General features: G+C 38.4%; 3 protein-coding genes across 4 annotated transcripts in view; 1 reads left to right on the top strand and 2 right to left on the bottom strand.

Annotated features, from left to right (window-relative positions):
• Nucleotides 1–236: 236 nt before the first annotated feature.
• Skp2 (S-phase kinase-associated protein 2) lies at nucleotides 237–49,420 on the top strand. 2 transcript variants are annotated; one of them, XM_089641694.1, is made up of 13 exons: nucleotides 237–372; nucleotides 6,512–6,581; nucleotides 8,853–8,912; nucleotides 14,409–14,921; nucleotides 17,592–17,709; nucleotides 22,402–23,161; nucleotides 26,591–26,797; nucleotides 28,705–28,834; nucleotides 29,714–29,895; nucleotides 30,764–30,975; nucleotides 39,786–39,945; nucleotides 43,221–43,340; nucleotides 45,605–49,420. In XM_089641694.1, exons 1-13 carry the CDS (start codon nucleotides 302–304, stop codon nucleotides 45,669–45,671), a joined length of 2,670 nt encoding a protein of 889 aa, XP_089497820.1. In that variant the 5' UTR covers nucleotides 237–301; the 3' UTR covers nucleotides 45,672–49,420. The 2 variants fall into 2 exon arrangements, with proteins under 2 accessions (XP_089497820.1, XP_089497821.1); XM_089641695.1 differs by lacking the exon at nucleotides 237–372 and adding an exon at nucleotides 575–648.
• A 7,855-nt stretch (nucleotides 49,421–57,275) lies between these two features.
• Cpsf5 (cleavage and polyadenylation specificity factor subunit 5) lies at nucleotides 57,276–58,390 on the bottom strand. The gene has a single exon (XM_089642161.1). It carries the CDS (start codon nucleotides 58,023–58,025, stop codon nucleotides 57,333–57,335), a length of 693 nt encoding a protein of 230 aa, XP_089498287.1. The 5' UTR covers nucleotides 58,026–58,390; the 3' UTR covers nucleotides 57,276–57,332.
• Nucleotides 58,391–60,232: 1,842 nt separating this feature from the next.
• The window catches only part of LOC149416453 (uncharacterized), an 8,587-nt gene continuing 7,871 nt past the window's right edge, over nucleotides 60,233–60,948 (bottom strand). The window contains exon 3 of the mRNA XM_089642159.1: nucleotides 60,233–60,948. This exon is cut by the window's right edge and continues 1,740 nt beyond it. The gene's annotated coding sequence lies outside the window, so the exon portion shown is untranslated.

The raw sequence follows: 60,948 nt of genomic DNA, 5'->3' as shown, positions 1-60,948 counted from the left end.
CTTCCTTTTCCTCCTTATTCTCCACATTACCTTCAGATACATCAACATACCCCAATCGGGGATAAAATAGTCTCATTGGCTCCAGACGGTGGGGAGCAGTTGGGATTTTTGTGCGATATTCACATAAAAAAATAAAGAGCAACTGAGTCGGTTCCAGAAAAAACCGGTTTTCAGAACGAACACCGGGCGACCCAGTGACAGCAAAGTAACCGGTCACCGGCCACATACAGGACCATCTCTAGTTCAAGTATTTTTCCTCTTGTCAAGTAGTTCGCTAACTTAAAAAAAGATCACAATTATAATGGAATCTAATGAAAATGAACCCGATAACACTGTTCCGCGCTTCCTGGACGATCTGGACATCATCGAAAGGTAATATTTTTATTATTACGCTGTAAAAACTACTTTTAAACTTGTTTAGTTTTTAGGTTATGTTCACCTGAGTTGGCCCCTAATTTTTTTTTTTGTATGTCGAGATGTATTTTTGGATCAATTTGTTATTTTAAAACGTACCGAATGACGTTATTCTGGATTCAATATAAGTTTTTCCCGACTTTTAGCGAGTTTCAGACATAGTTATGAAGTTTTTTTCTTTACACGTAGTGAATAATTGCCGCGCAAAATGACAATATAGATTTTAAAACACCTGTAATTTGTGCAATCCTTTCTTGTTTTCTGTATTTTATGACTGTTGTATTGTGTGTGGTTCATGTTCGATTGATAGTTTATTTATATTCATATTTTAATTCAGAAATGTGGTATTTCACATGTACACAAACTAGTTCCCGCGATCTGATTGAATACTCCGAAAATAGTTTTTTTAAATCTTTCTTTCTACGTCTATTTTCTCAGTTAATGAAGCCTTTCCGAAACTGAGTGAACTGTATAGAGTTCCCATATATCAAAAATATGTAGTCACACCCGCTTATTCTGTAAAAGTCGCAAACACGCCCCTGTTGATATTATTTCCCTATTTGTTGGCTACGTGTTTCATCCTTCCTATAGTATCATATGGTTCACTCTACACTCACATTAATTCACTGGCATCCGCAAACGTGACACTAGGATGACAACTTCTGGGTGGAGTTTATATTTATTTCAGAATTTTTTTTTATCAACAATTTACATTAACTCTGAGGAAAATAATTTCCCTCAGGGCCTCTGTCATCTTTAGTGATGCTGTGTGGAGGGTTTTTATTAAGGAAAGGATGAAGAGGAAGATCTGGGAAAGAAATATGTATGAGGGGTGTGTAGGAATCTATAGAGATCAGCATGATGTATAGGAGTGAGGGACATTTGATTCTATCTCTCTAGGGTCTCTCAGTCTCAGCACATTTGCCGCCGAGACCTGAACACACCTCGCCGAATGAACCCAGGTCCCCCTGCTAAATCACCGAACAACCTTGCCACTTGGGGTGACCTTCACTCAACCGTGCAACCGTTGAGTTAATGCAATGTCAACTGCCTCTAATACAGTGTTAGATATTCTATGTAACAATTCCAAGACTGAACATTTGAAACACTCGCTTGTACCTAGATTACATGAAGTTAGTAATAGGTACGCAGATGTAGCAGATCTGTTTAACTGCACAGAAGCTAGGTACAAAAAGGCTTTACTATCATATCTTCTAAATCATTACTAATATAATGTAAGTCTAATCTTACTTGTTGATACTATTTTGTATGTACTTGTATCCAGAGATGTGCTTTATTTCAAATAAATCCATTTCAAATGGAAATGCAAAATGGGTATTTTCCATTTTGCATTTTAAATGCTTTTCTCAATGCATTTTCCATTTTAAATTCTTTTTTGCAACATTCTTCCTACTATCTCCACTCATCTTTTTTTCATAAGCCCCAAATATCAGTCGGTCCTCAACCTCGCTATGAGAGATAATTTACATTTGTCAAGTTGCTCCCTGGTAGGAGCCCTGGCAATTGAGTGATACCATTACAAAAAATACTGATTCAAATACTGAACATGGGGTCATGACGCTGTAATATTAAATGTTGGATAGCAGTTTCTATGTTTTTACGTTGGCAACATTAGTCCCGCACAAATTTTTTGTGGATTCATAATCTGTAGTCGTGGTGTTTTTGGATTTACCATCATGTAATATGTTTGTTCTACATTGATGTCCATTATTAAATGTCAAAATTGTTTAAAAATTCTATAATTATTTTAATTGTTTGACCTGAGAAACCATTTTGCATTTTCAATGCATTTTGAAAATAGGTATTTTGCATTTTGCATTTGAAATGCTTTTCTAAAAACCATTTTGCATTTTCAAATGGAAAAGTTTTGTCCCATTTTGCATTTCAAATGGTTTTGGGTACCCATTTTGCACATCTCTGCTTGTATCTCCTTCTAATAATAATAATAATAATAATTGGATAATTTGTAGAGTGCCGTTTTTGTGAAAAATCACCTCAAGGGCGCTGTACAATTTATTTCCTAGGATCTACATTTGTTATTTAGAAAAGATACCAAAACATATTTACCTGGCAAGTCACTTCCGACAAACACACTTGTATTAAAAAGTTTATGCTTATAAAAGATAAAACTGCACGCAGAGGACACTATATCAAAAAACACTGGTCATCGCATGACCTTAAGTCTGCTATAGTTTTTATTTTAACTAAACTGTATTTTAACTGTCTTAAAAAGCCTATAAATTGTTAGTTGTTATCATTTTTATTTTTAATTATTATTTTTATTTGTTTTATTTTATTTTTAGTATTTTTTTACATTTTGTTAATTTAAATTGCCGTCGACTGTGAAAGTGGAGGTTTCTGAAATTATGGATACGACTGTCTGAAAAGGTGCGTTTTAAGTTTAGACCTAAATTCTGTCGAGTCTGCGATCATTCGTATTAATTAATAGTATTAATTTCATACTTTCTGTCGTCATTTTATGATCAAATGCCACAGTTAGTTGTTATTTTATGACATATAATGATGTACGGTATATTTATACCATTGATATTCAATAAATAAATAAAAATATAAATGTTTGTTTGTTCAAAATCTTAAATCTCCGAAAGTTCTTTATTTATAGCTTTCAAATTTTGACACAACGTTGCATTCGAATACGCGCATGTTTTTATATATCTATAATAATAATAATAAACTAGAATTTATATAGCACAGTTTAGTTTCATTTCACTTCAAGTCCGCTTAACCATAACAAACTTAAAAAGGGTAATTTAGTATTAGTGATCATGTTCTTAAAATTACTCCTACAGTGTGCCTTACTCAAAACAGATCTAATAATATAACACTAAGCATGGGTTGTTTCTGAGAATTTGAACAGTTCTTAAAATTTCAAAGTTAATTTTCAAGTTCTGTGAAAGATTTTTTCAAGTTCCGTTATTAAGCAACTAGCCTATAATGATATAATAACAGAACTTGAATAGGACTTTCACAGAACACGAAAATCTCTTGAATCTCGTGGACCCCCAAATTTTTTTCTTGCTGACCAGCTTGAAAAGCCAAGTGCTTGCCCCAGCAAGCCGATATCGACCCCTGGTGGTCCATATAGACCACTTTGGGAACCTCTGCTCTAGCTTGATAGGAGAGTTGCATTGGGAATAGCGTAATTGTACATTTGAGGAATGTTGAGCCAATATTTTGGTTCAACAGTTGATCAGCATATAAACAAATATTTATTTATTTATTCCTTTAGATTTACACACAGTACAATATGATACAAGATATAATTAAAATATTTTTAGTGATTATAGATTATTGTACCTTATCAGGTCGAAATTATTGGTTCCTAACTAGGCAAATTGCCCGTTCCAAGGAACCAAAAATATGTGAAAGTAAGTGTGTGATTTGTCTATGTCTATAATATATCTCATTAATGTATTAATTTGTGATGTTTAATCGTTACAATCTTATGATAGAGTCGAACTTGAGCTGTTGTGTATGTTTCAATTGTGTATGAGCAATAATTAGAATAATGGAAGATATATATAGTGTGTGATTACTGATTAGTTTATGTCTATTTATTATGTGACGTTTTTTAACATTTTTTCAGATGCTCCTCTACCCAGTCCAATCAACCATTTAGTTATTATTGGGCCTATGTAGGAAATATTACAAGTTTTTATATTTAATTCAGTATGTGACGAGACTATCCGCTGCAAGAGAGGAATCAACCTTGACTTTGCTCTCTACAGACTTTATATTTTGCCACAGTTTTCAAGGGTCCTTTACTGACTCAATTTGCTCACACCAAAAGTTTGATTTTTCTGCGTTACTTCTTCCTTGTAATCATTTTGCTTCGAAATCCAAAGTTACCGATTGCTGAAAGTCGGGTTTCGTCTGTCAAACCTCTCAAATTTCCGCATTTCTTCTTGAGACATTCAACATCGAACCATTTGCAGCCATTTCGAATGCCAGTAGCGTAGAATTATTAACTCTTCTATTATGTAGATGTAATATAAAATAGGATGCAACAGCAACACGCACTATTGTTTTTCTATCTGCACAGACAGACTGATCCACTGCAACGAGTGGCGGGGTGCAGCTAATAGACAATAATATTATTCTTATAAGCTTAAAAATATCTTTATAAACATAAAAAACGATCTAATAGGAGATGTTGGGTTCACCCAGCCAACGAAATAAATATTAATACGGGGCATTTGTTGCCGCCAAGGAATGATATCAAATGAACTTAGTTTTCCAACCTCACAATCCACGCCTTCTCCGCTAAATCCTTTCTAACGTGTTCAAGTAAATCACGAGCGGCGCGAAGATAATGCTAGTAGTTCTTAGCTGAAGTATGATGCAGTCAGAGATGTACAAAATGGGTACCCAAAACCATTTGAAATGCAAAATGGTTTTTAGAAAAGCATTTCAAATGCAAAATGCAAAATACCTATTTTCAAAATGCATTGAAAATGCAAAATGGTTTCTCAGGCCAAACAATTAAAATAATTATAGAATTTTTAAACAATTTTGTCATTTAATAATGGACATCAATGTAGAACAAACATATTACATGATGGTAAATCCAAAAACACCACGACTACAGATTATGAATCCACAATAAATTTGCGCGGGACTAATGTTGCCAACGTAAAAACAGAAACTGCTATCTAACATTTAATATTACAGCGTCATGGCCCCATGTTCAGTATTTGAATCAGTATTTTTTGTAATGGTATCACTCAATTGCCAGGGCTCCTACCAGGGAGCAACTTGACAAATGTAAATTATCTCTCATAGCGAGGTTGAGGACCGACTGATATTTGGGGCTTATGAAAAAAAGATGAGTGGAGATAGTAGGAAGAATGTTGCAAAAAAGCATTTAAAATGCAAAATGGTTTTTAGAAAAGCATTTAAAATGGATTTATTTGAAATAAAGCACATCTCTGGATGCAGTAAGTTAATTTTCAAGGATCTGTGAAAGTTTTATTTAAGTTTGGTTATTATTTAATTGTGAAAACAACTGAGCCATAAAGATATAATTTGTTTGTGAACTCACCCGTGACTTACTCACTTACTTCTTAAATGCAGTTGATCAAAAGATCAATATGTTTTTCATGTTCTTCAACGCATTTAGACGGTTTTATTCGCTGCAAATAAATTGTTTAAACCAAGGCTGCCCAACCTTTTTAGCAGTTGGGCGAAATTGACGATTTTGAATCACTGGCGGGCCACTGAATACCTGACGGTTCCTATTTCCATGGGGGGGGGTGGGTTGTTAGAGAATTTCTATAAAACATAATTCCCCACAAAAAAAATCTTAATAATAAGTGCTCCCCACAAAATATTTGAAATCCATGGGGGGGGGGGGGTTGTTACGGAACTTCGCTGAGGAAAAAATTCCACACACCCGAACATCATATGTGATACCCCACAGCAATTTTTCGAATTCCATGGGGGGGGGGGGGGGTGACTACAGGATTCCATTTCGACGCAAAAAATATTATGTCGAAAACCGGTGTATTTTTGTTTCAAAGGTAAGTTCAACAGGTTAGATTTTTTCGTCGCTGATTCTCGTTCTGAGTAGCCTAAATAGCGATAAATCGCCGTCGTTGGCAACACTGGTGACCGCGCGCAAGCTGCATTGTTTGTTTTACCGCGGGCCCGCGATACTTTATCAAATTGGCGGATTGGCGGGTTTTTTGAAAATGTTTCACGCGGGCCACTTATAATTCGTTCGGGCCTGGGGTTGGGCAGCCTTGGTTTAAACGGTTCAATTATAGAAAATTAGATATCAATCTGTAATGTTATAAACAAATTGAAATAAATACATAAAAAACAGAACTTAAAAATTAACTTTGAGATTTGATGAATTAATCAAATTCTGCGCCTTAAATATGACCGAAGATAAGGTCAGATTAGCTCAGTGGTCAGAGCGGCGCCCCGGCAAGGCTGCGGTCGTGGGCTTAGTACTTAGATGCGACCGAATCTGTTGGTAGAAATAAATGAAACTTTTAAAACAAAGCTCGTTTTAAAAACCTGTTTGATATTTAGATTTTTTTGTTTGTTTTAGGAAACGAATGCGTTTGGATTCCCGAGGCAAGGAGCGCTGGAGTTTGAATGATAGAAAAGAAGATAATCAGGTAAAAATACTTATATATCATCTTTAATTCTATTCAGATATTTTATTATTTAAAAAAAATTACCCATTAGACTTATGTAGAAAAGGGAATAAACCGAGTTGCACGGGGCTCCCTTTCTGTGATATGTCAATAAATGAATCCGACGGTATAAAGGCAACTCGTGTAGTGTAGGAAGTGTGGCGAACCCATCGCTCAGGGAGTGGAAAGTGGACCTACAGTTGCCATCCCAAGCCAGGGTGTGAACTACCGTGGTTAGGCTGAATGACCTGGGGAACTGTGTTACCAACGGTGCCTCCGAGCAACAGTGTCCCGTCTCGTAGTATTTAGACCTTACCTCTGCTGGAGTGGACCTTCTACTTCCCTAGATACTCGTGGGATGAAAAATTGGGCCATTAAAAACTCCCTCTTCCCTCGTAGGGCTTTCAGGGAACCAAGGGGGAGTCGACTTTTCTGTCGTGGGGCTTTCAGGGAACCAAAGAGAAGTGGAGAGGATAGATGAGACCCTCTTCCCTCGTGGGGCCTTCATGGAACCAGAGAGGAGTGGAAAGGAAGGCCCTCTTCCCTCGTGGGGCTTTCAGGGAACCATGGAGGAGTGGTCTTGTCCGTCGTGGGGCCTTCATGGAACCAAGGAGGAGTGGATAGGATAGATGAGACCCTCTTCCCTCGTGGGGTGTTCAGGGAACCAAGGGGGAGTGGAGAGGAGAGATTATACCTGGGAAGACACACTGTAGAACCAGAAGACATATCCAATGACAACCCTGGTGAACTTTATTAAAGGGACCGGGTTCTTGTTAAAGGATTTAGGTAAAATGGGAGATGGCACAATGGGCCTATGGCCCAAGTGCTCACGGGAACTACATGTAAACCGTCTCCGATCTATAATAAAAAATAGGCTTTCTAATATCACTCCTTAGTCCTCGAAAAGAATCTGCTTCCGATTTACTAATCCTTTTTACAGGTAGTAGCCATTCATCCTTAGGTAGAGAAATCTCAGGAATTCAACCATCTATAAAAACGTAGTTTTGAGATAAACGGAGATAAAGATTGGAATGCTCATATGCCCAACTGTATACCCAACTGATATGCCCAACTCTCTTAAACGGCTGAATGTACGAGACAGAGCTTCGTGTCACTAAAAAATATGTTTAGGGCATTACCGAAACCAAGCTTAATTCAAAACACCAGTTTTTGTAGCTAGGCAGGCTGCTGTGATTCTATGCCTGATGGTGAACTTAGCTTGCAGGGGTTCGAACCCTCGACACTTCAATGGGAACTCATAGCTTTAAACCACTTGTTAACTTGTAGTATGTTGTTGTATGTAGTATTACTTCATGTTTGTGATGACTCTATGTTTGCTTAACTCAAATGTAAATTGTTAATCTCGATACAGGCTTAGTCCTAGTGAGGTTGATTTTTATGAGAAAAAATGTGATTTATGAGCGGGAGCACACAGAGAGCGGTCAGGAGTTCCGAGTTCCGCGTTCGGCGTTCATTAGAATGTACTGATACTATAACAACGCACACAGCGGGCAGTCAGACCGCGGCGGTCAAAACGGAACGTCGCGTTCTAAGAGTTCTTTTCCCGCCGAGGCAGAGAACGCCAGAACGCCGCGATGTCTGAGGTTACAAACACGGAAAAGTTCATTGAATTGGTTAGGGAAAGGAGTTTATTATACGATTTAAGTGATGTAAATTATTTATTCGTATATTTTGTTATTATTTATAAATATTCTAATGTCTTTTCTTATCCTTAATAAATAAATACATACCTTAAAAATACAGCCAGCCTTCTTTCTTTTGATGAAACACAGTTCCTCCAGTTAGTATTTTGTTTTTCCATGTCGGGTTGTATGATGTTATACAATTCACTAAAACTATTAATCGACATTCGAAAATAAATATAGAATCGTTGTTCATCTGTAAATCCTGAAAAATACTAGTAAATTCGCCTCGTTCTTATCGCGTTGTGTTGATTGGGTGCACCCAATACTTCCTTTTCTTTTTAGAAGCTGCTAAGCTCCACAAGAGCAATAATTCTTCATCGGATGATGAACTTTCTAGTGACATGTTGCATATGCAAAGACCCAAACGAAACTTGAACGCGAGAATTTGAACGCCGCTTGTGTGCTTTGGAACTCTTCAGCGGTCAACGGTCACTAGAACGCAGAACTCTGACCGCTCTCTGTGTGCTCTCGCTCTATGTATAGTGAGATGCAATAAATAAATAAAAACTAGTGGTGTTTGCACTTAAAAATTTTAAAATAATTTCAGGATTTAGCGGAGATGGGGGTCGCCATATTGGATGGAAATTTGAGCCCGGATGAAGAACATGTAAGTTATATTATATTGAAATTTGAGCCCGGATGAAGAACATGTAAGTTATATTATATTGAAATTTGAGCCCGGATGAAGAACATGTAAGTTATATTATATTGAAATTTGAGCCCGGATGAAGAACATGTAAGTTATATTATATTGAAACTAAATGTCGATAAATGCAATATTATGTCCTTCTATAGATCAAAAAAACCCATTGTCTTCGAATACAAACTTAATAATATTTGCTCAACAACTGTTACATCTATTAAAGACCTTGGTGTCTCTCTTGATAGCAAGCTTTCTTTTCGGGATCACATTTTTTTATTTTATTTTTTATATTAACTCCACACAGGAGGCCCTGAAGAAAATAATTTCCCTCAGGGCCTATGTCATCTTTGGGGATGCTGTGTGGAGGGTCTTTTTGTGGAGAGGAAGGAGTGAACATGGGTCTTGAAGAGTCCCATGTTGTAGGAGGGAGGAAACACAGAGGCAGGTAGTTCGTTCCACAGCCGAGCTGTTGAGCTTAAGAACGAATCGTAGAAGCGACCCGTTCTCATGTGACAAGTGTCAACTGTGTACAAATGTTGGGCGCGCGTTTGGCGTGTATCCCGACTACGCACCGGTGCCGAAGGGATCAATGACGCTAGTTCCTCAGAGCATCTTCCATTGTAATACCGATAGAACAAGGACAGCATACCTACCTGACGCCTGTGCTCTAAAGATTGCAGTCCGTTTGTTAAGATTGGGGAATCTATCAAACGGACCGCCCGTTTTTGCACAGAGTCAAGGGTTTTTTTTCAGGTATTTAGGGGCTCCGGACCAGAGATGGCTGCCAAATTTGACAGTAGGGCGCACTTGCGATTTGTACAGGGTCAGCAGTTGTGTACTATTAAAGTATCTGCGGGCCCTGTACAGTACGCCCAGTTTCTGAGAGGCCAACTTTACTCTGGCTTCGATGGAGCCCCCGTACCTGAGCTGGTCACATAACTGCAATCGTTAATAAATCCTTCAAACTACTTGGTTTCATCACTAGAATCACTTCGGACTTCAAAAACGTAAATACCCTTAGAACTCTTTACTGCTCCTTGGTTCGCCCCCATCTTGAATATGCTTGTGTTATCTGGTCTCCTTTTTATGCTGTCCACATTCGACGCATTGAATCTGTTCAGCATCGGTTCTTAAGAGGGATTGATAGGAGGCTAGGATTAGAAAAAAGCAAATACTCATATGATGAAATTGAACTAACTCTAAACCTCTCTCCTTTGGAAGTCCGTCGGGAAAGAAATGACCGCATTTGCTTCTTCAAAATTATAAATGGTATTATTGATTCACCTACTCTACTGCAACTCATTCCCTTTAATATCCTCTCGCAAAGACTCGGAATTAATGAACTGCTCTTCCTCAACCATCATTCGACAAATTATGGATATTTTTCACCATTGTCCAGAATGTGTAGACTGGTCAACTCAAGTCAAAACATTAACTTTTTTGGGATAAGTCTGAATGATTTTTGCCAGTCGCTAAACAAGTGACGGAATATTATAAGTGTCCCGTGGTCCTGACGTATTCTTGACTTGATTCGACTTGTCACTTTATTTTCTTATATTATATCTACCTTATGTCTTTGCTTTCATGTACCTTTGTCTACTCCTGTATTTTTCATTTTACTGTATTCGTGTTATTATTTTGTAATTTGGACTATGTCCATTAATAAATAAATATAATATCAATATGTAAATATACATGGTGTCCGGAAACTTATGGTAAAAGCAGAAAACTGGTCAATCTATGTAAGGTATTACAGAACAAAAAAAAAAAATCTTTTCGAGGTTAAAAACTTTTGGGTCCAGGTCTATGAACTTTTGATTCTGGGTCTTTTAAATTTTGATTACGGGTCTTTGGACTTTTGGGTCCGCGTCTTTGAACTTTTGATTCCGGGTCTTTGAACTTTTGATTCCGGGTCTTTGAACTTTTGATTCCGGGTCTTTGAACTTTTGGGTCCGGGACTATGAACTTTTGAGTCAATTTACTCGAAAACGATAGCTCAAATCAAAAAAAGTTGTATTCCACAGAATCGACTACAAAAGTGATGTAGATTCATCAGTTTCCCGGCGAAAGCCGTAGAACGTTTTGCAAATATTTTATATATATTATTGTAAATGAATAAATAGTGAAATATAGCAAAAGAAAGACCACCATTTGACAGACTTGAAGAGTTGCTTGAAGTGGCTTTAGCCATGTTTTGTGACCCGGATCCGAATAGCCTGGTACTTTCCAACCATCCTCTTGCCCATTTCCTTCTCCACCACACTTCCCAATTGCGAATGCTATATTACCACTGGCTATGAAAAGTTGGGACAATTGTGAGAAACATAATCAAATAATAAAAACACAAAAAAATAATTTTCACGGTATTTGACAATTAAGTTTTTAATTTTAATATTATGTACATATAGGAATTGAAGCTAAGACCTCGGCCTTGCTGGGGTTTTGCTCTACCACTGAGCTAATTCCACCCTTTAGATCAGTGTTCCGCAAACTTTTTGTGTTCAAGGTACACCTATCAAATCAAGAAATTTTAGAGGTACACCAAAGAAAAAAGCAATATTTATTTATTACTAAAATCAATATACCTAATATGAAAAGATGTTTAGTGAGAAATGTAAGCTTGTATAACTAAGCATAGGAGATCAAAATTTGAAGCAATCTTTGATAAGGCTGCTCTCATCTCTTCATTGATCGTCCTCAGGCGTTCTCTTTTTTTTGATTTAACCACTCAGAACATTAGAACGTCAAAAGACGTAAATATGATAATAGCGGTCAAGACATTAGAACGTCTTTTCACGTAAACGCGCGAGATTTTACAAAAATCGATTTATTTCCATCACTAGTATACGGATTGCCATGATTTAAAAAACAGAGTATCGATAATGAATAACGCTACGCGTCTATATTCAAGAATATCTATGGAACGTAGAGTTGCATTATCTAAGCCGATTGAATCTGTCATCTTGTTCGTTCATAATTTATTGCGTTAATAAATAATTTATTAAAAATATTTTAGTTTGAACGGTTAATATTTTGAGGTGACTAATAGTTTTTAATTATATTTCTTCAACATATAAAGTGTTATTTCTTTATGATACTCAGAAAAAAGTACATTTTTCACGGCTTTGAAATAATGGTAAGCGATTCTTGCATATTTTTGACGTTTTCATAAAATGTATATTTAGAAACGCAAATATTTACTTATAACAACACAATGCGATAGTGGATTTCATAATCTTTCCAAAACATATTTTAGAATCAGGCTACATTTCCCAAAACGTGAGTTATGAAGATTTTAGCAAAACTCGTAAATAACACAAAAATTATCAAGTTTTGACAGTTCTCAAAGGAACACATAGTAAATAAATGTCTTTGTCTGAGAGGTTAATAGTAGTGAGAGTTGAAAATCCCAATTCGCATAAGTAGGTTGTGACAAACGGTAATAGATTTTCAACAGCATGCTTTGAAAGCAGTGCAAAAATGTGCTAGCTCTACTTTGGAAAATTTTAGTTTTAATGTCCGATCAGTTTTTAACTCCATGAATTCTTTCTGCTCGTTTATCGGCAAGTGTCCAAGGGAAATTTTATCCGAGAGTGGATTTCATACCCAGTCCATATGTTGTAGGTCACACTTAGGAAAATAACAGTTAATTTTTTCTGCTAATAGCTTCAAGTGTTTCACTATCAAAGCCTGCACTTTGTTTCTGAATCGGCAGCCATGACATTTGGAAACAATTCATTACTACCATTGACAGCGTGGCTGATCCATAATACCAACTTAGCGCGAAAGCTTTCAATTTTGTCCAAAGACGTTAAAACACAAGAATTCCTGCCTTACATTTTTCTGTTGAGCTCATTCAAATGAGCGAATATGTCCGCCAGATATGCAAGTTTTACTACCCATTCTTCTTTTTTAAACACAGAAGCAAAATCTCAACCCTGGGCTTCTAAAAACGTCTGGAACTCATTTTTTAGCTCGTAAATCCGAAATAGCAATTTTCCACGAGAAAGCCATCGTACTTCTATATGAAACAGAAGTGACTGATATTATCTCTCATCTGCTTCCAGTTGCTTTCTTATTATCTTCACAATACGTTGATTTTTTTCCGCGGCACACAAATTGAGGACCACGGTACACCAGTGTGCCGCGGTACACGCTTTGCGGGACACTGCTTTAGATAATGTTGGTAGTAGTTCTTAGTCGAAGTATGATACAGTTAAATATGACCGAAGGGATAGGGTTGAATTAGCTCAGTATATAGCCGTGAACTCGCTATTGCCGTGATTGTTATAACCAAGTTTGACTGTAGATGTATTTGAAAAAAAAGGTTTCACTACGAAACACAGTAGTTTCTAACTAATATATCCGAATCAAGAAACTACTCGATATGGACTGAAACTCGTTGAGGGAACTGGTAGGACTACTAACGGGACACTGCCATCTCAGGAGACACATGCAGATATTGGGAGTAGAAAACACCAACAGATGCAGGAAATGTAAAGAGGATGAAGAGACTCCAATTCACCTATGGTGCCAATGTCCTGTCCTGGTGGGAACTAGGCTCAGATACCTGGGGAGACATACAGTAGAACCAGAAGACACAACCACATATCCAATAACAACCCTGCTGAACTATATTAACCTTTTAACCGCGTTAATTTGCTCCGTTTTATCTATACCCGTACGCGGTACATATTTTCAAATACCTATGCACGCAATTAAATGTCAAATTAAAGCATTCTAGCATGATTTATTGGACTATATAGACAGAACAGATTATTCTCCACAATATGATAACAAATCCTCGTGTGTCAACACTCTTAGATGTTTATAAAAACAAAAACATAAAATTTCATACAAAGACGTACCGTATCTTTTGAATGTGGTCCCGCCATTCACTCGGCGTGTGTGTACTTAGGTGATAGACACAAGTGGGACACCATGAGCACTTATCATTTTTAGTTATAAAAACTTTTTCTAAAACTGAACACTTAAATTTTATGTCACATAATATAATAACAAAATTGGACTAACGCCATCCGTTGACAAAATTGTAAACTATAGCACTCGAAGGCGCAAAGAGGCTCACTTGATTATCGATGTTTTTTTAATGAAATGCAATTTTATTTTCGAGAAATTCTTGTAGATGTCAGCATCGTGATAGTTCTACGAATGTTCAAGCGAGTGGGAAATAAATTTATGTCGAAAGACCGCTGGAATATCGGCATTCAAAGTTTCCGTATCGACTGTTGATACAGCCGCGTGTGAGTATGGACTTTTTGCCGTAACAACAGTTGATACGGCCGCATGCAAAGAGTTAAAGTGACTGGGTTGTTGTTTTTTAATTGCTCATTATAGCCGTGAACTCGCTATTTCCGTGATTGTTATAAGCAAGTTCGACTGTACTTGTTTTTACAGGTTGTTTTTTTACAATGAGTAAAATATTCTTTTCTTTTTCAGGAATCACGCAGCCTCAACCCATCTCTCGAAAACATTGAAAATCGAAGCCCAAATCTTCGAACAACGACATACTACAATAAGAAATCTCTACTTCTCAATAAAACCAGTCAAAAATCATCTACGTTGCATAAAAACAGTCCCAGTGCATCAAAACCAAACGTCAACATAAAAAACTATGAGAATAATTCCCAAATTGAAGCGACAGTCAAATCATCCCAAGTCGATGAACTAAAAAAATCAAATGTCGACAAAAAGCTTGTTCAAGATTTTTCTACGTCGAAAGCTTCGAATTTGGAATGTTTAAATGGCGACCTTTTGGCCGATGATGAAAATGTCAATGTCAAAGATATCGTCAGTTGCAAGAAAATTGGCAGTGACGAGAAAATTGTCAGTGGCGAGAAAATTGTCAGTGACGAGAAAATTGTCAGTGGCGAGAAAATTGCCAATAAGAGATGTAGTGAAATGGAGAAACCTGGTAAAAAAGTGAAAGTTGACCATGAAGAAGAAAATATGGTGAGAAAAATTATTTATTTATTTTATATATTTGTTCCGGTGCTGTGTAGTCAATACACATCTCAAAATAAGCGATTTAATATCGGAAAAATATGAATATTCATAGCTAATCGCTTATGTTTATTATATTTCATTTCAAAAGTGATAATAATTGTAATTTAATTGCTGAAAACATGAAAAAACCATCGGCAGATGCTAAAGAAACGTGCGAGGGGTCCACATCTAACAACGGCCCGCTTCCGACTGGCTAACGGCTGGCACACACACAGCTGTGCGGTCGTAGGTATCGATTGTCTAAATCAAAAACTACAACTGCAGAAGTGTGGATGTCTCATGTTCCCGAATAGCGAACTAAAGCGGGACATCAATAGCGTGTCATTTCCTCGCACACTCTTCGCGTATTAGTATCACACGGTTGATTGTATTGGTGTAATTGTTCCCGATTTTTAACAAAAAACTCTGATTTTTAATTGAATTTGAAAACTATGTAAAATATAATTTTTTAATTCAGTGCATAAATGTATAACGGAGGAATACCTAAAATCTGAAGACCGAATTTATTATATTTATAGAGTTATTAAAGTTATTAGAAGCAATGTGTAGTAAATACACACCACAGATAAGGAAAGGTTAACTTCTGTATCATATTCTCCGTACATTCCTTTTTTTGTTTATGCGCTCTACATGCCCGAACCATCCAAGCGTCCCTTTCTACATCAGCCTTGCATTCACACATACTTCTCAGGGATCTTATTTCTACAGCATTCAGTCTACTCTCCAGTTTGTCAGTTCCATGCCTCTCTGCTATACATCAGGGTTGGAATCAGCACTCCATTATGGATTGCTAACCTCGCTTATTTGTACAATTTTTTTATTATTATTTTCAAAATAGCGTTGTTAATCTGTTTGTTAAGTTTTGATTGGAAGGAACTTGTAAATGATAACACATCAGAAACTTCAAAAGAACTCTTGGCTTTTATTTGCTCTATTCCCAATTACATTGTGAATATCAGGAGATCCAAACTACCCAAGACAGACCAAGGAGGTTTGTCTTTACTTATTAAAAGCGTTAGCGAAAAAGGAGGAGGGTACAATGAAAATCTGATCTTTTATAATCTACTTGGGAGTTTGCACCTAACGACATCTATGCATAATTTTTACAACTGATTATCTTGGTTACATACATAGACATATGAATATTAGTAGACCTGCCCTAAGTGATTAAAAGCGTATTATCCCCACTCCCCATACCGGTTCCATTGGAGCCGGCTGTGCTCGCGTATGGCCTCAAGTGAATTTAGAAAACGTGTCGTCATCATTCTTGTGCGAACTATGGTCGAGGCATCATCGGTTCATTTTACGAAATAACACGGCAAAATGGTGGCTTGTGGTATGAAAACTTGTAAAAATAGGTGTGAAAAAGAGAATAAACCCAATTGTCGTATTACATTCAATATATAAGCATTATTTTACTTTATTTTAAGCATATTCACATCGTATAATATGGATCAGTTGTAGAAACATATACTATCACATCGAGATATGTCTGGACGCGAAACACAAAGCTGGTTGGTTGCTGGGAAGTAAATTATGAACATTTATAAAAGTGTCTTAACCACTCGGAACATTAGAACGTCAAAAGACGTAAATATGATAATAGCGGTCAAGACATTAGTACGTCTTTTCACGTAAACGCGCGAGATTTTACAAAAATTGATTTATTTCCATCACTAGTATACGGATTGCCATGATTTAAAAAACAGAGTATCGATAATGAATAACGCTACGCGTCTGCATTCAAGAATATCTATGGAATGTAGAGGTGCATTATCTGAGTCGATTGAATCTGTCATCTTGTTCATTCATAATTTATTGCGTTTTTAAATAATTTATTAAAAATATTTTAGTTTGGACGGTTAATATTTTGAGGTGACTAATAGTTTTTAATTATATTTCTTCAATATATAAAGTGTTATTTCTTTATGATACTCAGAAAAAAGTACATTTTTCACAGCTTTGAAATAATGGTCAGCGATTTTTACATATTTTTGACGTTTTCAGAAAATGTATATTTAGAAACGCAAATATTTACGTATAACAAAACAATACGATAGTGAATTTCATAATCTTTCCAAAACATTTTTTAGAATGAGGCTACGTTTCCCAAAACGTGAGTTATGAAGCTTTTAACAAAACTCGTGAATAACACAAAAATTTTCGCGTTTTGACAGTTCGCAAAGGAACACAAAGTAAATAAAAGTCCTTTTCTGAGAGGTTAACTAAATACGTAAACGAAATATTTGACTCTGAAAAAAGAAGAAATTTATTTTGCCGAATTTGGACTTCGCAAATTTGTTCATAACTTGGCGAGTAATTTGCGCTCCCATGTAAAAATTTCTATTCATTCAAAAGCATATTTTACTTTTAAGAACTAAATGGTGATATTATAATGCGAGATGCCTATTTACTGTCAGATTGATTTATTGACGAATCACAGTCAGCTTTCCTCTCTGCGTCCCGCAACTCTTGTTTTAACCCCTCGTCCTTAACTTCTCGTCTATTAATATTCATATGTCGGTGGTTACATACAATTCAATTTTATCTACTTGGAGAAGTATCCTAGATAAAAACTGCATTATTCAATTTTAAACACTGTTTGTTTGTCCTTAGGCAAGTACTTCACAGACCATCGACTGCCTCTCTTCACCACACATCAAATGCAGTCCTCTACCTCACTTCCACAAATCCCGCATCCATACGCAGAGGGAAATCAGCAGTGCCACTAAAGGTAAATATCATTTATTTTTCTTTCAATATCGCCTGCCAGATTTCAAACATTGACTGAAATTATTTTTTCAATGATGAACTAATGTTTATAATACAAGGTTTTTATGCATAGCACAAAGGACAACAAATTGAAATTGCCTGAAATATCCATACAAATTGAAATTATCTCCCGAGTAAAAATAAATGCCACCGATGGGAATCGAACCCGCGCCTTCTGATGTCCGGTCAGGTGCTCTGGACAACTGAGCTACGTCGGCTTATTCCCAACCCGCCAAATAATTCAATATGTACAAGTACTTCAATCGACAATTACTGCTCATTATAATTTTTTATATGGACACATCGGACATCAGAAGGTTCAATTCCTGTCGGCGGCTTTTATTTTTACTCGGAAGATATTTTCAATTTGTACGGATATTTTTACATGAAAAGTGATTTGACAGTAACTCTTTATTTATTTTTTGTTTTCAGTAATTTTGCTTACAAATATTTTTTTTTCTGCATTTCATAAAATATATGTTTATTTCTAATAATTAAATTTGAAAGCGTAATTCATCACATTTCAAAAACAGTTTTCAGTTTTTGGATGTATTCAGAAATATTCCATTTATTTGTATTTAATTGCTAAGCGGAAATACTAAGACTTTCTGACAGAATTGCCCTGAGTCCTGAGGACTTGTACATCTTCCCAAAATTGTTAGTAATAATAATAATATTTGGCTAATTTATATAGCGCCGTTTTCGTGAGAAATCACCTCAAGGGCGCTGTACAAATATATTTCTTAACCTCTCAGACAAAGACTTTTATTTACTATGTGTTCCTTTGAGAACTGTCAAAACGTGATAATTTTTGTGTTATTTACGAGTTTTGCTAAAAGCTTCATAACTCACGTTTTGGGAAACGTAGCCTCATTCTAAAAAATGTTTTGGAAAGATTATGAAATCCACTATCGCTTTGTGTTGTTATACGTAAATATTTGCGTTTCTAAATATACATTTTATGAAAACGTCAAAAATATGTAAAAATTGCTTACCATTATTTCAAAGCCTTGAAAAATGTACTTTTTTCTGAGTATCATAAAGAAATAACACTTTATATATTGAAGAAATATAATTAAAAACTATTAGTCACCTCAAAATATTAACCGTCCAAACTAAAATATTTTTAATAAATTATTTAGAAACGCAATAAATTATGATCGAACAAGATGACAGATCCAATCGGCGTAGATAATGCACCTCTACGTTCCATAGATATTCTTGAATACAGACGCGTAGCGTTATTCATTATCGATACTCTGTTTTTTAAATCATGGGAATCCGTATACTAGTGATGGAAATAAATCAATTTTTGTAAAATCTCGCGCGTTTACGTGAAAAGATGTTCTAATGTCTTGACCGCTATTATCATATTTACGTCTTTTGACGTTCTAATGTTCTGAGTGGTTAAATAGTGAATACTAGAACTACTATCTTAATGACATATATACGAGTATTTACATATTTAGCAACTTACAACTAAAATTAACATTAACAATCTAATCTTACTAATGCCAAAAGAAGAAGGAAGTTCCATTATATTAGGGTGTTTTTATTGTTAGCTGGATATATGTGTTAAATGAATGAAATTAATATGTTAAAATAGGTAATCTTGTATCTACTGTAAATGAATGATTAATTTGTAGTACGATAACCATTCAAGTGATTTCTGGCAAATTATGCCGAGATTGCAAAACATCTTGAGTGATCTGCGACATAATATGCCATTTTTGACTCGTAGAATTCGCACATTTACGATTTTTTAATAATTTTTTTATAAATCTGAAAAATATAGGATAAACAGTTAAAACTTGTCATTCATTGAACACATCAACTATATAACTAATAAGGCTTTAAAGATGCTTGGCTTCCTTTGCAGAACTTTAACTCATTTTAAGTCCATAGTATGAAAACCCTCTATATTTCATTAGTCAGAAGTCAATTGGAGTATAATTCACCTATTTGGTCCCCTTTCAGGGTTCAGCACAAATTTCTTAAGTACGTAAATTTTGAGCTCGGAATTCCTATTGATTACATTAATTATGTCAGTTTGATGAATCAATTGCATCTAATAACACTGCCTGACAGGAGAATTATTTCAGACCTGGTTGTGTTACACAGAGTCATTAACAACTTAATTGATAGTCCTGCCATCATTGCCACTATTAAACTATACGTGTCGACTAGGAATACAAGACATAATATAACATTCTTCTGCAACACATACACGACCAACTATCAGACACACTCACTGACCAATAAGATGCATGATCTGGGCAACAAGTATGGGGGTGCTATTGATTTATATATTGACTCCATTTATAGAACTAAGCATAATCTATACCAACACTTTGTTGAATCCTACAAATTAGAGTAGCGTTTGTAAATTAGTTTTAATGTTTTGTCTTATATGTAGTGTTGTTGTAATTTCTTTTTTACTTTATGTTACTCTTACGTTTTATTGCTTCATATTTTTTTAATATTTTCTCATTATACTTGTAATCACAATTTTACAAGTGTGTATTTTGTACCGTCTTTAAAATGGATTACATCTATTTACTGTCAATATCTCCTGTATAATACATATTCTCCTATCTACACTGCATCATGTATCACTTATATGTAAAAGCCTTTTTAGGCGTACATATAAATAAATAAATATAGGTGAATTCATTAGCTGTATAATACCATAGTCAGTTTATATCTCCGTATTGAAGTTCAGAGGTATGATTTTTATTAAATGAGGGCCAATCACTCAACTAATATTCCAGTTATTGACGCGGGCACTCCTGTGGATAATAATAAAATCATAATAATGATAAAATGTTGTGTTAAAACAGTCTTTTGACTAATATTCCGCCATCCCAATATCACTTTTTTTTTACAGCAATTTGAAGTGGAAACAACATATAACCACTACAGCAAACAAACAATCTACTATGCACTTTGTCAATCTTTAATAGAGTATGGTATCATAGCATGGGGAGGAGCAAACGCTGCCGCCATTGATCCAATATGTAAAGCTCAGAAACTTATAATAAAGATTATCCTCAAACTACCAATCACAAGCAGCTCGGATGAAATCTTTAGGAAAATCTGTGTTATGGACATTAGGCAACTTTATGCCAAAAACATACCTCTTCAAACACAAAACTACTTTTGCCAATGTTCAAACTGCTCGTGATACTAGAACCAAAGGACATAATCTCTTACAAATTCCTTTCTCTAAAACAACTTTTGGCCAGAGAAATTTTAGATATTTTGCAACAAGGCTATATAATGCTCTCCCACTAGCCATTAGACTGAACGAATTTTTTTCGAAATATAAAACAGACATCAAGTCTTGGATCATCAGCCAAGACAGATCCAAAATCAAAAATTTTATAAAAATCCCCTCATAAGTATGTACTAGATGCTGATTAACTTTCCCATAGGAAAAACTAAACCCTTCCACACACTTTTCCACAAATGTTCATCTAGTCAATCAACACTGTGCAAGTGCATTATATAAGCAAAATAAATACAAAACAATACAAGAACAACACGTCAACTCACCAGAGATCAAATGGGAAAATAATTCACCGACTCCAGATATTTTCATATCAGAGGGTTCGGCTCGGTAGAACTTCTAACAGGGCCTATAAATCCTACTGATCCCTCAACATAAATATTTAAAAAATCTTTCGTTATCCTACATATATTCAAAATGACCGACTTTTGCATCTTTATATATAAATTATTTGATAAATCTAATACGCCTAAATTTTGAATGAGAGAGCTAGGTATAATGCCAGTAGCCGAAATAACAAATGGTAATATTTTTATAGTCTGAGAATGCCAAATTCTTTTTATCTCATTGATAAAAAATATCATTTTTATTTTTTTTATTTTTTTTTTTTTTTTAAACTTCCGATTTAGTTGTCCGGGTTAAGTCTTCCCCAAAGGAAAAACTTAACCCTTCCACTCACTTTTCCACAAATGATCAGCTAGTCAATCAACACTATGTAAGTGCATTATATAAGTAAAATAAATACAAAACAATACAAGAACAACAACACGTCAAATCACCAGATATCAAATGGGAAAAAAAAATTCACCGTCTCCAGATATTTTCATATCAGAGGGTTCGGCTCGGTAGAACTTCTAACAGGGCCTATAAATCCTACTGATCCCTCAACATAAATATTTAAAAAATCTTTTGTTATCCTACATGTATTCAAAATGACCGACTTTTGCATCTTTATATATAAATTTTTTGATAGATCTAATACGCCTAAATTTTTAATTATTATTATTTTCATTTTTTATTATTATTTATTATTATTTATTATTTTTTATCATTTTCATATTGTCATTTAATGTTATGAAATATTATATTTATCAAATAATATGTAAACATTAATTTATGTACTCAATACGTCTGTCTCGACACATGTTTATCCTAGTGAGACAGACATCGAAAAAAAACCTGTAAAAACACTTTATATTGTTAATAAAAATAAAAAAAACAGTAAAACTTTAAAAACTGTAGGTATATAAAGAGTGCATAGTTGTCCGCTCTGTTCATTATCACGTGTCATCCGAATTAATACATTAAGTTGATACAGATATTACTCTGTCTAAATTAATTAGTCTGTTTAATAATTTGTTGCAGATTTCCAACAAGTATTTGGTACCATTGACTACGAAGAAGAATTTGATAATTTCTTCAACGACTCCCAAATCACCGTTGGTTCCAAATCCAGCGGCGAAAATCACCCGATAATGATCTCAGAATCCAACTGCGACTTTGCTCCCGACTTCGACATCTCAAATTCCAACGAATCTCTCGAACTCAGCATCACCGAGCTGAAGAACCAACTGAGCAACGATAAAATGCAGCAAAACGAAGATATCCAACGATCTGATTGTTCCGTTAGTGCGTCGCAAACTAACAAACATCAACCTAATTCGAATTCTAAAACTAATGAACATCAACCGAATTCCAATTCTAAAACTAATGAACATCAACCGAATTCAAATTCTAAAACTAATGAACATCAACCGAATTCGAATTCTAAAAGTAATGAACATCAACCGAATTCGAATTCCAAAACAAATGAACATCAACCGAATTCGAATTTGAAACAATCGGCGAGTTCCTCGCAAGCTTTGGACAGTCAGAGCAGTCCGAATGAATTGATTCAGAACCGATTGATGGACATTCAGAAGTCAATTGAGGACGACGGTGGTTTCGGCGATTTTAAGGTGTCGAAGGTCGGCGACGATGGTGGCACGTTCCCTCTGTCTTCCGTGGATCAGGTATTCCTTGAGTCGGGAGAGGAAGATGAGCTGGAGCAGACTATGGTGCAGGGGGATAGTGACGGGTATTACGGACATAACGAAGAGAAGGAGTGCTTCACAGCGCGAGATCGGTGAGTTTAAATTTATTATTTCACTGACTGAAGAGTGTTTTTGAAATTTCACCGAGTAGTATTATAATTCCGTTCACCAGCGTATCCTCAACCCCTCTGGCTGATGTGTTTGGTTTTACCTGTAGTGGATCTTCGAGAATGCGACGTTTACATATTGCTCAATAAAATTTAACCTTCAGGCCAGTTCTCACAGTTCGTATTTTTAAAGTTAGTGTAGCTTCCCACATTTGCAGATTCGACCCTACAATAAAACAATTCATTGGCCTGGTATTTTTATAAACATATTGTCTTGTTTGTATCATTTATGATTTAAGAATTCATTTTATTTCACGCAGCGGCAGCTTTCAAATAGGGCTGTTCGCTTTATATTTTATGATCACCCTAGTTAAACCATTATAAAAATAAAATATTTGCCAATACCTTTCCCACCCCTGTCCCATAGTAATAAAAACCCCAAATAAAGTTTCATCTCCCTTAAAATAATTCCTTTAAAATATTTGTATTGTTTAAGTCACGTTTGTATCATTAAGAATAGTTAAGTGCATTTTATTTTATGTTAAGAATGTTGTTTGCCAACGAGCGGGTGGAACATCTTTATTTTGGTAAAATGTCCTTCAGCATTTAGTTTAAATACAGATACCTCCCAGAAAAAGGACAGTATTGCAGTGTTGCTATAACGGGTAGGTACAGACGTACCTACGCAGTCAGTCGTGAGATAATTACTAGGTTTATGTAAACCTAGGGAAAACTGAAGAATAAAGGAAACTAGACCTTTATTTCTTTCAGTTTAAGTTTTAGCAGAGGAAAATAAGATCCTCTGCAATTATATTGTGAATTAATAAATTTATATGTCAAGAAGAAGAAGTGTTTTCCTGCATTCCATCTGACGGCTTGTTCTCGTACCACGATAGCAGAAACATGTAGTGTCAATTTGTTGCAACATCTCTTATAGAAATCGTTCAGATTCCCTTACTGGCATGGTGAGGAATGTGATCTAAACAGTGTTAGAAGGAGACAAACACCATGCTTTATATATAGCCAAGTCTAAAATTTGATAAAAATTTACAGCTTTTCTGATAATAATACGGCGGTTCGTCCGCAATCTGTTATTAACCTTTCCCTTACTGTGCTCAAAAAAATCCACGCGTTCCGGCGCTGTGTAGTCAATACACATCTCAAAATAAGCGATTTAATATCGGAAAAATATGAATATTCATAGCTAATCGCTTCTGTTTATTATATTTTATATGAAAAGTGATAATAATTGTAATTTAATTGCTGAAAACATGAATAAACCATCAGCAGATGCTAAACAAACGTGCTTCTTCTTCAATGGCGTTACAGTCCATTTGGAGCCTTGGCCTCCTTTAACATGAGCCTCCACCGCCCTCTGTCCTCGGCCGTCGTCTTCCAATCTGCAACATGGAGTAGTCCTCTGGCATCTTTCCTGACATCGTCCTCCCATCTCAGCCTAGGTCTGCCCGCCTTTCGTTTGCCTCCCGGGTGTCCTCTTAGAACCGTCTTTGGTACACGTGTGCTTGGCATTCGGTGCACATGTCCGGCCCATCTTAGTCTTTGGAGCCGTAAATGAGTAGAGAGTCTGGGGGCTTGGTAGATGTGCTACGAACAACAAACAAACGTGCTAGGTGTCCTTATCTAACGACGGCCCGCGACCGACTGGCTGCAGGTGCTGGATGGGCGCTGGACTCACACACACAGCTATGCGGTCCTAGGTATCTATGGTCTAAATACAACTGCGAACGTGTTGATTTCTCATGTTCCCGCATAGCGAACTAAAGCGGGACATCAATAGCGTGTCATTTCCTCGCTCACTCTTCGCGTAGCAGTATCACACGGTTGATTGTATTGGTGTATTTGTTCCCGATTTTCAACAAAACACTCTGATTTTTAATTGAATTTGAAAACTATGTAAAATATAATTTTTTAATTCAGTGCATAAATGTATAACGGAGGAATACCTAAAATCTGAACCCAGAATTTATTATATTTATAGAGTTATTAAAGTTATTAGAAGCAATGTTTAGCAAATACACACCACAGAAGGAAAGGTTAACAGACCGATTGCCATCTTTAACGCATAGACGCAATGGTGAGTCTGTTCTGCAGGTATTTCAATGGAACCTGCTCTAAAGAGCTAGCAGCATTGATCCCCTGTGCAACGGTGCACATACGCTAATTCGACGGACACGAGCGGAACACCCGTTCACAGTTGTGGCTGGTTTCGAAGTAACGCTTCTTCGACTCGGTTATAATGATCCTCACTTGGATAAGCTACAAAAATATTTAATAAAATACCTGCAACTGTTTCTGATCTTTCGTATAAACCGTGCCTTTTTGTATCTATTGGTGTTTTTTCGCAAATTACAGGGAGAAACTCCTCTGTCTTGCAAACTGTAGTAATGTGATTAGTGGCGGTTCGTTACTTTTTGGTATACTAAAGTGCTGATATTTCAAAAATGGCATAATAAAAATCGTCCGGTCAGAAGGTGCGGGTTCAATTCCCGTCGGCGGGAGTTATTTTCAATTTGTATTGATATTTCAGGCGACTACTATTATTATTATTTATGCTATGCATAAAATCTTGTCTTATAAACATTAGTCTATCATTTATAAAATTAAAACAACATCAACAATGCCATTCATTGTTATATTAGCACTCCAGTACGCAAAAGTCATGAGCCGCCACTGAATGTCACCTGAATTTTTTGTCCCCGATACACGGGCTTCCTTGGACAAGATGAAGGGCATTTATAATATTTTTTGTGTATAATTATTTTGTTTGTTTTTTTTATACTCCTATACCCCCTATAATCTTATGCTCATATACCCTCTATACTCATATACCCCATTTACTCATATACCCAATTTACTCATATACCCATGTACCCCTATACTCATATACCCTATATTGCTGTACCCCTATACGCATATACCCTCTATAACCCTGTATTCGTATACCCCCTATACTCCTTCACCCTCTATACTCCTATATCCCCTGTACCCCCTATACTCATATACCCTCTATACTCATATACTCCTATACTCCTATACCCCCTATACCTTTATAATCCTATACCCCCTATGTGGTAAACACAGAAAATAAATATACAGACACATTCACAGATGTGTGATAAAATGAATACCATAGTAAATTACACAATGTATGTCCCTTTAACACCAGAATTTATAAATCCCTTCCTATAGCTCTTACCTTAACCCGCCTCGCAACCCTGCACAACCGGGTGGCGATGTAGTTCCCCTCTCCTTACACTGTACAGCCGACAGTACACTCTTGTGAGGTTTCACATAAACTAAAGAGAAATTCTTTAAAGCTTTTTGTATAATTTTCTATAGGTCTTTAGTGTAGGTATATTCTGTTCTTATAATATATGCAAATGAACATTCCAGGTCTTTCTGCACAACGTGCGACACGCCCGGTAAGACTGTCACAACGCCGAGCCGTCACACCTGTCGTCCTGGACTTGGCAGCAGTTTCTCTGACGGCAGTGAATATGACGGCGCCAGTTTCTCCAAGCTGTCTGACGAGGTCATTCTGTCCGTGTTCCAATGGCTGCCCAAGAGGACCATCGTCAGATGCATGCACGTCTGCCGGAGGTAAATACATTTTAACTTTGTCATTTTAAATTAAGGAAGTAAACGAAGTTCTGATGATTATGGATGTGACAGAGACTAGCGTCTATTCTAGCTGAGATCTGTGATGAGAGAGACAGCTTAATCAATGATTATGGATGTGACTGAGACTAGCGTCTATTCTAGCTGTGATCTGAGATGAGAGAGACAGCTTAACCGGAGATATTAGAGGTGGGTTGGAATCTGTGTTCAGGATTGACAAACGTATTAATCCATCGCTCCCGCTGCGTTGCAAGGCATTTAGTCGAGAGAGTCCGTCTGGAGAGGTCAAAGGGTCTCCCTCTCCTGATCCGGCCCGCCACGCAGCTGGTGGACAGACGCATCTGCCACAAAGACCTGCCAAACCTCACCTCATGAACCCGGGCACCTTTTAACCTCTCAGAAAAAGACTTTTATTTACTATGTGTTCCTTTGAGAACTGTCAAAACGTGATAATTTTTGTGTTATTTACGAGTTTTGCTAAAAGCTTCATAACTCACGTTTTGGGAAACGTAGCCTCATTCTAAAAAATGTTTTGGAAAGATTATGAAATTCACTATCGCATTGTGTTGTAATATGTAAATATTTGCGTTTCTAAATATACATTTTATGAAAACGTCAAAAATATCTAAAAATCGCTTACCATTATTTCAAAGCTGTGAAAAATGTACTTTTTTCTGAGTATCATAAAGAAATAACACTTTATATATTGAAGAAATATAATTAGAAACTATTAGTCACCTCAAAATATTAACCGTCCAAACTAAAATATTTTTAATAAATTATTTAGAAACGCAATAAATTATGAACGAACAAGATGACAGATCCAATCGCCTTAGATAATGCACCTCTACTTTCCATAGATATTGTTGAATACAGACGCGTAGCGTTATTCATTATCGATACTCTGTTTTTTAAATCATGGCAATCCGTATACTAGTGATGGAAATAAATCGATTTTTGTAAAATCTCGCGCGTTTACGTGAAAAGACGTTCTAATGTCTTGACCGCTATTATCATATTTACGTCTTTTGACGTTCTAATGTTCTGAGTGGTTAAGACACCGGCCGTAGAGAACCACTTGGGGTGATCTACGGCAGACTTTACTTCCCAACCTTTATTTCCTTTTAGATTCGCATATATTAGACAATACATAGGCACAAAAAAATGCGGAATAGAAGTGACCAAAAAAGCAACCGTTTATGGAGGATATTCGAACATGTCCCGTCTCCTGTCGGGTCATCAGGGGGGACTCCATCCAGGCAACCATGGCAGTGATGATAGCGTTATTTGATTGGCGTAGTCTGCGCCGTAAACTTCCCATGTAGTGGCGGAGAAGCGCTCTGAAAGACTGCACTCGTCCCTCCAGGAACATTTCCGTAGCTCTGTTGGCGATAAGCATTATCGTAAGCGACTTTTAGCTAATGCCATTGGGATGCAGTGTAATCCACCCATAGTTCTGACGTGTACAGCAAAGTGCAAAATGCGTTTAATAGTATCCTTTTGACGTTTGTACTGCAAAAGTGAAAACGCCTTGACAGCATACCTGCTCTAACGGATATCGCTCTTCTTTGCCTTTCCATATCCTCAATGTCTTTCAGGTCGTCTGTGATAATATGTCCCAGGTATATGACGCCACGACTAACATCCATTTTCCTTTCGTCGTAGCCATACTGAAGATGTTTGCATGATTTCATGTTTACATTGGAAAACCATAACGATTGATTTGGACGTATTGTATACAAGGTTATGATATTTTGAAATAATTATTAAATTATCTTTATTCTTGAAATAATTTCTCTACTGCAGTGTGCAAGGTCCACGCTGCGTGATATTAATAATAATTATAATAGCGAAGATTCATCCATTAATTCTTTTTTTTTTTTCACTAGATGGCGTCGTTTAGCAGCGGATGGCAGACTTTGGGCGCGCGTAGATTTGGGGGGACGCGTTCTGCCCTCGGGGGCACTGCCAACCTTGATGGAGCGTCATCCTGTAGTGCTGCGACTGGCCAACGCACAGGTAATGTAGAACTTACTCTCTAGGTTAACAATAACTTATGTAGTTGATTAATTATGCGATAAAATTATTATGGACTGAGGCTAGCGTCTATTCTAGCTGGGATCTGTGATGAGACAGACAGCTTAACCAATTATTATGGATGTGACTGAGACTAGCGTCTATTCTAGCTGGGATCTGTTATGAGAGAGACAGCTTAACCAATGATTATGGATGGGACTGAGATTAGCGTCTATTCTAATATATTTTCAAATCATCAGCGAAAAGCAGAACTTGTACATCTTTAAGTACACTAACAATGTCATTTATAAATAATAAAAAGAGAATTGGTCCGAGGTGAGATCCTTGTGGAACCCCACTTGTGGCTTCGAAGATGTAAGATTCTACAGAATTTATTTTAACACAAAGCTTTCTTTTACTAAGATAACTGTTGATCCAGATCAATAAGGTTCCTTTAATGCCCAAAAGACTTATTTTATCTATGAAAATACCAGCACACTTTTTGCTTTCGTTTATGCGTGATGTAAGATTTGCAATTGCATCTTGTGTGCCTCGCGCTTTTCGGAATCCGTATTGGTTTTTGTGAAGTATTTTGTCGTTTTCAACACATTCCATTAGTTGAGATTTTACAATTTTTTCAAATATTTTGCCTATATTTGAAATGATTCCTCGTGCTGCGATGCCATACACTCAATAAATATTTGTGTATTGTAATTATTTAATGCAATGCATAAATGTATTGTATTGATATTTTTTTAGTAATTACAGACGATGACAGCACCAGCAAGGAAAGGTTAAACCACGAACTCACTGGTTTGTTAACCCGAGAGATACAGAGTAGGCCAAACTATTTTTATTCCAATATTATATCTTCTGTCCCAGTTGGTGGAACCTGTTCTTCCCTTCCCTCTGCACACTGACTGGCGCGTGCAGTACTTGGACCTCAGCGCTGCTACCATCGGAGCCAAGTGTCTCACCTCCATCCTCGCGGCCAGCCCCTGTCTCCTGAGACTGAGTCTGGAGAACCTGACCCTCGACAGGAAGGCGGAGCAAGCACTCGGAAAGTTAGTACACATCTTAACCTAACCCAACCTAAGAACTACTAGTGATATACACCTGGACATAAATTCCCGCAATAAAGGTAACCAACTAAACATCGCGTCGATTCGCTGCAGGGGTAGGCAGAAAGGACTGACCGCCAATAAACTCCATCGGCACATACTTCTTCTTCATACTCTTCTATTATTCTGACTTCTGACATGGCCTGACTCAAGTATCTGATTCACTTGATCGTGCCATGTCTTCCTCAGGCGTCTGCGACTTCTGCTACCATTCACATTTGCGTCATATATTCTCCTTACCACACATACGCCTCAGGGATCTCATTTGTACAGCATTCAGTCTACTTGCATCCTTACCCTGCCAGTTAAACGCCTCACTGCCATACATCAGGGTAGGTACCAGCACTCCATTGTGGACTGCTGCATATAATTCTGACACCTACCGCGGTCATTAATGGAGTTACCTTCATTTGGTGACCGGAAAACTTATCAAAATGACAATTCATTGGACCACGGAACCTCCTAATAACTAACCACCACACGACATAACCTAACCCCAACACAACATTACCTAATCAACACAACCTAACCTAACCATAACACGACCTAACTTAACTACTACACAACCTAACCTAATCTAATTACAACACAACCTAACCTAATCTAATTACAACACAACCTAACCTAATCTAATTACAACACAACCTAACCTAACCGCAACCCAATCTTATATAACTTCACAGCCTAACCTAATTTTAAAAATTGACTGGAGATCCTTATGTGTTGTGCAGCTAAAGAGAAAGATCGAGAAGTTCCTAACTATTCAGATCTGGTCACCAAACACGGCTAAATGATTAAATTTCTTTAACAGATTAACACAGCTGCGCGCCCTCAATCTCTCGCAAGCCTCCGGTTTAGAACTGGGCGGTTGGAAGTCCCTTCCGCTGCTGCAGAAGCTGGAACACCTGAACCTGGCGTGGACCCGGCTCGGTGAGTCCTCGCTGCAGACCCTGGCGTCGGAGCTGCCCCCGTCGCTGCAGAGGCTGAACCTGGCGGGGTGCAGGAAATTTCTAAAGGATGACGGTAAGAACTATAATGATGATTATACTGTTGAACACAAGAAACAATGCCAATGACAGTGACGGAGTGTGGGTTTTTTTTATTTATTTTTTGTTTTTAACACATTGTAGTCGGGCGCTTCAAACAATAGACTCTAGCCTATAGCGGGTGTTTTTCGCGATTAGCGCAAAAATATATCGCTTTCTTAAAATTGACACAATTTCTAAACCAAATAATATTTTCGATTGAAATTTTCAAAGAAATCATACATGACATTTGATCATCAAAAATAAATTATAATTGCTTTGATTACATCATAATTTCACCTCATTTCAAAGCTGAATATGTATAAAAAACTGAAATTAATTCAGTAAATAGCATTCAATATTCAATATTTGAAAATTTCCTTTTTTTGAAAATTCATATCATATAGTTATATAGTAAATAATAATATATATTTGCCATGCCCGCAATTTTACAATCGCTGGATGTGTGAAATCTGATAGCGTAAATATTGAACAGTGTCGCCTAAGGCCGAAGGCTCACACTCAATAACTCATAAGTTTAATTGCTTCTTGTCAAAAAAGAGTCTTTTGCGGTTGCGTCGCCTAATTGAAGAGCCCATTCCACTTATGAATCATAGTATTTATTCTTTCAAGGAATCAGTACACTTCATATATGTTGATAATCCATCACACACTATATCGGACGTGCAGAGCCAAAGTCATTATGAGATAACAAGATCTCAAGTTTTTACGATGTCCCTAATATTTTTGATAAAACCATTTAGATATCTGCGTCAAAATAAATATGATACTATAATATTATTCCACATCCTTAATGTGCGACTGCTATAGTTAATATTAATGGATTTTCGGCGCCACCATACATTTAAAAACTAATGTTTTTGTTTTGTTCAACACAGTGAAGAGATAAGGGTGATCGCTAATTACTCTCATTGAACATGTGTGAAATTTAATGTATAATTTTGTCCAATAAATAGAGAAGTAACTGGTACAAACAGTCACTTCTCATCCGAGAGTTCTCGGGAAAGTAATACTTGTTTAATTTAATATTTTCCTACTGCCCCTGCAAAAACTCTCAGATCAAGGTGTCAATGTGTGCCGGTGCCCTATTGAATTTGCAGTATTTGTGCGGGCTTCACTAACTTGGTCCCGTACAAATTGGTCCTTCGTGCCGGTTCTACGCATTACGCCTTTAATCGTGCTTCAGTAAAGATGCCTTCGCTCCGCAGTGGCCATAAAATCTCTACGTCATCCGGGGCGTCGCGATCAGCAACCAGCGTTCCCGCAGACCGAGACAAACGTATGTCTCGCCGAGCCCCGGACCCTACTTCCAACTCTCCGACTGATGTTCCCATTAGCCAAGATGCACCCCAGCAAGTTGATCAAGCTATACTTGCCTCGGACTCCATTGAACAATCAACCACAGCTTGGGGTCCCATCCTGACCCACAGTTCCCCGGCCCCCCAGGAGTCTGACGGAGAGGATGATGACCAACGGTCAGAGTCAACTGAGGATGCAATACAAATGTTGCGCCGTGAGTTGCGCACTCGAGAGAAGCAGCACGTTAAGCACACCGCCAACCTACTTGCAGCCCTGGCAGCAGCAACAAAGACATCCGCCGCACTGCAAGCAGGCCACCAACCTGCCGATTCCAGGTTCACAACTATCCAAGCCCCCGTGGCGCCTGGAGCGTGGCCCGCCTTGAATGCCGGCTACGCTATCACAGCACCCGGGCAAGCCTCGAATGCATGCCCGGTGCAAACAGCGCCTGGAGCGTGGCCCGCCTCGAATGCCGGCTACGCTATCACAGCACCCGGGCAAGCCTCGAATGCATGCCCGGTGCAAACAGCGCCTGGAGCGTGGCCCGCCTCGAATGCCGGCTACGCTATCACAGCACCCGGGCAAGCCTCGAATGCATGCCCGGTGCAAACAGCGCCTGGAGCGTGGCCCGCCTCGAATGCCGGCTACGCTATCACACTACCCGGGCAAGCCTCGAATGCATGCCCGGTGCAAACAGCGCCTGGAGCGTGGCCCGCCTCGAATGCCGGCTACGCTATCACAGCACCCGGGCAAGCCTCGAATGCATGCCCGGTGCAAACAGCGCCTGGAGCGTGGCCCGCCTCGAATGCCGGCTACGCTATCACAGCACCCGGGCAAGCCTCGAATGCATGCCCGGTGCAAACAGCGCCTGGAGTGTGGCCCGCCTCGAAAGCCGGTTACACTATCACAGCACCCGGGCAAGCCTTGAATGCATGCCCGGTGCGTACACTGCCGGGAACACGGCCCGCCTCAAATGCTGGCCACGCTATCATAAAACCCGGACCCGCCTCGAATGCACGCTCAGTGCACATACTGTCGGAAACTACGGGACACACGGCACCCGTGGCAAGCATTCCCATAGCCGATTATACTCTACCACAGTACCCCGAGCGACAGCTCCAAGCAGCAGTACCTGGAGAAGTGGAATTTACGCATAACAGATCGCAGCAATTCCCTACGAGTCAGGATTTTTCACCACTGTTTCCGCCACTGCCTACGGCCGATGAGACAGCACAGCACACTCACGAGTGGGTGCAAAAAGGCGCTGATCAGCTGTCCCAGATCACCTCAGCAATAGCAGAGGGTTTTCGCACGTCCCGTGCCCAAGAAAGCCCTCGCACGATAGAGGACGATACACGGATGGCCGCCTTAATCGCAAGGCAGACCACGGCCAAGGATCTTCCCCTCTTCCTGGGTGACCCGCTCGAGTGGCCCACATGGAAAGCCCAGTACACCCAATCCACAACCACTTGCAGAATGACTTCATCTGAAAACCTCATCCGGCTGCAGCGTGCACTAAAAGGGAAGGCTCGGGATGCAGTCGGCCCTCTCCTCATGGATCCCGCTCAAGTTCCAGAGATCCTCTCTGTCCTCGAGCAGCGATACGGTGGCGCCAGCGCAATAGCCACGCTGATGTTGGAAAAGGTGAAAAAGCTGCCGTATCTCACAATAGACGCAACCCTTGAGGACCTGGCAGACTTCTCCGGAACCGTCCAGAACTTGGTGACATCACTTAGGATCCTTAGGACTGACGGATACCTGACCAACCCCACCCTACTGAATGACATCACAACAAAGATGCCGATTACGCTACGGATGACCTGGCTGTATGAGACACGTGGTCTTACGAGTCTAGCTACAATAACTCAGCTGGCAGCATTTCTGAAAAGTATGGCTAACGCTATACCCAACAGCGGGATGATCGACCCAGTGCGACCTCGACCGCGACGGACCGAGCAGGTGCATGTAGTAAACGGTGAAGAAGTTAAACCAGACTCTAGACCCGCTGAATTTGTTACATCGCGTAAGAGGAGTGAGCCTCGCGAAAATAAAATGAACAATACGCGTAAACGCAAACTGTCTAGTGAAAGTTGCGGCCAGTGCGGTGGCAACCACAAAACTCGCGAGTGCACCGAGTTCGCGGAGAAAAGTCTCGCCCTCCGGTGGACAATGGTGCGACAGAAGAACCTGTGTCGTAAGTGTCTGGATCGACACCACTCACGGGACTGTAAAACCAAGGCATGGTGCGGCATAGGAGGGTGCAGATCACCACATCACCGTTTGCTTCATGACCCACAGTTCGTACCGGAAGGTGCTGTCGGTGAGGTTAACTTGTGACGCCAGACGACGGACCGGAGCGTGCTGTTAAAAATTGTGCAGGTTATGTTGGGCGTCCCCCAAGGAAGCAAAGTTTTGGTGTTCGCGCTCCTCGACGAAGGCTCAACTGTGACACTTGTCGACGCTGACATCGCGACACGGATCGGGGTGAGCGGCCCAGTCCGCGGCATACGGATCCATGGCGCCAAAGGGATGTGCACCTCTGACACACTCTCCCGCCGAGTGAAGCTGACCATAAGAGGATGTGATAGCAGCGACACCTACTACATCATCGCCAACACGATCTCCGACCTCAACCTGCCAGAACAACAGGCCCAGGGAAACCTTGTCACCCCAAAACTTTTGATAGGGCAAGACAATGCTCATCTGATCGTTTCACGGGAAGTGCGCGAAGACCATGACACTACGCGAATAGTGTCACGAACCGCACTGGGGTGGATCGCCCATGGGGGTGTCGGGACTGGCAGTGACAATAAATCCACGACGCTGGCACTACAAATTGAATCAGCCGCAGATATCCGCCTAAGAGAATTGGTAAAATGCAACTTTGCCGTCGACTCTCTTGGCGTAACTGCCGCGGTGAGAACCCAGGCAAGCGAACAAAGGGCCATCGCACTAATGAACACGACTACCCGGCCTCTTCGCACTGGGAGGTGGGAAACTGGCCTCCTGTGGCGTAATCCGGAAGCCACATTGCCTGACAACCGGCAGTGCGCGCTGAAACGACTTCATTCCCTTGAGAAGAAGCTGGCAGCAGATCAGAATCTGGCAGCAGCCTACAGCGACAAGATGAGCCAGCTGGTCAACAAAGGATACGCCAGGAAGCTGTCTAAACTGGAAGCGTCAACAACCGCACCCAGAAAATGGTACCTGCCGCACTTTGCGGTGACAAACCCCAATAAGCCAGGGAAGATCAGGATAGTGTTTGACGCCGCCAGTCGATGCCGAGGGACCTCCCTTAATGACCAGCTGCTTACCGGCCCTGACCTGCTGTCTTCCCTCTTAGGGAATATTCTGCGCTTTCGAGAGGGAAACATCGCCATTGCCGCAGATATCAAGGAAATGTTTCTGCAGATCAAGATAAGGCGGGAGGATCAGCTGTCCCAACTCTACCTCTGGAGATTACCGAACCAACACGAACCTGATACTTACCAGATGTCATCTATGATGTTCGGAGCCACTTGTTCACCGAGCAGCGCCCAGTTCGTCCGGAACAAGGTAGCCGGGGAATACGAACATGAAAACCCGATTGCCGCAGCAGCCATTCGTTCTAAATTCTACATGGATGACTACCTAGATGCGGTAGACAGTTGTCAGGAGGCTGCCTCACTCGTCCACGGTGTGAGCACCCTCCTCGCGAAAGGAGGATTCCACCTAACTAGCTGGGCATCTAACAGTCCAGCTGCCATAGCCGGTGTTCCCACAGAAGACCGGGCCAGTTCCACAGTGCGGATCAGCGGTGGAGGTACGGAGACGGAACGAGTGCTCGGACTAGTTTGGGACCCATCCACTGATAACTTCCTGTACTCATTCCAAGAGGCGATCACCCCAGAAGTGGCCACGCGACCCACGAAAAGGCAGCTGCTCTCAATAGTAATGAAAATCTTCGACCCAGTAGGCTTCATTTCCTGCCTTACAATCCGGTCGAAGATACTGCTGCAGGCCGTGTGGCGCTCGAGTATAGGCTGGGACAACCCCATTACCCCTGAACATACACAGAGGTGGACCGAATGGCTGAGCCTGTTGAATACACACAGCATTTCAGTTCCGAGACGCTGCCTCCATCTCAAGCAGAACAGCGTGACCCTACATCTCTTCTGCGATGCGTCAGAACAAGCCTGCTGCGCTGTCGCCTATTACACCGAAGAAGTAAATGGATCCCTACAGGCGACATTTCTGGCCAGTAAATGCAAAGTGGCGCCACTGAAGCCCCTCTCCATTCCCCGCCTTGAGTTACAAGCCGGACTCATCGCGGCAAGACTAGCCCAGACCATCCACAAGGAAAGCCAGGCCCGTATATCCCAAACGTACTTCTGGACAGACTCTGCAACCGTATTGTGCTGGTTACGAACTGACCCACGTACGTACTCTGCCTTCGTGGCAAACAGACTGGGCGAAATAGATGAGTTAACCAACATACTCGACTGGAGATGGGTGCCAACCAAGCTCAATCCCGCTGACATCGGTACAAGGGACTCAGATGTGCCCGACCTATCACCCAAAGGAAGGTGGTTTACCGGGCCGGCCTTTATCATTTTACCTGAGAGTGCGTGGCCAAAAGAGCGTGCACCTGTCAAAAGGCCCGACGACCAGACACTAGAGGTTAAGCCTCACTACGTCGGCCTTCTATCAACTGCAAGGGAAGCCTTACCATCCATCGAGAGATTCTCCTCATGGCAACGGCTGATTCGTGCAACAGCATGGGTTCTCCGCTTTGTGAAACAATGTCGGATGAAAGTTAACAAATCTGTAGGGGGCCCACTGCGAGCGGAGGAGATCAAGGAGGCGGAAGACAGATGGATAAAAAGGTCTCAGGAGGACGCCTTCAATACTGACATGACCACCCTCAAGCAAGGCCAAATGCTGCCGACTGGTAGTCGTCTGAACCCATTAAACCCCTTCTTCGGACAAGACGGCGCCCTGCGGATGGGTACCCGGCTGCGAGCTCTAGCGAAAACGAAGTGTGTAGCACGGACTCCCGTCATCCTGGATGGAGACCACCCGTACACTCAGCTCCTGATTCGCCACTACCACCAGAAGGCGGACCATCCCAGCACGGAGAAGACGGTCGCAGAGGTGCGGGGCGATTTCTTTGTACTGCGTCTGCGCACTACAAGCAGGAAGATAGCACACGCCTGCCCCACCTGCCACATAAGGAGAAGCAAACCCTCTCCACCACTAATGGGGGCGCTACCACCACCTCGACTGATGCATCACATCCGCCCATTTACACATTGCGGACTCGACTACTTCGGGCCTATGGAGATCACGGTTGGCAGACATCGGGAAAAACGATATGGAGCCATCTTCACTTGTCTCTCGACCCGCGCCATTCACTTAGAACTGGCCGCCTCACTGACCGCAGACTCAGCCATCATGGCCATACAGCGGATGACTGCGCGAAGGGGACAACCCGCAGCCATGTACTCCGACAACGGAACAAATTTTCATGGAGCCGATGCAGAGATGAGAGACGCTCTGGTATCATTGAGCCACGATGCCAGAATGCTTGATGCCATAGCCACCCAGGGCATTGAGTGGCATTTCATACCTCCAATGACGCCCCACATGGGGGGAGCTTGGGAGAGGCTTGTACGGTCAGTAAAAAGAGCCCTGAGCACCACACTTAAGGAACGGGCACCTAGAGAAGAAACCTTACTCACGGCCCTGGCAGAGGCTGAATTCACAGTGAACAACAGACCACTCACTCACATATCAGTTGACCCACGCGACGAAGAGCCTTTGACCCCCAACCACTTTCTTCTAGGGTCGGCTGGAAAGCGTCCCCTCTTGTCCATGTTTGGCAAAAAGGAAGAGGAAATATGCCTTCGCCGCCAGTGGCGTATCGGCCAGCAACTTGCAGACATATTCTGGAGGCGGTGGCTTCTAGAATACCTTCCCACCATGGCAGCTCGGCAAAAATGGCACAACCCGGTCACACCCATTAAGAAGGATGACCTGGTGGTCATTATGGACTCCACGCTGCCACGGAACAGCTGGCCGCGTGGCCGCGTCCTTGAGGCCGTGCCCGCCGCCGACGGACAAGTCAGGACAGCCCGTATCCAGACAAGTTCCGGAATATATGTTAGACCGGCCATTAAAATCGCCGTCATACTACCTGCTTCAACAACACCAGCCGATCCAATCACCAGCACGACAACACCTGCCTAGCCGAAACCCCTTGCAATGACATCAACTGCAAACACGAGACGCTGGGATGAAACAGAACACGCCCGACGGAGTAGCTGGGCGCAGCAGAGACTGCACCGTGGGGAGTATATCGGACGTGCAGAGCCAAAGTCATTATGAGATAACAAGATCTCAAGTTTTTACGATGTCCCTAATATTTTTGATAAAACCATTTAGATATCTGCGTCAAAATAAATATGATACTATAATATTATTCCACATCCTTAATGTGCGACTGCTATAGTTAATATTAATGGATTTTCGGCGCCACCATACATTTAAAAACTAATGTTTTTGTTTTGTTCAACACAGTGAAGAGATAAGGGTGATCGCTAATTACTCTCATTGAACATGTGTGAAATTTAATGTATAATTTTGTCCAATAAATAGAGAAGTAACTGGTACAAACAGTCACTTCTCATCCGAGAGTTCTCGGGAAAGTAATACTTGTTTAATTTAATATTTTCCTACTGCCCCTGCAAAAACTCTCAGATCAAGGTGTCAATGTGTGCCGGTGCCCTATTGAATTTGCAGTATTTGTGCGGGCTTCACTAACTTGGTCCCGTACACACACTATAAGTACACTTCATCGTCACTATCATTGGCTTGTAAAGACATTTTTGTAGGGATAAAGTCCTATACAATGCTAATATATTCAAATAATAAAATACCAAACAGTAAACAAAACAGTGCGAGCGGTATGAAAAATAGTCCAATACGTGAAAGGACTCAAACTAAACTGGAGATTGAGATCGCATAAAAGCTCTAAATTTCTAGCGACGCCTTTACAAGCGGCACACTAGCCAATCCGGACAAGGCATCTCAAATAACGTGGACAGACTGTCGCCTAGGTAGGTCAGGTAGCAAATTACCCTTCAAGGCGTTTTATTTCACGCTGATAACAAACCCGTATAATGCCGTTTCCCGCCAAAAACCGACAGTCGACAAAAACGGCATTTGCCGTGTCCCGCAGTTGACCGACAGTCCGCGAAAAACGGCAAATGCCGTGTCCCGACGACAATGTGTTAATTGAGTTCGTAACATTTTTTTACTCCAAATGTGCTAAGGAATAGCTGGTTAAAGTTTGTCGGGTACGTGCCGATACACCCTGTATGTATTTTATTTTAAATGAGTAAATTGTGAAAAACTCCGGCCAGTTGAGAGCCTTACCCTTGGGCCACGTAGGACGTCTGATTAAACGTTGCCATACTTTTATTAATGGTTTTCATTTGTTTTCCCCAGTGGTGTCTGCCATAGTCTCCAGGTGTCCCCGCCTCGTGGAACTGGACCTGTCTGATGCCGCCTCCATCAGCGGAGAATCCATGAAGCGAGTTCGCACCCTGCAGTCGCTGGAGCACCTGGCCCTATCTCGCTGCTACATGCTGCAGCTCAAGGACTACCTGTGAGTCAATGTTTCAAAATCAAAAAAGAAATAATCTTGGATAATAATCTTTAAAAATTCGCCATACTAGTCGAAAACCTGTCCGTCACTACCAGTGTTAATTTGAATGAATTTCAATTCATTTACAATATTCTGGCAAATGACTGTGAACAGTGAATTGAACTGATGTTATTATTATAGAACACATCTTTGTGTTAAAATATTTGTAATTTGAGTAGAAAATATTCGATGAAACTCACAATCAGCAGATGTCAAAATATTTATCATTTTTGTGGCGGGAATAAGGATTTCAACAGAGCGGAAAAAATAGACACCACAGAAAAGTTAACAAGCTATAAGAAAACAAAAACATGGTTTTTCTAAATCGCTATCGTTACGGTAGAAAAAAATCACAAAGTTTGTGTTAATTTGAATTGACACTGGGGATGAAAGGGTTAAGAGATAGACATATACCATCACAGACTTTTTAAGATATACAATTCCGTAGTACATTATTTTGAAAATATATATATTTTTACGACTTGATTACAAAACATCGACTTCGCTCTACTTTTTATAAATATAATATGCATGTATTATATATATAAACCTTCCGGAAGAAATTCTCTAAATGATAGTGAAAACTCTATCAAAATCCGTTGCGTAGTTTAGAAGATTTAAGCGCGCAAACAGATAGACGCGGATAGCGACTTTATTTTATACTATTTTTCAACAGCTTTGAAATCAAGTGTTGGTTTTGAGTTTTGTCAAAAGCCTTTGCATGCAGCAAAATTCAACAAGTCTACCATTTATATAGAGTATTAAGGTGATTTATTTTTGGGGTATTATGCCGTGTTGCGCTACTTCCTTCTTTAGCCATGTTTCGGACAATGTTACAGTGTCCATCATCGAGACAGATGGCAGATGGGCAGGGCATAGCCTGAAAATTTATCATTAAGATGTAATAAAACCAATTTAAAATAAAAGAGAAGTCAAAAGAATTAATATGGGAATGCATCTTGAAAAACAGCTCGTACTCTCGCACTCGTACCGATCACCATTCCTGCGTACGTCAGCCTCCAAGCACTGTCACCAGAAAACTAAAATTCCTCTTGTCATCACGGACTCATCCAGCTTCCGACCGCTCTCTGTTAGTGTTGTCAGGTATGGTGCACTAACAATTAGCCGGTAAAAAAATAACGGGGTACTTAATTAACCCGTTATAGCCCAGCTACACTACTCGCGAAGTTGACCGAATACGATAGTGTGGGCACGAACTTCGCTTCGCTTCGGGCAACTTCGCTTCGCTTCGCCCGACTTCTGATTGTTGTCGGTAAATGCGCCCGAGTCAAAGGACTCGAAGCGTCACGGCATAAATAAACCAATCACTGATTGGTTGGACTGAGTTACTCGCGAAGTTGCACGAGTGTGTGGGCACGCACTTCGAACTTCGGCTAACTTCGTCGAGGACTTCGTCGAAGCGAGTAGTGTAGCTGACACTTAACACTCTAAAACGGGAAAATAATTTCCTTCAGGACCTCTGTCATGTTTGGTGATTCTGTGTGGAAGGAAAGGAAGGAGAAGGGTGTGGGTAAGGGTCACCATATGGTGGAGTGATGTCTATGTCATTATTGGTCGTGAGGTAAAAAGAAAAGAACTACAATAGTACCTCGACATACGAGTGCCTGTCTAGCGATCAGGCCTGGTTGGGTGTTACAACGAGGACCTTGACCGGAACCCGGTATGTCAGTATGTGGAGGAGATTGTGTCTCTGGGGAAATCCATGGGTCTAGAGGTGGAAGAGGGAGACGTGAACGAACTCGTCGAGGAACTGACGACTGAGGAGATACAAGAGTTACAGTCACAGCAGCATACGGATGTTATGCAACAAATTGCTTTCGAGGAGTCACAGGAGGAGGAGGTTATTTCTACAAGTGAGATAAAGGAGATCTTAGGAATGTGGGAGAGAGTTTCACAGTTCGTGGAAAAGAAACAGTTGCAACAGGTCGTGCATCTGATCTTTTTAATGACACTTGCCTAACTCATTTCCGGAACATTCTGAGAGGGAGGAAGAAACAAACCTCCTTGGACATGTTTTTTTCTAAACGGCCTACAGGTGAAAGCGAGAAAAATGTAGCGAAAAAGGCAAAGACCAGTAAGGATATCTAATTTATTTATTTACATTCTCTTTTTTGTTTTTGTACAGTAAATATTTGTCATTTATAAATACGTTTTTATTATTGAAAACCACGTAACAATAATAACTGGGGTGACATTTTGGGGGTTGGAACGGATTAATGGTAGTCTAATTGTTTTGTATGGGGAAATCTGCATCGATATACGAGTAATTCAAGATACGAGCAAGGTTGCGGAACGAATTAAACTCGTATGTCGAGGTACCACTGTATTTGGAATCACTTGAATTTATTACGCAATTACAAAATGTACGACACAAGATTTATCAGAAGGTATTTATGGGAAATTGAGAACTAGTTTTAATGCCGTGACAACCTAACGGATCGTTCAGCCAGAATGACAGGAGCTTCCTTGCGGGCAATTAGTTGGGGTCCGTCATGGTCCGGTATTGCCAGGAAAAGAATGTTAGGCACACAAAAATTAAATTAAGGGGCCGTTCAAGTATTATGTAAGCACTATAGGGGGGCAGAGGGGTCTTTGCTTTGCTTATTTTTGATGACATGGGGGGTGGGGGGGTTGAGATAGTGATTACGTCAGCACTGCTCAGCAGTAGTTATATTTTTTACACATTGGCAACCCACACATTGTCTATGTTTGAAAACCGAATACATATTCGGGGATTCCCACTGTGTCAATAAAGTTTGTTTAAATGAATATTATGGGCATTAAAGTCCTCTATCCTAAGTCTATTTTATAAGTGCTGCTTATGAATCAATAAAAAAACAGAATACATTAACAGAAAAATGCATATATTATTATGTAGGTACCAATTTTTACGTAAGCATGGGAGGGGGGGTAAGTGCTTTGCTTACTTTTGATGACAAGGGGGAAGAGGGGGTAAATAATTGTAATAAATCTGCTTACGTAATACTTGAATGGCCCCTAACCGATTTTTTGCAATTCTTTCTCAATCCTCCATACATTGGACAATCCTCTCCCCATGAATCCTGGCACCCCTCTTAAGTCACCAAACGTAACGAACCATTCGGGGTGACCTATTGCATAGATGTTGGTTATCCAATCAATGGTTTCCGGAGTATCCATACCCATACCCGCTTCCCAAATTGATTTTAGATGTAATATCTATGTTTGTGTTGCAGTGCCATAGAGAAATGCCCATCACTCCAGTGGGTGGACGCGTTCGGCCTGCCCCCTCCTCTGAACATCGCTATTCTCCAGAGACAACTCCCACATATCCAGTTCAACAAATTCATGCACAGGTACTATTATCATTATTATTGTCTTTAACTCCTTAGCCAATTTGGAGATATTCGTCACAGACAGGAAACAATCGTAGAGTGTTCGTTTTGGGAGATATATCTCCCAGCCTGACACGACCTCAAAAAAGTTATTATATGTCTTGCAAAGGGGAGTCCGTCTGATTGACAATACATTGTTAACAGACCGGTGATGACGTCTCTAATGCGCAGACACAATGTGGGCATGCTGAGTCTGTTCTACAGGTATTTTAATGAAGCTAGCAGTCCTGCTCCCCGGTGCACTTGCGTGAAACTCAACGTGCACGAGCGGAACCCCCATTCACACTTGATATTGGCTTCGTGAGAACACACCGCTTCTTTGACTCACTTCTGCGTAAGACAAAATGTGTGGAACAAACTACAGGCATCTGTTTCTCTTACTTCATATAATCCGGCCCTCTTCAAGACCCGCATTAATAAATCCTTTCCTGCAGCCCCTACCTTAACCCGCCCTACAACTCTGCCCAACCGGGTGGCGTCATCGACACAGGAAGGAAGAATAAAGACACTATTGCAACTTAACAATGATTGACATTATGTTATGTTTTTCCATCAACAATGTTGTGTTTCTCTTCTATTATTTCACTGTATAATTTACGTCTTGTTATATTTTGACACAATTACAAAAATTACTTAAAAAAATAAACTTTACCAAATTTTTAATTTGTAATTCAAACAAATTACCATGTACAATGTGACCTTAGAACGAGATACCCCATGGGGTAAGGTCACATTCTTTTCAACAGTTGTAAAAATAAATAAATACGGCGCGTCATCAGAGATGTACACGAAGTTGCGTTCTTTTTGACAACTTCAATGGTTCTTTTTGAAAATAACAGAGGGCGCCATTTCCGTTTACAACGGACTTTAACGGGCGACCTTTCAACTCTCAAAAATTAATATCCATAGACAATAAGTGCATGTCACAGTTAAATAAGAAATTAACAATTGACTGGCATTTGGTCGAAAGTATAAAATGAATACAAGCTCTAGAAGGAGATACAAGTACATATAAATTATAATAAACAAGTATAAAAAGACTTGGAAGTTAAATTATAAAAGATACGATGGTATTATAGCCTTTTTGTACCTACATTTCGTGCAGTCAAATAGATCCGCCACATCTGCGTATCGATTACTAATTTCATGTAATCTAGGTACAAGCGAGTGTTTGAAACGCCTTGTCCTGGTATTGTTACATTTAAACAGGATTTTGGAACGAGTAGCTCTCGTAAATATATGAAATTCAATGAGGATGGTTAAATCAGGGCCGTCTATACTAAAGGATTTTCCAATAAGAGGTGTTATTTTGAATAGCCCGCTATTTCGGTAGATGTTACTTTTGAAGCTGTCATTTTTTGACATTTGACAAGTAGAAACTACGCCATTAATAAAAAAGGAACGATACACGCTTCAACAACGCCTTGAAATTATTAAAATTCACTTGAGTGAATCAAATGCAAATCATCTTGAGTGATGAGGCCCATTTCCACCTCGGTGGCTTCGTCAACAAGCAAAATTGTCGCATCTGGGACTCGGAAAACCCAAGAGTTATTGTTGAAAAGCCTCTCTATCCTCAACGTGTGACTGTTTGGTGCGGTTTATGGTCCGGTGGAGTCATTGGACCTTACTTTTTCGAAAATGAGGCTGGAGCAACAGTTACGATGAATGGATTACGCTATCGAGAGATGATTAATGATTTTTTATGGTCGAAATTGGATGGTATTGATCTGGACAACGCTTCCTTTAACAAGACGGCGCTACGTGCCACACAAGCAACGAAACCATTGATCTTTACGGGAAAAGTTTCCGGACCGTGTTATCTCTCGAAGAGGTGATCACAATTGGCCACCGAGATCTTGTGATTTAACACCTTGCGACTTCTTCCTTTGGGGCCACGTGAAAGAGAAGGTCTACGCCAACAGCCCAGCGTCGATTCAAGACCTCAAAGATGGAATTCTAGAGGCTATCGAGGACATAAGGCAGCAAATTTCATGAAAAGGATATGGTCCTGTAGGCGTGATCGTGGTGGTCATTTGACTGATGTTATTTTTCACTATTAACGGCATACCTTCCTCTTTATAATGAAATAAACATTCGATCATTTATATTAAAAAATGGCATTTTTCTTTGAATATCAAAATAACACCCCTTATTGGAAAACCCTGTACCATTAATTTTGAACATAAATAATATCATGATGTTTTGTTTTCTTTTGTTTTCAGTTCTATCGCGCGACCAACAGTGGGGAACCGCAGAACTTCTATTTGGGGGCTTCGAACTCGCGATTAAACAATATCGAAAGTGTATATATATATATATTTATTAATCAACGTCGCTTACAGCAGCTTTATAAACATCATAAGATCAATCCTAAACAGAATTTACATCACAACATACAATGAATTCACGTCCGTATGTCAAAATATATATGTCATACTGGGATAATGAACTCAATTTGTATTTAAATTATATATATGAATTAAAAAAAACACATAATTAAGATGGTGTGAATTTGAAGCTTCACTGAGAAACTGCCCTTTCTTAGTAGAACCCCGATAATTTTTGACTTTATTTATTTTGGTACAATATTTTGCAATTCTTAGTACAATTTAGTAATTTTGGCCCCACTGGGTGACTTACCCGTAATAATACACGGAAATGTCATATTTTTACAAATTTACATCAAATATCTGAATTTCAAGGCTCGGCCGCGACGGTAATCGACTGCGAAAATTTGATTTACGCAGGAATAACTCGTATTATTCGTAAACTCCGAATTTGGACGGGTGACGGAGGAAATCAGTTTTTTCTCCTACAATTTCAAATTACGTGAGAATTCATTAATTTGAAATTTGATGTCCCGTGGATTTCGAGGTAACGGGGTTTTACTGCAGTTCTAACAGCTGCCGATTGTTCGGAGCCAGGGGGACTAACGCATTCCCAATCGGGGTTGTGCTGTGAAGCTGAAGAGAAGGATATGGGAAGAGGAACCTGGCTATTCAGATTTGGTCACTCAAGTAATGTTTCGATGGTGGGCTTAGTGTTATTAACGAGAAATGAACAAGTTTTTTCGTTGATCAAATTTAAATTCTAAATTTGCTGTAGTAGTTATTTGAAAAATTTTACCGTGTTATTTTTTTTTATTGAATTTTCTAATAATAACAAGTTATAAACGTGTTGTACGCAAGCAATGCATCTGTCTAGTTTAATAAGTATACTACATCACTTTTTATAAAACTGCACTATCGCATAATTTATTTAGTTTAATATTTTTTTTTGTAGAATTAAATTTTATGAAAAAATAATGATTCGTTTCTGAATGGTGGTCCTTCACCAGGGCGATACTGGGAGTATCAACCACTCTGGAACGTGCCGAAAATATACTATATAAATTAAATAAGTGAAAAAAACCTATATAAATGAAATAAACAGTGTTTTAGCCAAGGAACTTATGGGTTTTTCATACCCCCATGACATATTAAGATTAAATGTGTCAAGTAAGAAACACTCTTATGTTTCTAGACAATTCTTAATCCAAACATTGTTCACGTATGACAAAGATGGACATTAAAAAAATATATGTGTGAACAAAATAAACAATAGGATCGGGCCACGTTTTTGTATTGAAAAGTTGCATCGAACACTACCTTGAAGTCGACTAGAGTACAGGCCTGGACGCCGGAGGGATTTTGAGGTGTCAAGTGATGATGTCAGTGTCGTGCCATAATAGAGCAATAACAGTTTTCAAATGGCGACAATTGTTGTTGGTACTCGTTATTACTGCTGATTTGTATGTTGTTTTATCACAAGCATAAAATAAACAGAGTGATTAGACTATTTTAAACGGTGAAGTTTACTTAGTGACAGTACTGACTAATCGGCCTTGCATTTTCTCTTACTACAATTGACGTACTTTTGCTTGCCACTTTGAGATTTCTACAGCGCTTCTATATATTGTAATGTCGTTGCCCAGATGTAAACTATATCGAGAATGATGTAAAAAATCTTTGCCTTATATTGCAATCGTTATTTTGATAGTTGCCATTAGAGAAAAAAAATATTTTGGGACGGTACTGAATTGTCAAAAAATGGCGACACCTTAAACATAACCATAGATCACACAAAAACACCTGTCGTTTGCATTTGTCGGCCATCAACCAAATTAGATATGAAATTCAAAAAACTGATCAGTTATATACATTCACAATCAGTAATAAACTCATATTAAACTCAGTTTTGTGAATTTTGATCAGTTATATACAATCATTAATAAACTCTAAATATCCAATTTTTCGTTTATTACTGATTGTGAATGTATATAACTGATCGAAATTCACAAAACTGATCAGTTATATACATTCACAATCAGTAATAAACGCAAAAATAGTATAATATGAGTTTATTACTGATTGTGAATGTATATAACTGATCAAAATTCACAAAACTGAGTTTAATATGAGTTTATTACTGATTGTGAATGTGTATAACTGATCAAAATTCACAAAACTGATCAGTTATATACATTCACAATCAGTAATAAACACATATTATAGTATTTTTGCGCTTATTACTGATTGTGAATGTATATAGCTGATCGAAATTCACAAAACTGATCAGTTATATACATTCACGATCAGAAATAAACATATATTTTAGTATTTTTTATCAATATGTTAACCTCTCAGGCTAATTTGCTTTTGTGAACATCTCCCTTACTGTGATGGTTAGAAGTATGATCTAAACAGTGCTAGAAAGAGAAAACACCATGCTTTGTATTCAAATGTAGAAGTTAACCACAGAAGAATTAAAATGTACAAACATTTTTATTTTTTACTCGCTGTATCCCCCACGCGTTACTGTGACACAGTCTATCTGTGTAGATATAGAAACTTTTACGTCCAACAGATTGCGCTGTTTTAAAAAAAAAGCAAGTTTGTCCAACAGATGGTGCTCTTTTTCACAAAAAAGCACACTTTTTCCGTGACATCTATATTATTCGTATTTAATAATTATTATCGTGACAATAGGTATACAAAAACACACGCGTATTCGAATGCAAAGTTCTGTCAAAATTACAAAGCAATCGGTAAAGAATTTTTGGAAATTTTGGAGATTTAAGATTTTAAACAAACATTTATTTATACAGGGTGCATCGGCACGTACCCGACAAACTTTAACATATAGCTATTCCTTAGCACATATGGAGTAAAAAAATTTATGGACACTTTGCTGTCTGGTAACATTTTTTTTGCAATTAAAAAAAAAAAAAAATCACACTCCGTCACTGTCATTGGCATTGTTTCTCGTGTTCAACAGCTGTTATTAGCAAGTGTGTCAAAAAGCGTCCTCGCTCTTTCATACGCACTAAATAATAATAGTTTAAAATGAGACGAATGGTGCCGTGCCATTTCGTTGTGATTGTAAAAGCGCACCAATGTAGGTACGTACATACATTATTCAACGAAACTCGAATAAAATATTGCCAGATGGGTTTCCAAACTTTGAAAAAGGATAAAACATTAATGACATGTGGTGAAAATATGAATGGTAAATTTTTTATTAAAAAAATATGTTACCGGACAGCAAAGTGCCCAAAACATTTTTTACTCCAAATGTGCTAAGGAATAGCTGGTTAAAGTTTGTCGGGTACGTGCCGATACACCCTGTATAGATTCTCCGGGTAGTGAGATTTCAGAACAGTTCATGTAAAAACTGTCGGTACGCACCATCGAAGAAGTACCGCTCCTGTTTTTATGTAGTAAAAATAAGGGCGGATTATAGTAGTTGCCGATAACCGAGGTATAACTAACAATTTTTAATTATTTTGCTAGGAATGAAAAATTTATATTTACATAAAGAAACTTTGTGATACTTTATATATCTCGTTTAATAAATTGTTTTGTATATTCTCTTTGATCACATTAAAATGCTTTGCATACTATATTTTTCAATCCTGTGTTTTATTTCATCTTTTTTATATAAATACCGCATGAGAGCCTCGTTTGTCTGGAGCCGATGATACTATGTCAGAACAAATTATTGGGGTATGTCGTTAGACTGAATGGGATGGTAAGAGGAGTTGGGAAGTGCCTGGCTAGTCAGATCTGGTCACTCAACATGGCTTAATGATTTTAGATGGCCTTTCACTGGGCCAATTTTTTTTTACATTACCTCCATACAGGGACCCAATTTTCATTTCAGTAGACAACTGCTCTCATGCGATAATTATCTACGTTGTCTATGGTTTTTCTATCATCGAGTAATTATCTACTAATTTTCTATAGAAAGCCACAGACATATGAATATATATACTAGAAATTAAAGATGAGGGGTAAAATCAACTGTTGAAGAACGAAGGGGGTAAAGCTGACTGTGATTCGTCAATAAATCAATCTGACAGTACATAGGCATCTCGCATTATAATATCACCATTTAGTTCTTAAAAGTAAAATCTGGTTTTGAATGAATAGACATTTTTACATGGGAGCGCAAATTACTCGCCACGTTATGGACAAATTTGCGAAGTCCAAATTCGGCAAAAAAAAATTCTTCTATTTTCAGAGTCGAATATTTCGTTTACGTATTTAGTTAAGACACTTTTATAAGTGTTCATAATTTACTTCCCAGTAACAACGATGCGCACACTTGAGAATCGCTACATTCGACCAGATGTATCTCGATGTAATAGTATATGTTTCTACAACTGATTCATATTATACGACGTGAATAAGCTTAAAATGATGCTTACATATGGAATGTAATACGACAATTGGGTTTATTCTCTTTTTCACATCTATTTTTACAAGTTTTCATATCACAAGCCACTATTTTGCCGTGTTATTTCATAAAATGCCTCGACCATAGCTCGACGCTAGTTCGAACAAGAATGATGACGTCACATTCTCAAGATTCACGGGAAGCCATACGCGAGCCCAGCCGGCTCCAATGGAACCGGTATGGGGAGTGGGGAATAATATGCTTTTAATCACTTAGGGCAGGTCTACTAATATTCATATGTCTATGTAGAAAGCGTATTTTGGAATTTCTAATAGATAATTATCTATTACAAAGCAGTAGATAATTGGACTATTGGTTTTAGTAGTAGTTCAACTGTCAAAAAGTGTTACTTGTACGGTTTGCGTGTGTCGTATTTTTGTTAATTATTATAAAAATGGTGAGTTTTGAAGATTTGACGTACATACAAGCGACCGAAGACATGGAACAGGCCGAATATTTAACTGAAAGGCCACCAAGAAATTTTTTTTCAAGAAATGATGCATTTAGTCTGAGTAATGAACTGTTCATAAAAATTTTTCGACTATCTAAACAATTGGTGCTCAAATTAATTGATCTATTGTCGCCTACTTCTTCAATGAACAACAAAGTGAATTGAAAATTGGTCAGTCGTAAACAGATGTATATAGAAAAATGTATCAAATCTATGGAGTTAAATACACGGGTTACCTTATAAAAAAATAAAATTGGTACATTTTTGTGTTGGTATTAATATCGGTTGTTTTACATTATCTACGACGGTCGAAAATACGCATTTATCGAAACAGTAGATAATTTATCGTGCGCGATCCTCGCATGCGAGCAATTGTCTACTGAAATGAAAATTGGGTCCCTGTAGGCTTGAGGAAAATCATTTGTTCAAAATCAAATGTTCTCAAGCTAAACAACCTGAAAAAAGTCTATTACGCACTAGTCCAATCATTACTTCAGTATGGAAACATTGGGTGGGGAGGTGCATATGAAAAATTTTTAAGCTCTGTAAAAGTGGTACAAAAACTAATTATAAAAGTAATTTTGAAAAAAAAACCAACATTCTCTTCAGCATCACTGTTCAAAATTTTCGAAGTACCAACAATTGAAGACCTCTATAAAAAAGATGCAATATTACTAATATATAAAGAAACTGTAATAAAAAAAACTTAAATTTAACTCATCCTTAAGGCATAAATTTAACATCCAAATTCCTCTATTTTCAACTCAACAAATGCACAATAATTACATTTACAAAGGCATAAGATATTTTAATAGTCTTCCCGAAGAAGTGAAAAAAATACCAGATTTTATTTTATTCAAAAAGAAGGTGAAATTTATCTTTAAAAAAATTAATATCACCTATCAAATGTTATAACTTCAATTCATGTTACAACCAAAATTAACGTCACAATCCTCTTTTAAGTTTATATTTATTGTACTGTATTTATGTTAATTACTGATATAAACATGAAATAATTGTGAAATAACTCCTACGCCAAGCTCAAGAGCTAGCACTCTTCATTGGAGTAGAAATTCAATAACATATGTTTTTCACTATTACCTATTATTACCTAATTTTATGTACAATGTAACAATGTTATAAGTTAAACAATAAAAAAATAAATAAATAAATTTCCCTCGGGGCTATTTCATCTTTGGAGATGGAGGAAGGAAGGAAAAAGGTATGAGGGGTGCGTAAGAATCTTGGGGAATGAATCCATCCATCTCGCTGCTGTGCAAGACGATGGGTCGAGACAGACCAGCTGGAGAGCTCAAGGCGCATCCGTCGCCAAGACACACCTCACATGATGAACCCGGATACTCCTGCTAAGTCACCCATAGCATTGTAAATACTTCAAGGGCGCTGTGTTAGATTTATCAGCGCCATGGTGCTTTTTTAAGTGGACGCTTGGAGCAGACTGCTCCAGTTGTGCCTGCACAGGGCCTTCAATTCATCTGGGCTGAACCAAGTGATTCCCTGACTAATGTTAGGTAGGACAATGAGGGTTCCATGATATTTCATCTAAATGAAAATTCAACACCTTTAAAAAGTGACATAGTGTCATTAACAGTGATGAAACAAAAACTAGGTTTAATAGTTACCTATGTAACCTAGTTTTTGTTTCATCATTTTTCATGATTTTATATCACTTTTTGGAGGTGTGTAGAATTTGTCATTTTGATGAGAACCCGGTCACCTCAAATGAGGTGAGGTGTGAATCAGCCAATTCTGGCAGAGCCAAAATATAATAATAATAATTGGATGACTTGTATAGCGCCGTTTTTGTGCAAAATCACCTCAAGGGCGCTGTACAAACTTATAATACATTTCTACAGTGATCTATGTTATAACTTAACTATTTATGGAGATAATATACAGTACAATACTTACCTGGTAGGTCACTTGAGATTAACACTTAAATAACATTATCTAATTGTTTATTAGCGAAATTTAGATACAAAATGTAGGACATAATTGGAAAATTGAATATAACTGGACTTTGTCTTAGGAATGGTATATTTAATTTAAGGGTACGACAGTTTAAAAAGGTATAGACAGCTTAATAATAATACATGTATATCTTTATTTAAGGAAGTTTGCACATTACAACTAAAAATGTATATTTGTGTATTGATTTGTAATTTTTTTTTAAGGTTATAAAATTAACAGAAAAATACAAAAATAATATGATGAAGGTAAAAAAGAAAATAAAAGTACAGTTAGTTGAGGTTTCTCAAATACCGCCTCACTAGGCTAGCCTGTGTTGAGGCAGAATTTTTCAAGTTACATCCTGATACTTTGAACATACCTATACTTGTATTAACACATTCTTTGCGGGAAACGAGAAAACTCGTCATACGCCTTTTTGCAGTAAGACGCGCGAGACGAGTTTACTCGTTTTGTTGCGCAAAGCGGTAAGGAGTGGGAAACTTGTAAACAAAGGGGTTCTAAATGGGTGCGGGGTCATGTGTTTTCTATTGTCGGCGGTACCCGATCTATCTACCTGTTAATACAATGAGTTTGAAATACAACAAAAAAATAAAATTGTTTTCGTGTATGTTCCGCTCACAAACTACGCAGTGAAACGCGGTACATGTGCAAGTTTTGCAATGTGCCCCTGCATAAAGGAAAGTGTTTCGAACGCTATCACACATTGAAGCACTATTAGGTTATAGTTTTTTTTATATGCATTGAAAATTTCTAAATAATCTTGTAATTTTGTATGAATAAATTTCGATTGTGAAATACTGTTTTTTCTATGATTCCCAAGAAAGTAGAAAGTTTTTGTCATAAAAAAAGGAATTACACATACATTGATAAGTAAATAAATAGAGAAATCTTTTTAAAGTAAAACACTGAAAGTTTCATCGAAAAATATCAAATATATCATAAGATATGAATATTTTGCGGAAAGTCTAATTTTGGCGCTAAAATTTAAAAAAACACCAGCCTCCAATTTGGCGGTAAAATGCCCGACCATATAGTGTTAAGATGTATTCGCTCAATAATGTGGTTATTTCAATAACTGCGAATTTGGGTGAATGCACCGGTAAAGGCCCTATTCTTATTTTTGATCCAAGTTTTTACATTGTCTTTGAAATTTTTTTGTGAATCACATTGTTTTATATTGTCTGGAAGAATGTTGTAGAGTCTTGTCGCAAAGTATTTAAAGTTTCGTTGACCAAAAGTAGTAAGTGTTTTCGGTATTTGTAGTAAGTTTTTGTTGTTGCTTCAAGTACATCGTGTATTTGAACTTTTTTCGCAGTAATTATGTATATTTGTGTACAGATGAGTTAGGATAGTTTTTGCGTATAGCTGCCGAACATCAAACACATTCACAATATTAAAGATTAGGTTCGAGCCTGTAATTATAGGTAGCCTAAGAATTATTTTTTAAATTGTTTTCTGAGCCTTTATGATTGGGTCTAGTGCAGATGAAGTGCCGCCTCCCCATGCTATGATACCATACTCAATAATAGATAGGGTCTAGTGCAGATGAAGTGCTGCCTCCCCATGCTATGATACAATACTCAATAATAGATAGGGTCTAGTGCAGATGAAGTGCCGCCTCCCCATGCTATGATACCATACTCAATAATATCCCCAGTATATTTTTGTAAGTGGGGTTTTCGGGGGTAACTCTCATACAAACATGCTGAATATGCACATTTATTTATTTATTACACGCCCTAGTGGGCTTTTCTTTAAAAAAAAAAAAAAAATACAAGCATTTTGTATCAGAGTAAACACTTAAAAATTAATACAATAAAGAAGAATGTAAACATAATGGCAAAAATGAATCCTCACGCATATAATTGAGTTTAAAAGATTCAACAAAACAAAATAGTAGAAGCGGAGAAGTTATATGGGTACATAGGTCTATTTGTGTCTAGAAGAATAAAAGTGATATATATATATATATATATATGAGAATATACAACATTTATACTGATTAGTTTTCAAATGAAATATATCACCCAGATCAGAAAGATTGTGAAGTCTCAGAATGGGAGAATTTTGGTAAGCTAGTGTCGGTGTTATTGAAGTAAAAAGGTAAGAAATGTCGGTATGATTTTTTGGGAACATGGATATTGATACATTGAAGTAATTCGGGACAGTCAATTTTAAAATGTAGTATTCTTTGTAACAGTATTAAATCTGTGCTTATTCTTCTTTCTGAAAGTTTCAATAGAGACATTAATAATGACACATAATGTATTGCCGATACAAAAACCCCTCGCAATTTTTTTATTAGTAATACAAAATATTTGTATTAAAACTTCATGCAGGCGAAAACAAAGGTCCCATTCGAGAAAATGGATTTTATTTTAAATAGAAATATATTTGATAATAATTCATGTCACCAGAATAAATGTCCGACAATAATTTTATTTTATCGTATAGTGATTTGTTTTTGGGGTATTATGCCATGTTACGCTACCTACTTCTTTAGACAACGTTTAGAGAGCATTGCAGTGTCCATCATCGAGGCAGATGTGTAATTTTGTAACTTTATTTTATCTGTCTTATATCTCTATATATATATAAAAAATTGTGGTTTTCCGCATCTGTCTGTTTGCGCGCTTAGTTTTTGATAGGGTATCATTTAGCAAATTTCTTCCGAAAGGTTTATACAGGGTGTATCGGCACGTACCCGACAAACTTTAACCAGCTATTCCTTAGCACCAGAGATGTGCTTTATTTCAAATAAATCCATTTCAAATGGAAATGCAAAATGGGTATTTTCCATTTTAAATGCTTTTCTAAAAACCATTTTGCATTTTAAATGCTTTTCTCAATGCATTTTCCATTTTAAATGCTTTTTTGCAACATTCTTCCTACTATCTCCACTCATCTTCTTTTCATAAGCCCCAAATATCAGTCGGTCCTCAACCTCGCTATGAGAGATAATTTATATTTGTCAAGTTGCTCCCTGGTAGGAGCCCTGGCAATTGAGTGATACCATTACAAAAAATACTGATTCAAATACTGAACATGGGGCCATGACGCTGTAATATTAAATGTTAGATTTCTATGTTTTTACGTTGGCAACATTAGTCCCGCGCAAATTTTTTGTGGTTTCATAATCTGTAGTCGTGGTGTTTTTGGATTTACTATCGTGTAATATGTTTGTTCTACATTGATTTCCATTATTAAATGACAAAATTGTTTAAAAATTCTATAATTATTTTAATTGTTTGACCTGAGAAACCATTTTGCATTTTCAATGCATTTTGAAAATAGGTATTTTGCATTTGAAATGCTTTTCTAAAAACCATTTTGCATTTTGCATTTTCAAATGGAAAAGTTTTGACCCATTTCCATTTAGAATTTCAAATGGTTTTGGGTACCCATTTTGCACATCTTTGCTTAGCACATTTGGAGTAAAAAATGCTATGGGCACTTTGCTGTCCGGTAACATTTTTTTTCAATTAAAAACAAATAAATCCACACTCCATCACTGTCATTGGCATTGTTTCTCGTGTTCAACAGCTGTTATTAGCAAGTGTGTCAAAAAGCGTCCTCGCTCTTTCATACACACTAAATAATAATAGTTAAAATGAGACGAATGGTGCCATGCCATTCCATTGTGATTGTAAAAGCGCGCGAATGTAGGTACGTACGTACATTATTCAACTAAACTCGAATAAAATATTGCCAGTTGGGTTTTCAAACTTTGACAAAGGATAAAACAGTGGTGAAAATATGAATAGTAAATTTTTTATTAAAAAAAATGTTACCGTAGAGCAAAGTGCCCATAACATTGTTTACTCCAAATGTGCTAAGGAATAGCTGGTTAAAGTTTGTCGGGTACGTGCTGATACACCCTGTATATAATACATGCATATTACATTTATAGAAAGTAGAGAAAAGTTTCCGAGCAATGGCGTCAGCTATTTAACTGAAGTTAAAGTCAGTGTCAAGTGATGTTTTATGTATGTATTTTTATTACAAAAGAAAACTTCCGCAACTCCGGTTGCATAAGTGTAAAGAACCAGTTCTGTAGGTTTAAATCATCATCACTTTTGGCTCTACAACCCCTGGTGGGTCTTGGCCTCCTCAAGAGTCTTCCTCCACTCATCTCGGTCCCGCGCCAGCTCTCTCCAGTTTCGAAGCTCCAAGGCAGACAAATCTTTGAGGACGTTGTCGCTCCATCTTAACCTTGGCCTTCCCAGGCTCCTTCTCCCTATCGGTCTTGAGCTCAGCAGGGACTTTGGTTCTTGATGCTCGGTCATTCTCTCCACATGACCTAGCCACCGAAGTCTTCCCAGTGACATGAATTTTAAGGTTTAAGTTTAAGGTTTAAATATGGTTTCCTTTTGATAACATGTTAGACAAGAGACAAAAGACAAGAATTTGAAGACGGGGAAGACTTAGTTCACATTTTTAAATACATTTAGTTGGGACCTGCACAAAGAGAATGATATAGAATTATCGGACAGCAATGTCTTTCCCGCCATTCAAGTAGGACCTGCGTAAAAGGTACAACTGCCCTTCCAACTGGAAGTGTGTTAATACAAAACTTTTGTACTAATACAAAGAAAAAGATTAACTGACAGTATTCCACTTTGACCCCAGCCATAACAGGATTCCATTATACAGTCAATAAAAAAAACAAGAAATGCCTTAAACATACTTTATTCTGTATTCATTAATAATAATATTGTTTTCAAGAGATCCTACATATAGATGAAATTGAACCGGCACAGGCTCTGCGATAGCGATGAAATAATCGGCCCATAACCCTGAGAATTGTCGTACAGCTCAAACAGTGGTGCGGCAACCAGCTTATAGTTCTTGGGTACGGCGAACAGCGCCTTGTCTTGCAGCTGCACCAGAAACAGGCGCTTGTGTTCCTTGGGGTTAGTGATGTGAGGGGGAACGTACGGATACTGCGGAGGCTCAAAGTTCGGTCTCCACCAGTTACCGATTGTGTCTTCTATCACCCATTCCTGTCGCACGCCATCCTGACGTCCAAGCGTCTCGCTTAGCAAACGTTTAAGACCTTCGATCTCGTCTTCTCCAGTGTTAAGCTCCCCGCCAGGTAGTTTAAAGAAGGTGGTGCCGAGTTGCAGCAGCAACACGTGAGGAAGACCGTGCTCGTGGACTAAGAGGACTCCTTCTACTGAGCGCCGCATCCCGATGCGTTCAAACTCATCACGCATACGTTGGAATCGTGCTGGGACTGACGGATCTTTCTCGAATAGTGGCTCTTTGGTTCCAAACGTGTAGTTCGTCAAAGGATACAGATGTATCGATCTGCTCAGCGTCTGACTCTGCTGGGTGGGTGTTCCTGTCTGCACTGTGCCGGTGGACAGCTTTCGCGGCCAACCGCTGCCCGTCTTATTTACTCCGGGAGATGGTGTTGCCATTTTAGGATGAATAGCGCTCAAGCTGTTATAAATACAAGCGAATGTTATAAAAACAGTCGCTAAACGTTTAATATTATATCTAAATACCTTTTAACGTCGTTTAAAAGTCAGTTTTTTGACATCGTATTTTGACAGACGCCAATTTTGATGCTGTGATTTGTAGGTTAGTATTGTTTTGTCGCAACTTTGTAGCTTTGAACAGCGGTTTCGGGTTCGGTGTCGAGTTTATCAGGCCGTGCGGCTAGCCATGTATGTAATCTCACTATTTATTTATTACTGCACTTATAATTGACCGTATTTTGCTTTCAGAAGTAGAATTCCGGAACTTTAACTGATAGTGGAGCACAAACAAGCGGCATTTTCTTCCATAGACAACCAAACAAATTTCATAGAGCTGTGAATATAGTAATGGTCATAAATATACCACTCTCGTAATGGATATCTTCAAAATAATCGGCACATTTAATCTTTTAAATGGGATATTGGCACGAACGATGTTTTTTCTTCTTCTTCCAGAGACTTCTGACCATAAATAAACCACCCACCTTCTGACGCCCGATTTAAACTTAGACCTCCCTGATTTCTTCCAGATTTGCCAATTCTGGATGCTTCTGGTAGTCGAATGATTTTTTAAAATTTCTCTTTATCTGACTTCACTCTACGTATCAGAGCGTTGATAAACAACAATAGTAATTATGTATTGCTTGCTTATATCATTTTGAAAACTAAACATATCCCAAACTATCCAAAGAGATTCCGAAAATAAGTTAAATCAACAAATTTAATTTGATTTAACATTATTTTATGATATATACGAAATTTTACCGTGACTTTTACTTGGTTTCTCCAGAAATTAATTGGAAATAGTAATAAAAAGTTGTTCAAATAATCAAGATAATGAAAAAAAAATCATTTTTATGTTGGTACTTCTGTAGAGCGGTTTATTTAAAAATTCTAACAAAATTTCACAGACAGTAACATTATTTTCTTTGCAAATATTTCTAATTTGGACCTTTTCCGTCCCCTATTCTTGTGACAGTGAATATAATAAAAAAAACACTTCAAAATGAATAAGAAATTCTCAAAAAAATGATCATTCCTTTGGGGATTGTTACGATGATGACGACCACTTTAGACTTAGATAATATTGAAGATTTCACTACCAAAAGTATTATTGATTAATTTTTGGGTTATTATGCCATGTAGCGCTTCCTCCCCCTAAAGCCTTAGATGAATTAATATAATGAATATAGGTAACTGAGACAATGCGCGTGGTTTCACTGAACTAAGGCCACTGGACATACTTTAGCATTCAATTCATATACATGTTCTTTGAATGGCAAAATTTTTTGTTCTATTAGTATGAATATAACGTGTTTTGTACTTTTCGTTGGATTAGTATGAATATAACGTGTTTTGTATTTTTCGTTGTATTAGTATCGTTGTGTTCCCACAAACAGTTCTCCAAGTCGTTATAGAAGGAGATTTTAAAGAATAAGTTCTTTGTGTTAAATCAGGGATTTATTATACAGGGTGTATCGGCACGTACCCGACAAACTTTAACCAGCTATTCCTTAGCACATTTGGAGTAAAAAATCTTAAGTGCACTTTGCTGTCCGGTAACGTTTTTTTTTAATAAAAAAATTATTATTCATATTTTCACCACATGTCACCACTGTTTCATCCTTTGTCAGAGTTTGAAAACCCATCTGGCAATATTTTATTCGAATTCTGTTGAATAATGTACGCGTGTACCTATATTGGCGCGCTTTTACAATCACAATGAAATGGCACGGCACCATTCGTCTCATTTTTAACTATTATTATTTAGTGTGTGCGAAAGAGCGAGACGCTTTTCAACACACTTGCTTATAACAGCTGTTGAACACGAAAAGCAATGCCAATGACAGTGATGTAGTGTGGAGATTTTTAATTTATTTGTTTTTAATTGAAAAAAAATGCTACCGGACAGCAAAGTGCCAATAACATTTTTTACTCCAAATGTGCTAAGGAATAGCTGGTTAAAGTTTGTCGGGTTAGTGCCGATACACCCTGTATACTTGCCATAGTCTCACCGGCTCTACGCGGTTGAGAGCAATTGGGACTCTTGTGCGGTACTCATTGGAAGTGCTTTAACTCCACAGGCTCTGGGACAACAGGGATGTTTATGCGGTATTGCACAAAAAAAAACACAAAAGTGGGTTCCATAAACATTTATTATTTACTGTTTTTGAAAAATGATTTTCATTAGAGAATTTATATTGGCGTGTTTCAAATTAGAACACATTTTAAATTTTTGGCATTCGAACGGTTCCCGTTAAACGACTTTTCTTGGCCCGTTTAGGCTTTTGATTAAATTGCAATCAGCTGACAAGCATAACAACGGTCATATTTCTACGCTATTTAGAATTTTCGACAGTCGAACGATCCCCGTTAAACGCTGATTCTTGGCCCGTTTAAGCTTTTCATTAAATTGCGAACAAAGCAAGCACAAAACCATGACTATTGTGCTTGACAGCTGATCACAATTTGATTGAAAGCTGATTCAGGCCGATAATCGTCGAAATGTGATGATTTGATACAACTCAACCAAATATCGTTTTTTTGTTTGTTTTGCTACTAGCGCAAATTGAAAAATAATGGAATATTTTTAGTGTTTGACAAATCAGTTCCAATTTTGAAATAAAATATTATACTTGTCTTAATACCATCAGTTAATTTTTTTAAAATAGGCATTTAAATTCAAAGCAAATTTGAGTTCATTGAACCAGATTTCACGCGGGACTAACGCACAGCACAGACAACCGGAATTAGTATTCTTGACTAAGGCAGATCTGTGAAAAATCACAATGGATAAATCTTTGACAAAACAGTTCAAATTTGTAAAATTGAATTAATTTTCTGTTAAAATATTACATTATAG

This window comes from Hesperophylax consimilis, chromosome 17, assembly GCF_061612785.1.
Source record: "Hesperophylax consimilis isolate HC1 chromosome 17, BYU_Hcon_1.0, whole genome shotgun sequence".
Lineage (NCBI taxonomy): Eukaryota > Metazoa > Arthropoda > Insecta > Trichoptera > Limnephilidae > Hesperophylax > Hesperophylax consimilis.
Note: the sequence above shows the minus strand (reverse complement) of the source record. Positions and strands in the feature narration are given on the sequence as shown.

What these genes read in the sequence shown, in the direction of transcription:
- Skp2 (XM_089641694.1), top strand. Translation starts at nt 302, where the DNA reads ATGGAATCTAATGAAAATGAACCCGATAACACTGTTCCGCGCTTCCTG. An exon ending in ATAGAAAAGAAGATAATCAG is followed by an intron (nt 6,582 to 8,852) that starts GTAAAAATACTT and finishes AAATAATTTCAG; the next exon opens with GATTTAGCGGAGATGGGGGT. An exon ending in TGCTTCACAGCGCGAGATCG is followed by an intron (nt 23,162 to 26,590) that starts GTGAGTTTAAAT and finishes TGAACATTCCAG; the next exon opens with GTCTTTCTGCACAACGTGCG.
- Cpsf5 (XM_089642161.1), bottom strand. Translation starts at nt 58,025, where the DNA reads ATGGCAACACCATCTCCCGGAGTAAATAAGACGGGCAGCGGTTGGCCG.